At 46.3% G+C, this 71,147-nt stretch overlaps 9 non-coding genes across 9 annotated transcripts; all 9 read left to right on the top strand.

Annotated features, from left to right (window-relative positions):
* The first annotated feature begins 9,919 nt into the window (after window positions 1-9,919).
* trnaq-cug (transfer RNA glutamine (anticodon CUG)) lies at window positions 9,920-9,991 on the top strand. Its single transcript has one exon. It is a non-coding gene; the product is annotated as a tRNA-Gln (tRNA).
* Window positions 9,992-16,011: 6,020 nt separating this feature from the next.
* On the top strand, window positions 16,012-16,083 carry trnaq-cug (transfer RNA glutamine (anticodon CUG)). The gene has a single exon. It is a non-coding gene; the product is annotated as a tRNA-Gln (tRNA).
* Window positions 16,084-19,386: 3,303 nt separating this feature from the next.
* On the top strand, window positions 19,387-19,458 carry trnaq-cug (transfer RNA glutamine (anticodon CUG)). Its single transcript has one exon. It is a non-coding gene; the product is annotated as a tRNA-Gln (tRNA).
* A 1,940-nt stretch (window positions 19,459-21,398) lies between these two features.
* On the top strand, window positions 21,399-21,470 carry trnaq-uug (transfer RNA glutamine (anticodon UUG)). The gene has a single exon. It is a non-coding gene; the product is annotated as a tRNA-Gln (tRNA).
* Window positions 21,471-22,751: 1,281 nt separating this feature from the next.
* Window positions 22,752-22,823, top strand: trnaq-uug (transfer RNA glutamine (anticodon UUG)). The gene has a single exon. It is a non-coding gene; the product is annotated as a tRNA-Gln (tRNA).
* A 606-nt stretch (window positions 22,824-23,429) lies between these two features.
* trnaq-cug (transfer RNA glutamine (anticodon CUG)) lies at window positions 23,430-23,501 on the top strand. The gene has a single exon. It is a non-coding gene; the product is annotated as a tRNA-Gln (tRNA).
* Window positions 23,502-25,459: 1,958 nt separating this feature from the next.
* Window positions 25,460-25,531, top strand: trnaq-uug (transfer RNA glutamine (anticodon UUG)). The gene has a single exon. It is a non-coding gene; the product is annotated as a tRNA-Gln (tRNA).
* Window positions 25,532-52,775: 27,244 nt separating this feature from the next.
* On the top strand, window positions 52,776-52,847 carry trnah-gug (transfer RNA histidin (anticodon GUG)). Its single transcript has one exon. It is a non-coding gene; the product is annotated as a tRNA-His (tRNA).
* Window positions 52,848-54,131: 1,284 nt separating this feature from the next.
* On the top strand, window positions 54,132-54,203 carry trnaq-cug (transfer RNA glutamine (anticodon CUG)). The gene has a single exon. It is a non-coding gene; the product is annotated as a tRNA-Gln (tRNA).
* Window positions 54,204-71,147: the final 16,944 nt, after the last annotated feature.

Raw genomic sequence — 71,147 nt, 5'->3', positions numbered from 1 at the left:
CCAGAACCGCAAGAAGTCTGCGTTAACCTAGGCAGCACTTGGAAAACACCGGAATCAAAGAACTTTGTAAAAAAATCGCACACCTTAAGACAGCACATTTTTATTAAAAAAAGGTACTCTTGAGTTTGGTAAATTGCCATGGGATAAAATGGCCGTCAGACTGCGTGGCCAAGGACAAAGGGCCTGGAAGCAGCTTTCTGTGTCTGTGAAGCAACGGCAGTCAAATTCTGTCAATCAGAAGGGGAGGTTCCCTCCCTGCAGAGACAATCGATGTTTATTTACAGAAACTGCAAAAGGCTATTTGCACAAGGGATTAAACCAATTGACTGCGGTTGCAGTGACCACAAGATAATGGGTTTCTGTTTACATAGTAATACAACTCCATTCAAAACTCATCAGGGTGAATGGAGATGGTTCGAAGGCTCAGCACAGACATTTGAAAAGAAACACTTAAACTGAGGAAGGGAACAGTTTAAAATGAATGGGTTTGAAGCACCCATTTCCGGACAATGGGGACAGTTGGATCCCTTTTGCTTTAGCCCAGAAACTTCCGGATCTGGGCGGGAACATTTCGGCCCCAAAACTGGGGTGTAAGAGATAGCTTCTTAGAGGCATCTCTCTCTCTCTGGCTTGCCTCCATGTGCTCTCTACAGTGTGGCAGTCTGTCTGAAGAAGTAACACCAGCAGTTTGCTTTTAAAACACTGGGGTGTTTCTTTACTTCAGGACAGTGAAGATCTCGTGGGACACGCAGCTGGCACTGCAGTGGTGAGCATATATTTTTCTGGTCTTCCACAAGGCAACTTAGGATAGGCTTAGGGGTGGGAGTAAAGTGCGGATTTCATTAGAATTGTATTTTAGTCGATTTCCCTCGTTGTGTCCGTTTTTTTCCTCCCCTCTTTAAGCAATTTTAGCGTGATTACAAGATCGTGTGGTGTAGTTTCTTAGTTTTAATAAAGTTTGACTTTCTTGCATCCAGACCATTTGTCCGTTTTAATATATCATTAATTATAAGTTCCTCCCGTCAGAACTCGAAGGAGGGCTATAGCGATTCGAGACCGCTGTTTGGAGCTGGTCAAAGTGCAGTGGCAAAAAGGCTGTCTGACCAGGTAAAGTACCGTAAACCAGGTAAAGGAAGGTAAATTGCAATAAAGCAGGTAAAGAATGCCTGCCTACAATATGAAGGTACACCAAAAAATTAGGAAGGTGGATGCTTTTTGGCCTTTATTGCAAGGGGTTTGGAATATAAAAGTGAGGAGTAAGTCTCTCATCCCTGCAATTGTCAATGCTTTTGGGCCCTGAGGGAATCAGGAAATATGGGGATCGGGTGGGAAAGTGTAGTTGAGGTCGAAGATCAGCCATGATCTAATTGAATGGCGGAGCAGGCTTGAGGGGCTGAAAGGCCTAATCCTGCTCCTGATTCTTATGTTTCTTACATGACAGGGTTAGGGAGTTGGGGTTAATTGGAGTAGGGTTTCCAGACTTCATTGGTTCTCCATTTTAAAGTCCCCACATTGTGGTTTGCAACAAAGCTTAGAGTAATATGCAAGGTAGCTACAGTGGGTTGAACCAGAGACGAGTGCACACTGAGAAGCTGGGCTGGTAAATCTGTGCTGCTGCAGTGGCACCAAGTGGTGACATAGAGAGTTGCCATTATTCTTATGGACAGAGCAATTTATTGCAGAAAAGTTGGCACAGAAGTGTGACAAAAAAGTGATAGGAAGTTTTGTAGAAAGGACTCTGTCTTTAAGGGGCCCACATTCTCCTTCGCCTCCCTCTTTATCATACTATACCAGTAAAAACTTTTCACAGGTTTATTCTTGCATTCCCTTTCTACAGTGTTTTTGCACCCCTTTGCTGTCCAAAGAGCTTCGAGGTTCCATGTACATAGATCAATAAAATCTCATGAACAGGTATGGAAAATAATCAAAAAGGCAAATGGAATGCTGGCCTTAATATCTAGAAAGCTAGAATACAAAGGGGCAGAAGTTATGCTGCAGCTATACAAAGCCCTGTTTAGGCCTCAGTTGGAGTATTGTATTCAGTTCTGGGCAGAGTTGTTAGATGGCTGTGATCCTAGGATGGATTAACTATTATATCCTGTAAGTTACGGTTGCCCCATGATCTCATGCCGTTATGCCCAGTGTTCTGTGTTTTGCTGGTCTTGAAACAACTATTAAGTAAATATTAAATTGATTTATATATACACACATATATATGACACAAATCCACTTTGAATTGACTTCTGACGAGAGGCAGGACTAATTACATTTGATTTCCTTTACATGTTGAGGAACAATAACCTGCTTGATTTAGTTCTCGTACCCGGGCACAATGTCCATAATATGCAAGAATGATTATATCCAAATACTCTCAATATCCCCACGTGCACTTTATATATGTTCAAATGTATCAAATTACTGTATCACTCATTCCATATATGTATCGGTTCAATAAATTGTAATAAAAACATTTCATCTGCGCCAGTTCCTTATTACAAAACCTCCTGTCCCTATTTTGTCACACTTCTGTGCCAACTTTTCTGTAATAAATTGCTCTGTCAATAATAATAATGATAAAGGCAACTCTCTATGTCACCAGTTGGTGCCACTGCAGCCGTCCAGATTTACCTGCCCCAGCTTCTCATTGTCCACCATTCTCTGGTTCAACCCACTGTAGCTAACTGGCATATTACTCTAAGCTTTGTTGTAAACCACAATGTGGGGACTTTAAAATGGGGACCCAATGACGTCTGGAAGCCCTACACCAATTATCCCCAACTCCGTAACCTGTTACATAAGTTACATAAGAATCAGGAGCTTCGTTTGACTGCACAGCAGATTGCTCAACATTTTCTTTGCAAGCTGCATTCGGCTGGCATACTTGTTGAAATTGAAAGCAGTGCTTCTTGAAACGTAGGCATTGCACTTCGTATTCTCGAAAAAAGTTAACAATTGCTTATCTTTCGTGCAGCAGTGCCTTGCAAAGATTATACACATTTTACCTGGCAGTACTGCAATGCAAGCTGCCATGAGCAGTGTGAAAAAGAAGCTGAGATTTGTGAACCGATAGCCATCAAGGCAGCTGCGTGATTTGCACAGAACCGAGGCTTAGCAGAGGGGCAAGTGGGCAAGCTGAAGTTAAGGATGAGACCAGACCAAGACAAAGTATAATGGTGGAGACGGTAATGTTGTTGATTTTAAGAAAAGATTCTAATGAATTCTTCAGCGACGGTTGCCTGATGTAATGGTGACCACTCTGGACTTTGAGTCCAGCGATCCAAGTTCAAATCTTGGTGGAACCTGAATTCTTGTTGTCCCAGCTGCTGGAAATTTGGGACATACAAGCTTGGCATCTGCATACCAACCACGGTTACGGGACCATTTGCTGCCTGAATCAATGACGGTTGATTTATTGTTCTCGACATCAGATGATAGGCTGAACCTCTCATTCGCAGTTCCAAATAAGCGGGGGAGAAAGATGTGTATTGTCCAGTGCTTCGTTTGACTGCACAGCAGATTGCTCAACATCTTCTTTGCAAGCTGCATTCGGCTGGCATACTTGTTGAAATTGAAAGCAGTGCTTCTTGAAACGTAGACATTGCACTTCGTATTCTCGAAAAAAGTTAACAATTGCTTATCTTTCGTGCAGCAGTGCCTTGCAAAGATTATTCACATTTTACCTGGCAGGACTGCAATACAAGCTGCTATGAGCAGTGTGAAAAAGAAGCAGAGATTTGTGAACCGATAGCCATCAAGGCAGCTGAGTGATTCACTCAGAACCGAGGCTTAGCAGACGGGCAAGTGGGCAAGCTGAAGTTAAGGATGAGACCAGGCCGAGACAAAGTATAATGGTGGTGTGATCAAATACTCCATTCATCACTGCCTGTTACTGTGGTTGGTTTCAGGTTTCAGTTCCCTTACCTCAGTTCCGTCTCCTCACCATTGTATTGTATATTGTAATGTATTGTGTGTAGGGCTCCGCCCATACCAGGCCCCTATGTAAGCAAGCTCAGTCTGGCCTCATATCCAGTACTGCAGACCTCCAGATGGAAGATACCTCTCTCCACTGTGTGTTACCTTCTAAGTTAATAAAAGCCTTGTTTTATTTCACTAACATCGAGTCTCGGAATTATTGAGGCACATCAGGTGGAGATGGTAATGTTGTTGATTTTGAAAGAAGAATCTAAAGAACTTTTCTGTAACGGATCCATGGTGTAAGAGTGAGCACTCGGGACTCTGAATCCAGCGATCTGAATTCAAATCTTGGCAGAACCTAAATTCTTCTTGCCCCAGCTGCTGGAAATTAGGGACATACAAGCTTGGCATTTGCATACCAACCACGGTGACTGGACCGTTTGCTGCCTGAATCAATGACGGTTGAATTATTGTACTCGACATCAGATGATAGGCTCAACCTCTCATTCCCAGTTCCAAATAAGCGGGGGAGAAAGATGTGTGTTGTCCAGTGCTTCGTTTGACTGCACAGCAGATTCCTCAACATTTTCTTTGCAAGCTGCATTCGGCTAGCATATTTGTTGAAATTGAAAGCAGTGCTTCTTGAAACGTAGACATTGCACTTCGTATTCTCGAAAAAAGTTAACAATTGCTTATCTTTCGTGCAGCAGTGCCTTGTAAAGATTATTCACATTTTACCTGGCAGGACTGCAATACAAGCTGCTATGAGCAGTGTGAAAAAGAAGCAGAGATTTGTGAACCGATAGCCATCAAGGCAGCTGTGTGATTTGCTCAGAACCGAGGCTTAGCAGAGGGGCAAGTGGGCAAGCTGAAGTTAAGGATGAGACCAGGCCGAGACAAAGTATAATGGTGGAGATGGTAATGTTGTTGATTTTGAGGAAAGAATCTAATGAAATCTTCAGCAACGGTTCCATGGTGTAATGGTGAGCACTCTGGACTCTGACTCCACCAAGCCGAGTTAAATCTCGCTGGAACCTGAATTCGTGTTGTCCCAGCTGCTGGAAATTTGGGACATACAAGCTTGGCATCTTCATAACAACCACTGTTACGGGACCGTTTGCTGCCTGGATCAATGACGGTTGATTTATTGTTCTCGACATCAGATGATAGGCTCAACCTCGCATTCCCAGTTCCAAATAAGAGGGGGAGAAAGGTGTGTGTTGTCCAGTGCTTCGTTTGACTGAACAGCAGAATGCTCAACATTTTCTTTGCAAGCTGCATTCGGCTGGCATACTTGTTGAAATTGAAAGCAGTGCTTCTTGAAACGTAGACATTGCACTTCGTATTCTCGAAAAAAGTTAACAATTGCTTATCTTTCGTGCAGCAGTGCCTTGCAAAGATTATTCACATTTTACCTGGCAGGACTGCAATACAAGCTGCTATGAGCAGTGTGAAAAAGAAGCAGAGATTTGTGAACCGATAGCCATCAAGGCAGCTGTGTGATTTACTCAGAACCGAGGCTTAGCAGAGGGGCAAGTGGGCAAGCTGAAGTTAAGGATGAGACCAGGCCGAGACAAAGTATAATGGTGGTGTGATCAAATACTCCATTCATCACTGCCTGTGACTGTGGTTGGTTTCAGGTTTCAGTTCCCTTACCTCAGTTCCGTCTCCTCACCATTGTATTGTATATTGTAATGTATTGTGTGTAGGGCTCCGCCCATACCTGGCCCCTATGTAAGCAAGCTCAGTCTGGCCTCATATCCAGTACTGCAGACCTCCAGATGGAAGATACCTCTCTCCACTGTGTGTTACCTTCTAAGTTAATAAAAGCCTTGTTTTATTTCACTAACATCGAGTCTCGGAATTATTGAGGCACATCAGGTGGAGATGGTAATGTTGTTGATTTTGAAAAAGGAATCTAAAGAACTTTTCTGTAACGGATCCATGGTGTGAGGGTGAACACTCGGGACTCTGAATCCAGCGATCTGAATTCAAATCTTGGCAGAACCTAAATTCTTCTTGTCCCAGCTGCTGGAAATTAGAGACATACAAGCTTGGCATTTGCATACCAACCACGGTAACTGGACTGTTTGCTGCCTGAATCAATGACGGTTGATTTATTGTTCTCGACATCAGATGATAGGCTCAACCTCTCATTCCCAGTTCCGAACAAGCGGGGCAGAAAGATGTGTATTGTCCAGTGCTTCGTTTGACTGCACAGCAGATTGCTCAATATTATCTTTGCTAGCTGCATTCGGCTGGCAGACTTGTTGAAATTGAAAGCAGTGCTTCTTGAAACGTAGGCATTGCACTTCGTATTCTCGAAAAAAGTTAACAATTGCTTATCTTTCGTGCAGCAGTGCCTTGCAAAGATTATTCACATTTTACCTGGCAGGACTGCAATACAAGCTGCTATGAGCAGTGTGAAAAAGAAGCAGAGATTTGTGAACTGATAGCCATCAAGGCAGCTGTGTGATTTGCTCAGAACCGAGGCTTAGCAGAGGGGCAAGTGGGCAAGCTGAAGTTAAGGATGAGACCAGGCCGAGACAAAGTATAATGGTGGAGACGGTAATGTTGTTGATTTTGAGGAAAGAATCTAATGAAATCTTCAGCAGCGGTTCCACGGTGTAATGGTGAGCACTCTGGACTCTGAATCCACCAAGCCGAGTTCAAATCTTGCTAGAACCTGAATTCGTGTTGTCCCAGCTGCTGGAAATTTGGGACATGCAAGCTTGGCATCTTCATAACAACCACTGTTACGGGACTGTTTGCTGCCTGGATCAATGACGGTTGATTTATTGTTCTCGACATCAGATGATAGGCTCAACCTCGCATTCCCAGTTCAAAATAAGAAGGGGAGAAAGATGTGTGTTGTCCAGTGCTTCGTTTGACTGAACAGCAGAATGCTCAACATTTTCTTTGCAAGCTACATTCGGCTGGCATACTTGTTGAAATTGAAAGCAGTGCTTCTTGAACGTAGACATTGCACTTCGTATTCTCGAAAAAAGTTAACAATTGTTTATCTTTCGTGCAGCAGTGCCTTGCAAAGATTATTCACATTTTCCCTGGCAGGACTGCAATACAAGCTGCTATGAGCAGTGTGAAAAAGAAGCAGAGATTTGTGAACCGATAGCCATCAAGGCAGCTTTGTGATTTACTCAGAACCGAGCCTTAGCAGAGGGGCAAGTGGGCAAGCTGAAGTTAAGAATGAGACCAGACCGAGACAAAGTATAATGGTGGAGACGGTAATGTTGTTCATTTTAAGAAAAGATTCTAATGATTATTTCAGCAAAGGCTCCATGGTGTAATGGTGACCACTCTGGACTTTGAATCCAGCGATGCGAGTTTAAATCTCGGTGGAACCAGATTTCTTGTTGTACCAGCTGCTGGAAATTTGGGACATACAAGCTTGGCATCTGCATAGCAACCACGGTTACGGGACCGTTTGCTGCCTGAATCAATGACGGTTGATTTATTGTTCTCGACATCAGATGATAGGCTCAACCTCTCATTCCCAGTTCCAAATAAGCGGGGAAGAAAGATATGTGTTGTCCAGTGCTTCGTTTGACTGCACAGCAGATTCCTCAACATTTTCTTTGCAAGCTGCATTCGGCTGGCATACTTGTTGAAATTGAAAGCAGTGCTTCTTGAAACGTAGGCATTGCACTTCGTATTCTCGAAAAAAGTTAACAATTGCTTATCTTTCGTGCAGCAGTGCCTTGCAAAGATTATTCACATTTTACCTGGCAGGACTGCAATACAAGCTGCTATGAGCAGTGTGAAAAAGAAGCAGAGATTTGTGAACCGATAGCCATCAAGGCAGCTGTGTGATTTGCTCAGAACCGAAGCTTAGCAGAGGGGCAAGTGGGCAAGCTGAAGTTAAGGATGAGACCAGGCCGACACAAAGTATAATGGTGGAGATGGTAATGCTGTTGATTTTGAGAAAAGAATCTAGAGAACTGTTCAGCAAAGGTTCCATGCTGTAATGGTAAGCACTCTGGACTCTGAATCCAGCGATCCAAGTTCAAATGTCGGTGGAACCTGAACTCTTGTTGTCCCAGCTGCTGGAAATTTGGGACATACAACCTTAGCATCTGCATACCAACCACAGTTACGGGACCGTTTGCTGCCTGAATCAATGACGGTTGATATATTGTTCTCAACATCAGATGATAGGCTCGACATCTTATTCCCAGTTCCAAATAAGAGGGGGAGAAAGATGTGTTTTGTCCAGTGCTTCGTTTGACTGCACAGCAGAATGCTCAACATTTTCTTTGCAAGCTGCTTTCGGCTGGCATACTTGTTGAAATTGAAAGCAGTGCTTCTTGAAACGTAGACATTGCACTTCGTATCTCGAAAAAAGTTAACAATTGCTTATCTATCGTGCAGCAGTACCTTGCAAAGATTATTCACATTTTACCTGGCAGGACTGCAATGCAATCTGCCATGAGCAGTGTGAAAAAGAAGCTGAGATTTGTGAACCGATAGCCATCAAGGCAGCTGTGTGATTTGCTCAGAACCGATGCTTAGCAGAGGGGCAAGTGGGCAAGCTGAATTTAAGGATGAGACCAGGCCGAGACAAAGTATAATGGTGGAGATGGTAATGTTGATGATTTTGAGAAAAGAATCTAGGGAACTGTGCAGCAAAGGTTCCATGGTGTAATGGTGACCACTCTGGACTTTGAGTCCAGCGATCCGAGTTCAAATCTTGGTGAAACCTGAATTCTTGTTGTCCCAGCTGCTGGAAATTTGGGACATACAAGCTTGGCATCTGCATAACAACCACGGTTACGGGACCGTTTGCTGCCTGAATCAATGACGGTTGATGTATTGTTCTCAACATCAGATGAGAGGCTCAACATCTTATTCCCAGTTCCAAATAAGAGGGGGAGAAAGATATGTGTTGTCCAGTGCTTCGTTTGACTGCACAGCAGAATGCTCAACATTTTCTTTGCAAGCTGCATTCGGCTGGCATACTTGCTGAAATTGAAAGCAGTGCTTCTTGAAACGGAGGCATTGCACTTCATATTCTCGAAAAAAGTTAACAATTGCTCACCTTTCGTGAAGCAGTGCCTTGCAAAGATTATACTCATTTTACCTGGCATGACTGCAATAGAAGCTGCTATGAGCAGTGTGAAAAAGAAGCTGAGATTTGTGAACCGATAGCCATCAAGGCAGCTGTGTGATTTACTCAGAACCGAGGCTTAGCAAAGGGGCAAGTGGGCAAGCTGAAGTTAAGGATGAGACCAGAACGATACAAAGTATAATGGTGGCGACGGTAATGTTGTTGATTTTAAGAAAAGACTCTAATGAATTTTTCAGCCCTGGTTGCATGGTGTAATGGTGACCACTCTGGACTTTGAGTCCAACGATCCGAGTTTAAATCTTGGTGGAACCTGAATTCTTGTTGTCCCAGCTGCTGGAAATTTGAGACATACAAGCTTCGCATCTGCATACCAACCATGGTTACGGGACCGTTTGCTGCCTGGTTCGATGACGGTTGGTTTATTGTTCTCGACATCAGATAATAGGCTCAACCTCTCATTCCCAGTTCCAAATAAGCGGGGGAGAAAGATGTGTATTGTCCAGTGCTTCGTTTCACTGCACAGCAGATTGCTCAACATTTTCTTTGCAAGCTGCATTCGGCTGGCAGATTTTTTGAAATTGAAAGCAGTGCTTCTTGAAACGTAAACATTGCACTTCGTATTCTCGAAAAAAGTTAACAATTGCTTATCTATCGTGCAGCAGTGCCTTGCAAAGATTATTCACATTTTACCTGGCAGGACTGCAATACAAGCTGCTATGAGCAGTGTGAAAAAGAAGCAGAGATTTGTGAACCGATAGCCATCAAGGCAGCTGTGTGATTTACTCAGAACCGAGGCTCAGCAGAGGGGCAAGTGGGCAAGCTGAAGTTAAGGATGAGACCAGGCCGAGACAAAGTATAATGGTGGAGATGGTAATGTTGTTGATTTTGAGAAAAGAATCTAGGGACCTGTGCAGCAAAGGTTCCATGGTGTAATGGTAAGCACTCTGGACTCTGAATCCAGCGATCCGAGTTCAAATCTCGGTGGAACCTGAATTCTTGTTGTCCCAGCTGCTGAAATTTGGGACATACAAGCTTGGTATCTGCATACCAACCACGGTGACGGGGCCGTTTGCTGCCTGAATCAATGGCGGTTGATTTATTGTTCTCGACATCAGATGATAGGCTCAACCTCTCATTCCCAGTTCCAAATAAGAGGGGGAGAAAGATGTGTGTTGTCCAGTGCTTCGTTTGACTGCACAGCAGAATGCTCAACATTTTCTTTGCAAGCTGCATTCGGCTGGCATACTTGCTGAAATTGAAAGCAGTGCTTCTTGAAAAGTAGGCATTGCACTTCGTATTCTTCGAAAAAAGTTAACAATTGCTTATCTTTCGTGCAGCTGTGCCTTGCAAAGATTATACTCATTTTACCTGGCAGGGCTGCAATGCAATCTGCCATGAGCAGTGTGAAAAAGAAGCTGAGATTTGTGAACCGATAGCCATCAAGGCAGCTGTGTGATTTGCTCAGAACCGCAGCTTAGCAGATGGGCAAGCTGAAGTTAAGGATGAGACCAGGCCGAGACAAAGTATAATGGTGGAGATGGTAATGTTGTTGATTTTGAGAAAAGAATCTAGGGAACTGTTCAGCAAAGGTTCCATGGTGTAATGATAAACACTCTGGGCTCTGAATCCAGTGATCCAAGTTCAAATCTCGGTGGAACCTGAATTCTTGTTGTCCCAGCTGCTGGAAATTTGGGACATGCAAGCTTGGCATCTTCATAACAACCACGGTTACGGGCCCGTTTGCTGCCTGGATCAATGACGGTTGGTCTATTGTTCTCGACATCAGATGATAGGCTCAACCTCCCATTCCCAGTTCCAAATAAGAGGAGGAGAAAGATGTGTGTTGTCCAGTGCTTCGTTTGACTGCACAGCAGAATGCTCAACATTTCCTTTCCAAGCTGCATTCGGCTGGCATACTTGCTGAAATTGAAAGCAGTGCTTCTTGAAACGTAGACATTGCACTTCGTATTCTCGAAAAAAGTTAACAATTGCTTATCTGTCGTGCAGCAGTGCCTTGCAAAGATTATTCACATTTTACCTGGCAGGACTGCAATACAAGATGCTATGAGCAGTGTGAAAAAGAAACAGAGATTTGTGAACCGATAGCCATCAAGGCAGCTGTGTGATTTACTCAGAACCGAGGCTTAGCAGAGGGGCAAGTGGGCAAGCTGAAGTTAAGGATGAGACCAGGCCGAGACAAAGTATAATGGTGGAGATGGTAATGTTGTTGATTTTGAGAAAAGAATGTAGGGACTGTTCAGGGAAGGTTCCATGGTGTAATGGTGAGCATTCTGGACTTTGAAACCAGCGATCCGAGTTCAAATCTCAGTAAAACCTGAATTCTTGTTGTCCCAGCTGCTGGAAATTTGGGACATACAAGCTTGGTATCTGCATACCAACCACGGTTACGGGACTGTTTACTGCCTGAATCAATGACGGTTGATTTATTGTTCTCGACATCAGATGATAGGCTCAACCTCTCATTCCCAGTTCCAAATAAGAGGGGGAGAAAGATATGTGTTGTCCAGGGCTTCGTTTGACTGCGCAGCAGATTCCTCAACATTTTCTTTGCAAGCTGCATTCGGCTGGCATACTTGTTGAAATTGAAAGCAGTGCTTCTTGAAACATAGGCATTGCACTTCGTATTCTCGAAAAAAGTTAACAATTGCTTATCTTTCGTGCAGCAGTGCCTTGCAAAGATTATTCACATTTTACCTGGCAGAACTGCAATACAAGCTGCTATGAGCAGTGTGAAAAAGAAGCAGAGATTTGTGAACCGATAGCCATCAAGGCAGCTGTGTGATTTGCTCAGAACCGAGGTTTAGCAGAGGGGCAAGTGGGCAAGCTGAAGTTAAGGATGAGACCAGGCCGAGACAAAGTATAATGGTGGCGATGGTAATGTTGTTGATTTTGAGGAAAGAATCTAATGAAATCTTCAGCAACGGTTACATGGTGTAATGGTGAGCACTCTGGACTCTGAACCCACCAAGCCGAATTCAAATCACGCTGGAACCTGAATTCGTGTTGTGCCAGCTGCTGAAAATTTGGGACATACAAGCTTGGCATCTTCATAACAATCACTGTTACTGGAACGTTTGCTGCCTGGATCAATGGCGGTTGATTTTTTGTGCTCGACATCAGATGATAGGCTCAACCTCGCATTCCCAGTTCCAAATAAGAGGGGGAGAAAGATGTGTGTTGTCCAGTGCTTCGTTTGACTGCACAGCAGAATGCTCAACATTTTCTTTGCAAGCTGCATTCGGCTGGCACACTTGCTGAAATTGAAAGCAGTGCTTCTTGAAAGGTCGGCATTGCACATCGTATTCTCGAAAAAAGTTAACAATTGCTTATCTTTCGTGCAGCAGTGCCTTGCAAAGATTGTACTCATTTTACCTGGCAGGACTGCAATGCAATCTGCCATGAGCAGTGTGAAAAAGAAGCTGAGATTTGTGAACCGATAGCCATCAAGGCAGCTGTGTGATTTGCTCAGAACCGAAGCTTAGCAGAGGGGCAAGTGGGCAAGCTGAAGTTAAGGATGAGACCAGGCCGAGACAAAGTATAATGGTGGAGATGGTAATGTTGTTGATTTTGAGAAAAGAATCTAGAGAACTGTTCAGCAAAGGTTCCATGCTGTAATGGTAAGCACTCTGGACTCTGAATCCAGCGATCCAAGTTCAAATGTCGGTGGAACCTGAACTCTTGTTGTCCCAGCTGCTGGAAATTTGGGACATACAACCTTAGCATCTGCATACCAACCACAGTTACGGGACCGTTTGCTGCCTGAATCAATGACGGTTGATATATTGTTCTCAACATCAGATGATAGGCTCGACATCTTATTCCCAGTTCCAAATAAGAGGGGGAGAAAGATGTGTTTTGTCCAGTGCTTCGTTTGACTGCACAGCAGAATGCTCAACATTTTCTTTGCAAGCTGCATTCGGCTGGCATACTTGTTGAAATTGAAAGCAGTGCTTCTTGAAACGTAGACATTGCACTTCGTATCTCGAAAAAAGTTAACAATTGCTTATCTATCGTGCAGCAGTACCTTGCAAAGATTATTCACATTTTACCTGGCAGGACTGCAATGCAATCTGCCATGAGCAGTGTGAAAAAGAAGCTGAGATTTGTGAACCGATAGCCATCAAGGCAGCTGTGTGATTTGCTCAGAACCGAAGCTTAGCAGAGGGGCAAGTGGGCAAGCTGAAGTTAAGGATGAGACCAGGCCGAGACAAAGTATAATGGTGGAGATGGTAATGTTGTTGATTTTGAGAAAAGAATGTAGTGAACTGTTCAGCAAAGGTTCCATGGTGTAATGGTGACCACTCTGGACTTTGAGTCCAGCGATCCGAGTTCAAATCTTGGTGAAACCTGAATTCTTGTTGTCCCAGCTGCTGGAAATTTGGGATATACAAGCTTGGCATCTGCATAACAACCACGGTTACGGGACCGTTTGCTGCCTGAATCAATGACGGTTGATGTATTGTTCTCAACATCAGATGAGAGGCTCAACATCTTATTCCCAGTTCCAAATAAGAGGGGGAGAAAGATATGTGTTGTCCAGTGCTTCGTTTGACTGCACAGCAGAATGCTCAACATTTTCTTTGCAAGCTGCATTCGGCTGGCATACTTGCTGAAATTCAAAGCAGTGCTTCTTGAAACGGAGGCATTGCACTTCATATTCTCGAAAAAAGTTAACAATTGCTCACCTTTCGTGAAGCAGTGCCTTGCAAAGATTATACTCATTTTACCTGGCATGACTGCAATAGAAGCTGCTATGAGCAGTGTGAAAAAGAAGCTGAGATTTGTGAACCGATAGCCATCAAGGCAGCTGTGTGATTTACTCAGAACCGAGGCTTAGCAAAGGGGCAAGTGGGCAAGCTGAAGTTAAGGATGAGACCAGACCGATACAAAGTATAATGGTGGCGACGGTAATGTTGTTGATTTTAAGAAAAGACTCTAATGAATTTTTCAGCCCTGGTTGCATGGTGTAATGGTGACCACTCTGGACTTTGATTCCAACGATCCGAGTTCAAATCTTGGTGGAACCTGAATTCTTGTTGTCCCAACTGCTGGAAATTTGAGACATACAAGCTTCGCATCTGCATACCAACCATGGTTACGGGACCGTTTGCTGCCTGGTTCGATGACGGTTGGTTTATTGTTCTCGACATCAGATAATAGGCTCAACCTCTCATTCCCAGTTCCAAATAAGCGGGGGAGAAAGATGTGTATTGTCCAGTGCTTCGTTTCACTGCACAGCAGATTGCTCAACATTTTCTTTGCAAGCTGCATTCGGCTGGCAGATTTTTTGAAATTGAAAGCAGTGCTTCTTGAAACGTAAACATTGCACTTCGTATTCTCGAAAAAAGTTAACAATTGCTTATCTGTCGTGCAGCAGTGCCTTGCAAAGATTATTCACATTTTACCTGGCAGGACTGCAATACAAGATGCTATGAGCAGTGTGAAAAAGAAACAGAGATTTGTGAACCGATAGCCATCAAGGCAGCTGTGTGATTTACTCAGAACCGAGGCTTAGCAGAGGGGCAAGTGGGCAAGCTGAAGTTAAGGATGAGACCAGGCCGAGACAAAGTATAATGGTGGAGATGGTATTGTTGTTGATTTTGAGAAAAGAATGTAGGGATTGTTCAGCGAAGGTTCCATGGTGTAATGGTGAGCATTCTGGACTTTGAATCCAGCGATCCGAGTTCAAATCTCAGTGAAACCAGAATTCTTGTTGTCCCAGCTGCTGGAAATTTGGGACATACAAGCTTGGTATCTGCATACCAACCACGGTTACGGGACTGTTTGCTGCCTGAATCAATGACGGTTGATTTATTGTTCTCGACATCAGATGAGAGGCTCAACCTCTCATTCCCAGTCCCAAATCAGAGGGGGAGAAAGATGTGTGTTGTCCAGGGCTTCGTTTGACTGCACAGCAGAATGCTCAACATTTTCTTTGCAAGCTGCATTCGGCTGGCATACTTGTTGATAATTGAAAGCAGTGCTTCTTGAAACGTAGACATTGCACTTCGTATTGTCGAAAAAAGTTAACAATTGCTTATCTATCGTGCAGCAGTGCCTTGCAAAGATTATTCACATTTTACCTGGCAGGACTGCAATACAAGATGCAATGAGCACTGTGAAAAAGAAACAGAGATTTGTGAACCGATAGCCATCAAGGCAGCTGTGTGATTTACTCAGAACCGAGGCTTAGCAGAGGGGCAAGTGGGCAAGCTGAAGGTAAGGATGAGACCTGGCCGAGACAAAGTATAATGGTGGAGACGGTAATGTTGTTGATTTTAAGAAAAGATTCAAATAAATTTATCAGCAAAGGTTCCATGGTGTAATGGTAAGCACTCTGGGCTCTGAATCCAGCGATCCGAGTTCAAATTTCGGTGGAACCTGAATTAATGTTGTCGCAGCTGCTGAAATTTGGAACACACAAGCTTGGTATCTGCATACCAACCAAGGTTACGGGACCGTTTGCTGCCTGAATCAATGACGGTTGATTTATTGTTCTCGACATCAGATGATAGGCTCAACCTCTCATTCCCAGTTCCAAATAAGAGGGGGAGAAAGATGTGTGTTGTCCAGTGCTTCGTTTGACTGCACAGCAGAATGCTCAACATTTTCTTTGCAAGCTGCATTCGGCTGGCATACTTGCTGAAATTGAAAGCAGTGCTTCTTGAAAAGTAGGCATTGCACTTCGTATTCTTCGAAAAAAGTTAACAATTGCTTATCTTTCGTGCAGCTGTGCCTTGCAAAGATTATACTCATTTTACCTGGCAGGGCTGCAATGCAATCTGCCATGAGCAGTGTGAAAAAGAAGCTGAGATTTGTGAACCGATAGCCATCAAGGCAGCTGTGTGATTTGCTCAGAACCGAAGCTTAGCAGAGGGGCAAGTGGGCAAGCTGAAGTTAAGGATGAGACCAGGCCGAGACAAAGTATAATGGTGGAGATGGTAATGTTGTTGATTTTGAGAAAAGAATCTAAGGAACTGTTCAGCAAAGGTTCCATGGTGTAATGGTAAGCACTCTGGACTCTGAATCCAGCGATCCGAGTTCAAATCTCGGTGGAACCTGAATTCTTGTTGTCCCAGCTGCTGGAAATTTGGGACATGCAAGCTTGGCATCTTCATAACAATCACGGTTACGGGCCCGTTTGCTGCCTGGATCAATGACGGTTGGTTTATTGTTCTCGACATCAGATGATAGGCTCAACCTCTCATTCCCAGTTCCAAATAAGAGGGGGAGAAAGATGTGTGTTGTCCAGTGCTTCGTTTGACTGCACAGCAGAACGCTCAACATTTTCTTTGCAAGCTGCATTCGGATGGCATACTTGCTGAAATTGAAAGCAGTGCTTCTTGAAACGTAGGCATTGCACTTCATATTCTCGAAAAAAGTTAACAATTGCTCATCTTTCGTGCAGCAGTGCCTTGCAAAGATTATACTCATTTTACCTGGCAGGACTGCAATGCAATCTGCCATGAGCAGTGTGAAAAAGAAGCTGAGATTTGTGAACCGATAGCCATCAAGGCAGCTGTGTGATTTGCTCAGAACCGAAGCTTAGCAGAGGGGCAAGTGGGCAAGCTGATGTTAAGGATGAGACCAGTCCGAGACAATGTATAATGGTGGAGATGGTAATGTTGTTGATTTTGAAAAAGAATCTAGGGACTGTTCAGCGAAGGTTCCATGGTGTAATGATAAGAACTCTGGGCTCTGAATCCAGCGATCCGAGTTCAAATCTCGGTGGAAACTGAATTCTTGTTGTCCCAGCGGCTGAAATTTGGGACATACAAGCTTGGTATCTGCATACCAACCACGGTTACGGGACCGTTTGCTGCCTGAATCAATGACGGATGATTTATTGTTCTCGACATCAGATGATAGGCTCAACCTCTTATTCCCAGTTCCAAATAAGAGGGGGAGAAAGATGTGTGTTGTCCAGTGCTTCGTTTGACTGCACAGCAGAATGCTCAACATTTTCTTTGCAAGCTGCATTCGGATGGCATACTTTCTGAAATTGAAAGCAGTGCTTCTTGAAACGTAGGCATTGCACTTCATATTCTCGAAAAAAGTTAACAATTGCTCATCTTTCGTGCAGCAGTGCCTTGCAAAGATTATTCACATTTTACCTGGCAGGACTGCAATGCAATCTGCCATGAGCAGTGTGAAAAAGAAGCTGAGATTTGTGAACCGATAGCCATCAAGGCAGCTGTGTGATTTGCTCAGAACCGAAGCTTAGCAGAGGGACAAGTGGGCAAGCTGAAGTTAAGGATGAGACCAGTCCGAGACAATGTATAATGGTGGAGATGGTAATGTTGTTGATTTTGAAAAAGAATCTAGGGACTGTTCAGCGAAGATTCCATGGTGTAATGGTAAGCACTCTGGGCTCTGAATACAGCGATCCGAGTTCAAATCTCGGTGGAACCTGAATTCTTGTTGTCCCAGCTGCTGAAATTTGGGACATACAAGCTTGGCATCTTCACAACAACCACGGTTATGGGACCGTTTGCTGCCTGGATCAATGACGGTTGATTTATTGTTCTCGACATCAGATGATCGGCTCAACCTCTTATTCCCAGTTCCAAATAAGAGGGGGAGAAAAATGTGTGTTGTCCAGTGCTTCGTTTGACTGCACAGCAGAATGCTCAACATTTTCTTTGCAAGCTGCATTCGGATGGCATACTTGCTGAAATTGAAAGCAGTGCTTCTTGAAACGTAGGCATTGCACTTCATATTCTCGAAAAAAGTTAACAATTGCTCATCTTTCGTGCAGCAGTGCCTTGCAAAGATTATACTCATTTTACCTGGCAGGACTGCAATGCAATCTGCCATGAGCAGTGTGAAAAAGAAGCTGAGATTTGTGAACCGATAGCCATCAAGGCATCTGTGTGATTTGCTCAGAACCGAAGCTTAGCAGAGGGGCAAGTGGGCAAGCTGAAGTTAAGGATGAGACCAGTCCGAGAAAAGTATAATGGTGGAGATGGTAATGTTGTTGATTTTGAGAAAAGAATCTAGGGACGGCTCAGCGAAGGTTCCATGGTGTAATGGTAAGCACTCTGGGCTCTGAATCCAGCGATCCGAGTTCAAATCTCGGTGGAACTTGAATTCTTGTTGTCCCAGCTGCTGAAATTTGGGACATACAAGCTTGGCATCTTCATAACAACCACGGTTACGGGACCGTTTGCTGCCTGGATCAACGACGGTTGGTTTATTGTTCTCGACATCTCGATGATAGGCTCAACCTCTTATTCCCAGTTCCAAATAAGAGGAGGAGAAAGATGTGTGTTGTCCAAGTGCTTCGTTTGACTGCACAGCAGAATGCACAACATTTCCTTTCCAAACTGCATTCGGCTGGCAAACTTGTTGAAGTTGAAAGCAGTGCTTCTTGAAACGTAGACATTGCACTTCGTATTCTCGAAAAAAGTTAACAATTGCTTATCTATCGTGCAGCAGTGCCTTGCAAAGTTTATTCACATTTTACCTGGCAGGACTGCAATACAAGATGCTATGAGCAGTGTGAAAAAGAAGCTGAGATTTGTGAACCGATAGCCATCAAGGCAGCTGTGTGATTTACTCAGAACCGAGGCTTAGCAGAGGGGCAAATGGGCAAGCTGAAGTTAAGGATGAGACCTGGCCGAGACAAAGTGTAATGGTGGAGACGGTAATGTTGTTGATTTTAAGAAAAGATTCCAATAAATTTATCAGCAAAGGTTCCATGGTGTAATGGTGAGCACTCTGGATTTTAATCCAGCGATCCGAGTTCAAATCTCGGTGGAACCTGAATTCTTGTTGTCCCAGCTGCTGGAAATTTGGGACATACAAGCTTGGTATCTGCATACCAACCACGGTTACAGGACCGTTTGCTGCCTGAATCAATGAAGGTTGATTTATTGTTCTCGACATCAGATGATCGGCTCAACCTCTCATTCCCAGTTCCAAATAAGAGGGGGAGAAAGATGTGTGCTGTCCAGTGCTTCGTTTGACTGCACAGCAGAATGCTCAACATTTTCTTAGCAAGCTGCATTCGGCTGGCATACTTGCTGAAATTGAAAGCAGTGCTTCTTGAAAAGTAGGCATTGCACTTCGTATTCTTCGAAAAAAGTTAACAATTGCTTATCTTTCGTGCAGCTGTGCCTTGCAAAGATTATACTCATTTTACCTGGCAGGGCTGCAATGCAATCTGCCATGAGCAGTGTGAAAAAGAAGCTGAGATTTGTGAACCGATAGCCATCAGGGCAGCTGTGTGATTTGCTCAGAACCGAAGCTTAGCAGAGGGGCAAGCTGAAGTTAAGGAAGAGACCAGACCGAGACAAAGTAGAATGGTGGAGATGGTAATGTTGTTGATTTTGAGAAAAGAATCTAGGAAACTGTTGAGCAAAGGTTCCATGGTGTAATGGTAAGCACTCTGGGCTCTGAATCCAGCGATCCGAGTTCAAATCTCGGTGGAACCTGAATTCTTGTTGTCCCAGCTGCTGAAATTTGGGACATTCAAGCTTGGTGTCTGCATACCAACCACGGTTACGGGACCGTTTGCTGTCTGAATCAATGACGGTTGATTGATTGTGCTCGACATCAGATGATCGGCTCAACCTCTCATTCTCAGTTCCAAATAAGACGGGGAGAAAGATGTGTGTTGTCCAGGGCTTCGTTTGATTGCACAGCAGAATGCTCAACATTTTCTTTGCAAGCTGCATTCGGCTGGCATACTTGCTGAAATTGAAAGCAGTGCTTCTTGAAACGTAGGCATTGCACTTCGTATTCTTTGAAAAAAGTTAACAATTGCTTATCTTTCGTGCAGCTGTGCCTTGCAAAGATTATACTCATTTTACCTGGCAGGACTGCAATGCAATCTGCCATGAGCAGTGTGAAAAAGAAGCTGAGATTTGTGAACCGATAGCCATCAAGGCAGCTGTGTGATTTGCTCAGAACCGAAGCTTAGCAGATGGGCAAGCTGAAGTTAAGAATGAGACCAGGCCGAGACAAAGTATAATGGAGGAGATGGTAATGTTGTTGATTTTGAGAAAAGAATCTAGGGAACTGTTCAGCAAAGGTTCCATGGTGTAATGATAAGCACTCTGGGCTCTGAATCCAGTGATACAAGTTCAAATCTCGGTGGAACCTGAATTCTTGTTGTCCCAGCTGCTGGAAATTTGGGACATGCAAGCTTGGCATCTTCATAACAACCACGGTTACGGGCCCGTTTGCTGCCTGGATCAATGACGGTTGGTTTATTGCTCTCGACATCAGATGATAGGCTCAACCTCTCATTCCCAGTTCCAAATAAGAGGGGGAGAAAGATGTGTGTTGTCCAGGGCTTCGTTTGACTGCATAGCAGAATGCTCAACATTTTCTTTGCAAGCTGCATTCGGCTGGCATACTTGCTGAAATTGAAAGCAGTGCTTCTTGAAACGTAGACATTGCACTTCGTATTGTCGAAAAAAGTTAACAATTGCTTATCTATCGTGCAGCAGTGCCTTGCAAAGATTATTCACATTTTATCTGGCAGGACTGCAATACAAGATGCTATGAGCAGTGTGAAAAAGAAACAGAGATTTGTGAACCGATAGCCATCAAGGCAGCTGTGTGATTTACTCAGAACCGAGGCTTAGCAGAGGGGCAAGTGGGCAAGCTGAAGTTAAGGATGAGACCTGGCCGAGACAAAGTATAATGGTGGAGATGGTAATGTTGTTGATTTTAAGAAAAGATTCAAATAAATTTATCAGCAAAGGTTCCATGGTGTAATGGTAAGCACTCTGGGCTCTGAATCCAGCAATCCGAGTTCAAATCTCGGTGGAACCTGAATTCTTGTTGGCCCAGCTGCTGAAATTTGGGACAGACAAGCTTGGTATCTGCATACCAACCACGGTTACGGGACCGTTTGCTGCCTGAATCAATGACGGTTGATTTATTGTTCTCGACATCAGATGATTGGCTCAACTTCTTATTCCCAGTTCCAAATAAGAGGGGGAGAAAGATGTGTGTTGTCCAGTGCTTCGTTTGACTGCACAGCAGAATGCTCAACATTTTCTTTGCAAGCTGCATTCGGATGGCATACTTGCTGAAATTGAAAGCAGTGCTTCTTGAAACGTAGGCATTGCACTTCATATTCTCGAAAAAAGTTAACAATTGCTCATCTTTCGTGCAGCAGTGCCTTTCAAAGATTGTACTCATTTTACCTGGCAGGACTGCCATGAGCAGTGTGAGAAATAAGCTGAGATTTGTGAACCGATAGCCATCAAGGCAGCTGTGTGATTTGCTCAGAACCGAAGCTTAGCAGAGGGGCAAGTGGGCAAGCTGAAGTTAAGGATGAGACCAGTCCGAGACAAAGTATAATGGTGGAGATGGTAATGTTGTTGATTTTGAGAAAAGAATCTAGGGACTGTTCAGCGAAGGTTCCATGGTGTAATGGTAAGCACTCTGGGCTTTGAATCCAGCAATCCGAGTTCAAATCTCGGTGGAACCTGTATTCTTGTTGTCCCAGCTGATGAAATTTGGGACATGCAAGCTTGGCATCTTCATAACAACCACGGTTATGGGACCGTTTTCTGCCTGGATCAATGACGGTTGATTTATTGTTCTCGACATCAGATGATAGGCTCAACCTCTTATTCCCAGTTCCAAAAAAGAGGGGGAGAAAGATGTGTGTTGTCCAGTGCTTCGTTTGACTACACAGCAGAATGCTCAACATTTTCTTTGCAAGCTGCATTCGGATGGCATACTTGCTGAAATTGAAAGCAGTGCTTCTTGAAACGGAGGCATTGCACTTCATATTCTCGAAAAAAGTTAACAATTGCTCATCTTTCGTGCAGCAGTGCCTTGCAAAGATTATACTCATTTTACCTGGCAGAACTGCAATGCAATCTGCCATGAGAAGTGTGAAAAATAAGCTGAGATTTGTGAACCGATAGCCATCAAGGCAGCTGTGTGATTTGCTCAGAACCGAAGCTTAGCAGAGGGGCAAGTGGGCAAGCTGAAGTTAAGGATGAGACCAGTCCGAGAAAAGTATAAAGGTGGAGAAGGTAATGTTGTTGATTTTGAGAAAAGAATCTAGGGACTGTTCAGCGAAGGTTCCATGGTGTAATGGTAAGCACTCTGGGCTCTGACTCCAGCGATCCGAGTTCAAATCTCGGTGGAACTTGAATTCTTGTTGTCCCAGCTGCTGAAATTTGGGACATACAAGCTTGGCATCTTCATAACAACCACGGTTACGGGACCGTTTGCTGCCTGGATCAACGACGGTTGGTTTATTGTTCTCGACATCGAGATGATAGGCTCAACCTGTCATTCACAGTTCCAAATAAGAGGAGGAGAAAGATGTGTGTTGTCCAGTGCTTCGTTTGACTGCACAGCAGAATGCTCAACATTTCCTTTCCAAGCTGCATTCGGCTGGCAAACTTGTTGAAATTGAAAGCAGTGCTTCTTGAAACGTAGACATTGCACTTCGTATTCTCGAAAAAAGTTAACAATTGCTTATCTATCGTGCAGCAGTGCCTTGCAAAGATTATTCACATTTTACCTGGCAGGACTGCAATACAAGATGCTATGAGCAGTGTGAAAAAGAAGCTGAGATTTGTGAACCGATAGCCATCAAGGCAGCTGTGTGATTTACTCAGAACCGAGGCTTAGCAGAGGGGCAAGTGGGCAAGCTGAAGTTAAGGATGAGACCTGGCCGAGACAAAGTATAATGGTGGAGACGGTAATGTTGTTGATTTTAAGAAAAGATTCCAATAAATTTATCAGCAAAGGTTCTGTGGTGTAATGGTGAGCACTCTGGACTTTGAATCCAGCGATCCGAGTTCAAATCTCGGTGGAACCTGAATTCTTGTTGTCCCAGCTGCTGGAAATTTGGGACATACAAGCTTGGTATCTGCATACCAACCACGGTTACGGGACCGTTTGCTGCCTGAATCAATGACGGTTGATTTATTCTTCTTGACATCAGATGATAGGCTCAACCTGTCATTCCCAGTTCCAAATAAGAGGGGGAGAAAGATGTGTGTTGTCCAGTGCTTCGTTTGACTGCACAGCAGAATGCTCAAAATTTTCTTTGCAAGCTGCATTCGGCTGGCATACTTGCTGAAATTGAAAGCAGTGCTTCTTGAAACGTAGGCATTGCACTTCGTATTCTTCGAAAAAAGTGAACAATTGCTTCTCTTTCGTGCAGCTGTGCCTTGCAAAGATTATACTCATTTTACCTGGCAGGACTGCAATGCAATCTGCCATGAGCAGTGTGAAAAAGAAGCTGAGATTTGTGAACCGATAGCCATCAAGGCAGCTGTGTGATTTGCTCAGAACCGAAGCTGAGCAGAGGCGCAAGTGGGCAAGCTGAAGAAAAGGATGAGACCAGGCCGAGACAAAGTATAATGGTGGAGATGGTAATGTTGTTGATTTTGAGAAAAGAATGTAGGGACTGTTTAACGAAGGTTCCATGGTGTAATGGTAAGCACTCTGGGCTCTGAATCCAGCGATCCGAGTTCAAATCTCGGTGGAACCTGCATTCTTGTTGTCCCAGCTGCTGAAATTTGGGACATACAAGCTTGGTATCTGCATGCCAACCACGGTTACGGGACTGTTTGCTGCCTGAATCAATGACGGTTGATTTATTGTTCTCGACATCAGATGACAGGCTCAACCTCTTATTCCCAGTTCCAAATAAGAGGGGGAGAAAGATGTGTGTTGTCCAGTGCTTCGTTTGACTGCTCAGCAGAATGCTCAACATTTTCTTTGCAAGCTGCATTCGGATGGTATACTTGCTGAAATTGAAAGCAGTGCTTCTTGAAACGTAGGCATTGCACGTTATATTCTCGAAAATTTAACAATTGCTCATCTTTCGTGCAGCAGTGCCTTGCAAAGATTATACTCATTTTACCTGGCAGGACTGCAATGCAATCTGCCATGAGCAGTGTGAAAAAGAAGCGGAGATTTGTGAACCGATAGCCATCAATGCAGCTGTGTGATTTGCTCAGAACCGAAGCTTAGCAGAGGGGCAAGTGGGCAAGCTGAAGTTAAGGATGAGACCAGGCCGAGACAAAGTATAATGGTGGAGATGGTAATGTTGTTGATTTTGAGAAAAGAATCAAGGAACTGTTCAGCGAAGGTTCCATGGTGTAATGGTAAGCACTCTGGGCTCTGAATCCAACGATCCGAGTTCAAATCTCGGTGGAAACTGAATTCTTGTTGTCCCACCTGCTGAAATTTGGGACAGAGAAGCTTGGTATCTGCATATCAACCACGGTTACGGGACCGTTTGCTGCCTGAATCAATGACGGTTGATTTATTGTTCTCGACATCAGATGATGGGCTCAACATCTCATTCCCAGTTCCAAATAAGAGGGGGAGAAAGATGTGTGTTGTCCAGTGCTTCGTTTGACTGCACAGCAGAATGCTCAACATTTTCTTTGCAAGCTGCATTCGGCTGGCATACTTGCTGAAATTGAAAGCAGTGCTTCTTGAAACGCAGGCATTGCACTTCGTATTCTTCGAAAAAAGTTAACAATAGCTTATCTTTCGTGCAGCTGTGCCTTGCAAAGATTACACTCATTTTACCTGGCAGGACTGCAATGCAATCTGCCATGAGCAGTGTGAAAAAGAAGCTGAGATTTGGAGACCGATAGCCATCAAGGCAGCTGTGTGATTTGCTCAGAACCGAAGCTTAGCAGAGGGGCAAGTGGGCAAGCTGAAGTTAAGGATGAGACCAGGCCGAGACAAAGTACAATGGTGGAGATGGTAATGTTGTTGATTTTGAGAAAAGAATAGAGGGAGCTATTTAGCAAAAGTTCCATGGTGTAATGGTAAGCACTCTGGACTCTGAATCCAGCGATCCAAGTTCAAATCTCGGTGGAACCTGAATTATTGTTGTCCCAGCTGCTGGAAATTTGGGACATACAAGATTGGCATCTGCATACCAACCACAGTTACGGGACCGTTTGCTGCCTGAATCGATGACGGTTGATTTATTGTTCTGGACATCAGATGATAGGCTCAACCTCTCATTCCCAGTTCCAAATAAGCGGGGGAGAAAGATGTGTATTGTCCAGTGCTTCATTTCACTGCACAGCAGATTGCTCAACATTTTCTTTGCAAGCTGCATTCGGCTGGCATACTTGTTGAAATTGAAAGCAGTGCTTCTTGAAACGTAGACATTGCACTTCGTATTCTCGAAAAAAGTTAACAATTGCTTATCTATCGTGCAGCAGTGCCTTGCAAAGATTATTCACATTTTACCTGGCAGGACTGCAATACAAGATGCTATGAGCAGTGTGAAAAAGAAGCTGAGATTTGTGAACCGATAGCCATCAAGGCAGCTGTGTGATTTACTCAGAACCGAGGCTTAGCAGAGGGGCAAGTGGGCAAGCTGAAGTTAAGGATGAGACCTGGCCGAGACAAAGTATAATGGTGCAGACGGTAATGTTGTTGATTTTAAGAAAAGATTCAAATAAATTTATCAGCTAAGGTTCCATGGTGTAATGGTGAGCACTCTGGACTTTGAATCCAGTGATCCGAGCTCAAATTTCGGTGGAACCTGAATTCTTGTTGTCCCAGCTGCTGGAAATTTGGGACATACAAGCTTGGCATCTTCATAACAACCACGAGTTATGGGACCGTTTGCTGCCTGGATCAATGACGGTTGATTTATTGTTCTCGACATCAGATGATAGGCTCAACCTCTTATTCCCAGTTCCAAATAAGAGGGGGAGAAAGATGAATGTTGTCCAGTGCTTCGTTTGACTGCACAGCAGAATGCTCAACATTTTCTTTTCAAGCTGCATTCGGATGGCATACTTGCTGAAATTGAAAGCAGTGCTTCTTGAAACGTAGGCATTGCACTTCATATTCTCGAAAAAAGTTAACAATTGCTCATCTTTCGTGCAGCAGTGCCTTGCAAAGATTATACTCATTTTACCTGGCAGGACTGCAATGCAATCTGCCATGAGCAGTGTGAAAAAGAAGCTGAGATTTGTGAACCGATAGCCATCAAGGCAGCTGTGTGATTTGCTCAGAACCGAAGCTTAGCAGAGGGGCAAGTGGGCAAGCTGAAGTTAAGGATGAGACCAGTCCGAGACAAAGTATAATGGTTGAGATGGTAATGTTGTTGATTTTGAGAAAAGAATCTAGGGACTGTTCAGCGAAGGTTCCATGGTGTAATGGTAAGCACTCTGGGCTCTGAATCCAGCGATCCGAGTTTAAATCTCGGTGGAACCTGAATTCTTGTTGTCCCAGCTGCTGAAATTTGGGTCATTCAAGCTTGGTATCTGCATAGCAACCACGGTTACGGGACCGTTTGCTGCCTGAATCAATGACGGATGATTTATTGTTCTCGACATCAGATGATAGGCTCAACCTCTCATTCCCAGTTCCAAATAAGAGGGGGAGAAAGATGTGTGTTGTCCAGTGCTTCGTTTGACTGCACAGCAGAATGCTCAACATTTTCTTTGCAAGCTGCATTCGGCTGGCATACTTGCTGAAATTGAAAGCAGTGCTTCTTGAAACGTAGGCATTGCACTTCGTATTCTTCGAAAAAAGTTAACAATTGCTTATCTTTCGTGCAGCTGTGCCTTGCAAAGATGATACTCATTTTACCTGGCAGGACTGCAATGCAATCTGCCATGAGCAGTGTGAAAAAGAAGCTGAGATTTGTGAACCGATAGCCATCAAGGCAGCTGTGTGATTTGCTCAGAACCGAAGCTTAGCAGAGGGGCAAGTGGGCAAGCTGACGTTAAGGATGAGACCAGGCCGAGACAAAGTATAATGGTGGAGATGGTAATGTTGTTGATTTTGAGAAAAGAATAGAGGGAGCTATTCAGCAAAGGTTCCATGGTGTAATGGTAAGCACTCTGGACTCTGAATACAGCGATCCAAGTTCAAATCTCGATGGAACCTGAATTCTTGTTGTCCCAGCTGCTGGAAAATAGGGACATACAAGCTTGGCATCTTCAAAACAACCACGGTTATGGGACCGTTTGCTGCCTGGATCAATGACGGTTGATTTATTGTCCTCGACATCAGATGATCGGCTCAACCTCTTATTCCCAGTTCCAAATAAGAGGGGGAGAAAGATGTGTGTTGTCCAGTGTTTCGTTTGACTGCACAGCAGAATGCTCAACATTTTCTTTGCAAGCTGCATTCGGCTGGCATACTTGCTGAAATTGAAAGCAGTGCTTCTTGAAACGCCGGCATTGCACTTCGTAATCTTCGAAAAAAGTTAACAATTGATTATCTTTCGTGCAGCAGTGCCTTGCAAAGATTATACTCATTTTACCTGGCAGGACTGCAATGCAATCTGCCATGAGCAGTGTGAAAAAGAAGCTGAGATTTGTGAACCGATAGCCATCAAGGCAGCTGTGTGATTTGCTCAGAACCGAAGCTTAGCAGAGGGGCAAGTGGGCAAGCTGACGTTAAGGATGAGACCAGGCCGAGACAAAGTATAATGGTGGAGATGGTAATGTTGTTGATTTTGAGAAAAGAATCTAGGGACTGTTTAGCGAAGGTTCCATGGTGTAATGATAAGCACTCTGGAATCTGAATCCAGCGATCCGAGTTCAAATCTCGGTGGAACCTGAATTCTTGCTGTCCCAGCTGCTGAAATTTGGGACATACAAGCTTGGTCTCTGCAAACCAACCGCGGTTACGGGACCGTTTGCTGCCTGAATCAATGACGGTTGATTTATTGTTCTCGACATCAGATGATCGGCTCAACCTCTCATTCCCAGTTCCAAATAAGAGGGGGAGAAAGATGTGTGTTGTCCAGTGCTTCGTTTGACTGCACAGCAGAATGCTCAACATTTTCTTTGCAAGCTGTATTCGGCTGGCATACTTGCTGAAATTGAAAGCAGTGCTTCTTGAAACGAAGGCATTGCACTTCGTATTCTTCGAAAAAAGTTAACAATTGCTTATCTTTCGTGCAGCTGTGACTTGCAAAGATTATACTCATTTTACCTGGCAGGACTGCAATGCAATCTGCCATGAGCAGTGTGAAAAAGAAGCTGAGATTTGTGAACCGATAGCCATCAAGGCAGCTGTGTGATTTGCTCAGAACCGAAGCTTAGCAGAGGGGCAAGTGGGCAAGCTGAAGTTAAGGATGAGACCAGGCTGAGACAAAGTATAATGGTGGAGATGGTAATGTTGTTGATTTTGAGAAAAGAATAGAGGGAGCTATTCAGCAAAGGTTCCATGGTGTAATGGTAAGCACTCTGGACTCTGAATCCAGCGATCCAAGTTCAAATCTCGGTGGAACCTGAATTATTGTTGTCCCAGCTGCTGGAAATTTGGAACACACAAGATTGGCATCTGCATGCCAACCACGGTTGTGGGACCGCTTTGCTGCCTGAATCGATGACGGTTGATTTATTGTTCTGGACATCAGATGATAGGCTCAACCTCTCATTCCCAGTTCCAAATAAGCGGGGGAGAAAGATGTGTATTGTCCAGTGCTTCATTTCACTGCACAGCAGATTGCTCAACATTTTCTTTGCAAGCTGCATTCGGCTGGCATACTTGTTGAAATTGAAAGCAGTGCTTCTTGAAACGTAGACATTGCACTTCGTATTCTCGAAAAAAGTTAACAATTGCTTATCTTTCGTGCAGCTGTGCCTTGCAAAGATTATACTCATTTTACCTGGCAGGACTGCAATGCAATCTGCCATGAGCAGTGTGAAAAAGAAGCTGAGATTTGTGAACCGATAGCCATCAAGGCAGCTGTGTGATTTGCTCAGAACCGAAGCTCAGCAGAGGGGCAAGTGGGCAAGCTGAAATTAAGGATGAGACCAGGCCGAGACAAAGTATAATGGTGGAGATGCTAATGTTGTTGATTTTGAGAAAAGAATCTAAGGAACTATTCAGCGAAGGTTCCATGGTGTAATGGTAAACACTCTGGACTTTGAATCCAGCGATCCGAGTTCAAATTTCGGTGAAACCTGAATTCTTGTTGTCCCAGCTGCTGGAAATTTGGGACACACAAGCTTGGCATCTTCATAACAACCACGGTTATGGGACCGTTTGCTGCCTGGATCAATGACGGTTGATTTATTGTTCTCGACATCAGATGATAGGCTCAACCTCTTATTCCCAGTTCCAAATAAGAGGGGGAGAAAGATGTGTGTTGTCCAGTGCTTCGTTTGACTGCACAGCAGAATGCTCAACATTTTCTTTGCAAGCTGCATTCGGATGGCATACTTGCTGAAATTGAAAGCAGTGCTTCTTGAAACATTGGCATTGCACTTCATATTCTCGAAAAAAGCTAACAATTGCTCATCTTTCGTGCAGCAGTGCCTTGCAAAGATTATACTCATTTTACCTGGCAGGACTGCAATGCAATCTGCCATGAGCAGTGTGAAAAAGAAGCTGAGATTTGTGAACCGATAGCCATCAAGGCGGCTGTGTGATTTGCTCAGAACCGAAGCTTAGCAGAGGGGCAAGTGGGCAAGCTGACGTTAAGGATGAGACCAGGCCGAGACAAAGTAGAATGGTGGAGATGGTAATGTTGTTGATTTTGAGAAAAGAATCTAGGGAACTGTTCAGCAAAGGTTCTATGGTGTAATGGTAAGCACTCTGGACTCTGAATCCAGCGATCCAAGTTCAAATCTCGGTGGAACCTGACTTCTTGTTGTCCCAGCTGCTGGAAATTTGGGACATACAAGCTTGGCATCTTCATAACAAACACGGTTATGGGACCGTTTGCTGCCTGGATCAATGACGGTTGATTTATTGTCCTCGACATCAGATGACAGGCTCAATCTCTTATTCCCAGTTCCAAATAAGAGGGGGAGAAAGATGTGTGTTGTCCAGTGCTTCGTTTGACTGCACAGCAGAATGCTCAACATTTTCTTTGCAAGCTGCATTCGGATGGCATACTTGTTGAAATTGAAAGCAGTGCTTCTTGAAACGGAGGCATTGCACTTCATATTCTCGAAAAAAGTTAACAATTGCTCATCTTTCGTGCAGCAGTGCCTTGCAAAGATTATACTCATTTTACCTGGCAGGACTGCAATGCAATCTGCCATGAGCAGTGTGAAAAAGAAGCTGAGATTTGTGAACCGATAGCCATCAAGGCAGCTGTGTGATTTGCTCAGAACCGAAGCTTAGCAGAGGGGCAAGTGGGCAAGCTGAAGTTAAGGATGAGACCAGGCCGAGACAAAGTATAATGGTGGAGATGGTAATGTTGTTGATTTTGAGAAAAGAATCTAGGGACTGTTTAGTGAAGGTTCCATGGTGTAATGGTAAGCACTCTGGAATCTGAATCCAGCGATCCGAATTCAAATCTCGGTGGAACCTGATTTCTTGCTGTCCCAGCTGCTGAAATTTGGGACATACAAGCTTGGTATCTGCAAACCAACCACGGTTACGGGACCGTTTGCTGCCTGAATCAATGACGGATGATTTATTGTTCTCGACATCAGATGATAGGCTCAACCTCTCATTCCCAGTTCCAAATAAGAGGGGGAGAAAGATGTGTGTTGTCCAGTGCTTCGTTTGACTGCACAGCAGAATGCTCAACATTTTCTTTGCAAGCTGTATTCGGCTGGCATACTTGCTGAAATTGAAAGCAGTGCTTCTTGAAACGCAGGCATTGCACTTCGTATTCTTCGAAAAAAGTTAACAATTGCTTATCTTTCGTGCAGCTGTGCCTTGCAAAGATTATACTCATTTTACCTGGCAGGACTGCAATGCAATCTGCCATGAGCAGTGTGAAAAAGAAGCTGAGATTTGTGAACCGATAGCCATCAAGGCAGCTGTGTGATTTGCTCAGAACGGAAGCTTAGCAGAGGGGTGATGCACTATCAATTGCTACAAAAGACTGGAGATTGAGAAAGTAATAAACAGGCTTTTATTACCAAAGAACAGAGCATGCCTCTTGTGGTTGCCTGGTATCCAAAAGGGCTGGAGGCTTCTGAGCAGCGACCTTTATACCCAGCCATGAGGGTGGAGCCAGGGGCGGAGTCAGCTGAGGCATGCACAGACAAGTACAACAATATGCAAGAGTGAGCAACAGTACTAACAGTGAACAACAATACTAACAACAGTGGTTTACCACATTCACCCCTTGTTTAGAATTGAGTCCGGCGGGGTGAAGTGCACTAAAAATTCGTGTACTGAAGTCTATCAGGAGGCCTTGTAAGCCGTCCTGAGCGTCGCAGCAGCGGCGGTGATGGTGCAGCATCCAATGGTGAACCCGGTGTCTCGTTCAGAGGAGGAGTAGCAGGTGGCGGACCCTGGGGCTGCTGCATGCCGTCTACAGGGGTCAGAGCATGGGTAATGGGAGGTAGCAATGGTGGTCTCTCAGAGGCACCCGAAGGTGCGAGGTCTCGTGCGGGGACTGTGTCCTGGGGGTAGGCAGGAGTAGCGGTGGGTGGCGAAGAGGGTGTTTCAGGAGCACCTGCAGGTGCGAGGTCTCGAAGGGAGACTGTGTCCTCCCGCCCGTCCGGGTACACCACGTAAGCATACTGCGGGTTGGCGTGGAGGAGGCTCACCCTCTCGACCAGGGGGTCCGCCTTATGGGTCCTCACGTGCTTCCGCAGTAGGACGGGACCTGGAGAAGTCAGCCATGTTGGTAGCGAAATCCCCGACGTGGACTTCCTGGGGAAGGAGAACATTCTCTCGTGAGGAGTGGCATTGGTGGGTGTACAGAGCAGCGACCGAATGGAATGGAGCGCCGCAGGGAGGACCTCCTGCCAGCGGGAGGTCGGAAGGCCCTTAGATTTTAAGTTTAAAAGGACTGCCTTCCAGACTGTCGCATTCTCCCTTTCCACCTGGCCGTTACCCCGGGGGTTGTAGCTGGTGGTCCTGCTTGTAGCAATGCCTCTCGCGAGCAGGTACTGCCGAAGTTCGTCGCTCATAAAAGATGAGCCCCTGTCGCTATGGATATAGCTAGGGAAACCGAACAAGGCGAAGAGGTCATTCAGACATTTAATGACCGTGGTACTGGTCATGTCCGAGCAAGGGATGGCAAACGGGAAACGGGAGTACTCATCAATTATATTGAGGAAGTACACATTGCGTTCAGAGGAGGGGAGGGGCCCTTTAAAATCGATGCTCAGCCGCTCGAAGGGGCGCGTGGCTTTGATCAGGCTCGCTCTGTCTGGCCTATAAAAATGCGGCTTGCACTCGGCACAGATCTGGCAGTTCCTGGTCATCGTCCTGACCTCCTCGATGGAGTAGGGCAGGTTACGGGATTTGATAAAATGGAAGAACCTGGTGACCCCCGGGTGGCAGAGGTCATTGTGGAGGGTCTGTAGCCTATCAACCTGCGCGTTGGCGCACGTACCACGTGATAGGGCATCTGGGGGCTCATTGAGTTTCCCGGGCCGGTACAAGATATCGTAATTGTAGGTGGAGAGTTCGATTCTCCACCTTAAGATCTTGTCATTCTTGATTTTGCCCCGCTGCTTATTATGAAACATAAAAGCCACTGAACGCTGGTCAGTGAGCAGGGTAAATCGTTTTCCGGCCAGGTAATGCCGCCAATGTCGCACGGCTTCCACAATGGCCTGGGCCTCCTTTTCGACAGAGGAGTGTCGAATCTCGGGGCCCTGGAGGGTCCTTGAGAAAAAGGCCACGGGTCTCCCCGCCTGGTTAAGGGTTGCAGCTAGGGCAAAGTCGGATGCTTCGCTCTCCACTTGAAAAGGAAGGGACTCATCCACAGCGTGCATTGTGGCCTTCGCAATGTCTCCTTTTATGAGAGTGAAGGCTGCACAGGCCTCTGCTGTCAGGGGGAAGGAGGCGGACTTGATGAGGGGTCGGGCTTTATCCGCATAGTTGGGCACCCACTGAGCATAGTAAGAGAAAAACCCCAGGCATCTCTTCAGTGCTTTCTGGCAGTGGGGGAGGGGGAGCTCCATAAGGGGGCGCATTCTATCGGGGTCTGGGCCGATGACTCCGTTCTCCACTACGCAGCCAAGAATAGCGAGGCGCGTAGTACGAAACATACATTTGTCTTTGTTGTATGTGAGATTCAGCCGCTGGGCCGTCCGGAGTAATTTCTCTAGATTAACGTCGTGGTCCTGCTGGTCGTGGCCGCAGATGGTGACGTTGTCTAGATATGGGAAAGTGGCCTGGAGCGCGTTCTGGTCAACCATCCGGTCCATCTCCCGTTGGAAGACAGAAACTCCGTTGGTGACGCCGAAGGGAACTCTGAGAAAGTGATAGAGCCGACCGTCAGCTTCAAAAGCTGTGTACTGGCGGTCCTCAGCCCTGATGGGGAGCTGGTGGTATGCCGACTTCAGATCAATCGTCGAGAACACCCGGTATTGTGCTATCTGATTGACCATGTCAGATATGCGGGGGAGTGGGTATGCATCTAGTTGGGTGTAGCGATTGATCGTCTGGCTGTAGTCAATAACTAGGCGCTGTTTTTCGCCAGTCTTCACTACCACCACTTGTGCTCGCCATGGGCTGGTGCTACTTTCAATAATCCCTTCCTTCAGGAGTCTCGCTACCTCGGATTTAATGAAGCTCCTATCCCCAACACTGTAACGCCTGCTTTTGGTAGCGATGGGCTTACAGTCGCGGGTGAGGTTAGCGAACAAGGAGGGGGGGGGGACTTTAAGGGTGGAGAGGCTGCAAATGGTGCACGGCGGGCGATTTAAAAGCTGCTGGCTGCAGACTGTGAGTGGGGGGAGGGGTCCGTCATACGCTAATCTGACACTCTTAAGGTGGCACTGAAAATCCAACCCCAGTAGAACGGCAGCACAGAGATGGGGCAGGACCAGAAGTTTAAAATTTTTGTATTCTGTGCCCCTTACTGAAAGGGTCACTACACAGTAGCCACCGACGTCCGCTGACTGGGCTTTGGAAGCCAAAGAGATCCGATGGCGCGTCGGCAGGACCGGGAGAGAGTAACTGCGCACCGTGTCGGGGTGGATAAAGCTCTCCGTGCTCCCGCTGTCAAAAAGGCAGGTAGTGGCGCGGCCGTTTACCGTAATATCCATCATGGACCTGGACAGTTGATGAGGGAGAGATTGGTCCAGCGTCACGGAGGCCAGCGTATGGTCGAGCGAGTCGATGTGGTCGTCAGATGAGGCGGTGGTTGAGTCCGGCTCCCCCGTGGTTGAAGTCGGAGGCGTCCAAGATGGCGGACAAAATGGCGGCGCCCACGGTCCCGATCCCCACGCGGCTGGGGGAGCCCAAGATGGCGGACAAGATGGCTGCGCCCACGGTTCGCACGCAGCGCTGCTGGCGTTAGCGGTCTTCCCTTTGCAGGCGCTAACGTAGTGACCTTTCTTCCCGCAGCCGGAGCAGGTAGCATTCTTCGCGGGGCAGCGTGCTCTAGGGTGTTTAGCTTGGCCACAAAAATAGCATTTTTGTGCCTTGGACATCGCTGCAGCAGTCGGAGGTGGCGGTCCCATGGCCCAAGATTGCGGCGTCCACGGCGCGGGGCGATGAGGGGAGAAAGCGTCCATATTTCTGTGGGCCGCGTCGAGCGAGAGCGCGAGGGACACTGCCTTTGTCAGGTCTATTTCACCCTTCTCCAGCAGCCTCTGCCGGGAGTAGTCGGACCTTAGACCCGCAACGAAAGCGTCTCGTATCAATCCCACCGCATGTGCCGTGGCCGATACTTCCTTGCAGTCGCAGCCGCGTCCGAGTACCCGCAGTGCCCGTAGGAAGGCTTCCACCGATTCCCCGGGCTGCTGTCTGCGAGATCTTAAAAGGTGCCTGGCATAGACCGTGTTAACCGGGCGTGCATACTGCCCTTTCAGTAGGTCGATAGCCACCGCGTAGGTCGTCGCATCTTGGATTAAAGTATAGACTTGGTGGCTCACCTTCGAGGCCAGGATTTTCAGTTTATTTTCATCAAGAGTCACGGTCGAGGCTTCCAGATACGCCTCAAAGCAATGCAGCCATTGTGCGAATTTAGTCGACGAACCCGCTTCTTGGGGGTCTAGGTCCAGGCATGTTGGTCTGAGGGCTCGCAGCAGCGCCTGCTGCTCAGCGTTTTGCGCCATCGGTTGATCAGCATCCGCAGCCAACATTTAACTTTGGTAATAAAATTGATGCACTATCAATTGCTACAAAAGACTGGAGATTGAGAAAGTAATAAACAGGCTTTTATTACCAAAGAACAGAGCATGCCTCTTGTGGTTGCCTGGTATCCAAAAGGGCTGGAGGCTTCTGAGCAGCGACCTTTATACCCAGCCATGAGGGTGGAGCCAGGGGCGGAGTCAGCTGAGGCATGCACAGACAAGTACAACAATATGCAAGAGTGAACAACAGTACTAACAGTGAACAACAATACTAACAACAGTGGTTTACCACAAGGGGCAAGTGGGCAAGCTGAAGTTAAGGATGAGACCAGGCCGAGACAAAGTATAATGGTGGAGATGGTAATGTTGTTGATTTTGAGAAAAGAATAGAGGGAGCTATTCAGCAAAGGTAAGCACTCTGGACTCTGAATCCAGCGATCCAAGTTCAAATCTCGGTGGAACCTGAATTATTGTTGTCCCAGCTGCTGAAATTTGGGACATACAAGCTTGGTATCTGCATACCAACCACGGTTACGGGACCGTTTGCTGCCTGAATCAATGACGGTTGATTTATTGTTCTCGACATCAGATGATGGGCTCAACCTCTCATTCCCAGTTCCAAATAAGCGGGGGACAAAGATGTGTATTGTCCAGTGCTTCATTTCACTGCACAGCAGATTGCTCAACATTTTCTTTGCAAGCTGCATTCGGCTGGCATACTTGTTGAAATTGAAAGCAGTGCTTCTTGAAACGTAGACATTGCACTTCGTATTCTCGAAAAAAGTTAACAATTGCTTATCTATCGTGCAGCAGTGCCTTGCAAAGATTATTCACATTTTACCTGGCAGGACTGCAATACAAGATGCTATGAGCAGTGTGAAAAAGAAGCTGAGATTTGTGAACCGATAGCCATCAAGGCAGCTGTGTGATTTACTCACTACCGAGGCTTTGCAGAGGGGCAAGTGGGCAAGCTGAAGTTAAGGATGAGACCTGGCCGAGACAAAGTATAATGTTGGAGATGGTATTGTTGTTGATTTTAAGAAAAGATTCAAATAAATTTATCAGCAAAGGTTCCATGGTGTAATGGTGAGCACTCTGGACTTTAAATCCAGCGATCCGAGTTCAAATCTCTGTGGAACCTGAATTCTTGTTGTCCCAGCTGCTGAAGTTTGGGACATACAAGCTTGGTATCTGCATACCAACCACGGTTACGGGACCGTTTGCTGCCTGAATCAATGACGGTTGATTTATTGTTCTCGACATCAGATGATAGGCTCAACCTCTTATTCCCAGTTCCAAATAAGAGGGGGAGAAAGATGTGTGTTGTCCAGTGCTTCGTTTGACTGCACAGCAGAATGCTCAACATTTTCTTTGCAAGCTGTATTCGGCTGGCATACTTGCTGAAATTGAAAGCAGTGCTTCTTGAAACGAAGGCATTGCACTTCGTATTCTTCGAAAAAAGTTAACAATTGTTTATCTTTCGTGCAGCTGTGACTTGCAAAGATTATACTCATTTTACCTGGCAGGACTGCAATGCAATCTGCCATGAGCAGTGTGAAAAAGAAGCTGAGATTTGTGAACCGATAGCCATCAAGGCAGCTGTGTGATTTGCTCAGAACCGAAGCTTAGCAGAGGGGCAAGTGGGCAAGCTGAAGTTAAGGATGAGACCAGGCCGAGACAAAGTATAATGGTGGAGATGGTAATGTTGTTGATTTTGAGAAAAGAATAGAGGGAGCTATTCAGCAAAGGTTCCATGGTGTAATGGTAAGCACTCTGGACTCTGAATCCAGCGATCCAAGTTCAAATGTCGGTGGAACCTGAATTATTGTTGTCCCAGCTGCTGGAAATTTGGAACACACAAAATTGGCATCTGCATGCCAACCACGGTTGTGGGACCGCTTTGCTGCCTGAATCGATGACGGTTGATTTATTGTTCTGGACATCAGATGAGATAGGCTCAACCTCTCATTCCCAGTTCCAAATAAGCGGGGGAGAAAGATGTGTATTGTCCAGTGCTTCATTTCACTGCACAGCAGATTGCTCAACATTTTCTTTGCAAGCTGCATTCGGCTGGCATACTTGTTGAAATTGAAAGCAGTGCTTCTTGAAACGTAGACATTGCACTTCGTATTCTCGAAAAAAGTTAACAATTGCTTATCTTTCGTGCAGCTGTGCCTTGCAAAGATTATACTCATTTTACCTGGCAGGACTGCAATGCAATCTGCCATGAGCAGTGTGAAAAAGAAGCTGAGATTTGTGAACCGATAGCCATCAAGGCAGCTGTGTGATATGCTCAGAACCGAAGCTTAGCAGAGGGGCAAGTGGGCAAGCTGAAATTAAGGATGAGACCAGGCCGAGACAAAGTATAATGGTGGAGATGCTAATGTTGTTGATTTTGAGAAAAGAATCTAAGGAACTATTCAGCGAAGGTTCCATGGTGTAATGGTAAACACTCTGGACTTTGAATCCAGCGATCCGAGTTCAAATTTCGGTGAAACCTGAATTCTTGTTGTCCCAGCTGCTGGAAATTTGGGACACACAAGCTTGGCATCTTCATAACAACCACGGTTATGGGACCGTTTGCTGCCTGGATCAATGACGGTTGATTTATTGTTCTCGACATCAGATGATAGGCTCAACCTCTTATTCCCAGTTCCAAATAAGAGGGGGAGAAAGATGTGTGTTGTCCAGTGCTTCGTTTGACTGCACAGCAGAATGCTCAACATTTTCTTTGCAAGCTGCATTCGGATGGCATACTTGCTGAAATTGAAAGCAGTGCTTCTTGAAACATTGGCATTGCACTTCATATTCTCGAAAAAAGTTAACAATTGCTCATCTTTCGTGCAGCAGTGCCTTGCAAAGATTATACTCATTTTACCTGGCAGGACTGCAATGCAATCTGCCATGAGCAGTGTGAAAAAGAAGCTGAGATTTGTGAACCGATAGCCATCAAGGCGGCTGTGTGATTTGCTCAGAACCGAAGCTTAGCAGAGGGGCAAGTGGGCAAGCTGACGTTAAGGATGAGACCAGGCCGAGACAAAGTATAATGGTGGAGATGGTAATGTTGTTGATTTTGAGAAAAGAATCTAGGGAACTGTTCAGCAAAGGTTCTATGGTGTAATGGTAAGCACTCTGGACTCTGAATCCAGCGATCCAAGTTCAAATCTCGGTGGAACCTGAATTCTTGTTGTCCCAGCTGCTGGAAATTTGGGACATACAAGCTTGGCATCTTCATAACAAACACGGTTATGGGACCGTTTGCTGCCTGGATCAATGACGGTTGATTTATTGTCCTCGACATCAGATGACAGGCTCAACCACTTATTCCCAGTTCCAAATAAGAGGGGGAGAAAGATGTGTGTTGTCCAGTGCTTCGTTTGACTGCACAGCAGAATGCTCAACATTTTCTTTGCAAGCTGCATTCGGATGGCATACTTGTTGAAATTGAAAGCAGTGCTTCTTGAAACGGAGGCATTGCACTTCATATTCTCGAAAAAAGTTAACAATTGCTCATCTTTCGTGCAGCAGTGCCTTGCAAAGATTATACTCATTTTACCTGGCAGGACTGCAATGCAATCTGCCATGAGCAGTGTGAAAAAGAAGCTGAGATTTGTGAACCGATAGCCATCAAGGCAGCTGTGTGATTTGCTCAGAACCGAAGCTTAGCAGAGGGGTAAGTGGGCAAGCTGAAGTTGAGGATGAGACCAGTCCGAGACAAAGTATAATGGTGGAGATGGTAATGTTGTTGATTTTGAGAAAAGAATCTATGGACTGTTCAGCGAAGGTTCCATGGTGTAATGGTAAGCATTCTGGGCTCTGAATCCAGCGATCCGAGTTCAAATCTCGGTGGAACCTGAATTCTTGTTGTCCCAGCTGCTGAAATTTGGGACAGACAAGCTTGGTATCTGCATACCAACCACGGATACGGGACCGTTTGCTGCCTGAGTCATTGACGGTTGATTTATTGTACTCGACATCAGATGATAGGCTCAACCTCTCATTCCCAGTTCCAAATAAGAGGGGGAGAAAGATGTGTGTTGTCCAGTGCTTCGTTTGACTGCACAGCAGAATGCTCAACATTTTCTTTGCAAGCTGCATTCGGCTGGCATACTTGCTGAAATTGAAAGCAGTGCTTCTTGAAACGTAGGCATTGCACTTCGTATTCTTCGAAAAAAGTTAACAATTGCTTATCTTTCGTGCAGCTGTGCCTTGCAAAGATTATACTCATTTTACCTGGCAGGACTGCAATGCAATCTGCCATGAGCAGTGTGAAAAAGAAGCTGAGATTTGTGAACCGATAGCCATCAAGGCAGCTGTGTGATTTGCTCAGAACCGAAGCTTAGCAGAGGGGCAAGTGGGCAAGCTGAAGTTAAGGATGAGACCAGGCCGAGACAAATATAATGGTGGAGATGGTAATGTTGTTGATTTTGAGAAAAGAATCTAGGGACTGTTTAGCGAAGGTTCCATGGTGTAATGGTAAGCACTCTGGAATCTGAATCCAGCGATCCGAATTCAAATCTCGGTGGAACCTGATTTCTTGCTGTCCCAGCTGCTGAAATTTGGGACATACAAGCTTGGTATCTGCAAACCAACCACGGTTACGGGACCGTTTGCTGCCTGAATCAATGACGGTTGATTTATTGTTCTCGACATCAGATGATAGGCTCAACCTCTCATTCCCAGTTCCAAATAAGAGGGGGAGAAAGATGTGTGTTGTCCAGTGCTTCGTTTGACTGCACAGCAGAATGCTCAACATTTTCTTTGCAAGCTGTATTCGGCTGGCATACTTGCTGAAATTGAAAGCAGTGCTTCTTGAAACGCAGGCATTGCACTTCGTATTCTTCGAAAAAAGTTAACAATTGCTTATCTTTCGTGCAGCTGTGCCTTGCAAAGATTATACTCATTTTACCTGGCAGGACTGCAATGCAATCTGCCATGAGCAGTGTGAAAAAGAAGCTGAGATTTGTGAACCGATAGCCATCAAGGCAGCTGTGTGATTTGCTCAGAACGGAAGCTTAGCAGAGGGGCAAGTGGGCAAGCTGAAGTTAAGGATGAGACCAGGCCGAGACAAAGTATAATGGTGGAGATGGTAATGTTGTTGATTTTGAGAAAAGAATAGAGGGAGCTATTCAGCAAAGGTAAGCACTCTGGACTCTGAATCCAGCGATCCAAGTTCAAATCTCGGTGGAACCTGAATTCTTGTTGTCCCAGCTGCTGAAATTTGGGACATACAAGCTTGGTATCTGCATACCAACCACGGTTACGGGACCGTTTGCTGCCTGAATCAATGACGGTTGATTTATTGTTCTCGACATCAGATGATGGGCTCAACCTCTCATTCCCAGTTCCAAATAAGCGGGGGACAAAGATGTGTATTGTCCAGTGCTTCATTTCACTGCACAGCAGATTGCTCAACATTTTCTTTGCAAGCTGCATTCATAGATACATAGATACATAGAAGATAGGAGCAGGAGTAGGCCATTCGGCCCTTCGTGCCTGCTCCGCCATTCGATGAGATCATGGCTGATCCTTTAATTCAGTATCCCGTCCCCGCCTTCTCTCCGTAACCCTTAACCCCTTTTGCCCGTAGAAATATATCTAATTCCCTCTTAAATATATTTAATGAGCTGGCGTACACTGCCCTCTGTGGCAATGAGTTCCACAGGTTCACCACTCTCTGAGTGAAGAAATTCCCCCTCATCTCTGTCCTAAATGGTTTAGCCCTTATCCTTAAATTATGTCCTCTAGTTCTGTTCTCACCCGCCAAGGGAAACATTCCTTCTGCATCCAGTCTGTCTAGACCTGTCAGAATTTTATACACTTCTATGAGGTCCCCTCTCAATCTTCTAAACTCCAGTGTGTACATCCCTAAACTACATAGTCTCTCCTCATAGGTCATTCCCGCCATTCCTGGTATCAGCCTGGTGAATCGCCGCTGCACCCCCTCCATGGCAAGAACATCCTTCCTCAGATGAGGCGACCAAAACTGTACACAGTACTCGAGGTGTGGTCTCACCAGTGCCCTGTACAGCTGCAGCAAGGTATCCCTGTTCCTGTATTCTAACCCTTTTGCTATGAAGGCCAGCATACCGTTTGCCTTCTTGACCGCCTGTTGCACCTGCATGCTCGCCTTCAGTGACTGGTGTACAAGAACACCCAGGTCTCTCTGTACTTCCCCCTCTCCCAATCTATTGCCATTTAAATAATAATTTGCCCTCCCGTTCCTGCACCCAAGGTGGATAACTTCGCACTTGTCCACATTATAGTGCATCTGCCATTTATCCGCCCAATCGCCCAGTCTGTCCAAATCGCTCTGGAGCTTCCTGGTCTCTTCCTCTGAGCCCACCCCCCCTCCTAGTTTAGTGTCGTCTGCAAATTTGGAAATGCTGCATCCGACTCCCTGATCCAGGTCATTAATGTAAATTGTGAACAGCTGGGGGCCCAGGACAGATCCCTGTGGTACCCCACTTGTTACTGCCTGCCATTCAGAAAATGAGCCGTTTATTCCAACTCTCTGTTTTCTATCTGACAGCCAGTTCCCTATCCACGCCAAAACTTTCCCCTTTATCCCATGAGCCTCAATTTTCCATGCTAATCTTTTATGTGGGACCTTATCGAAGGCCTTTTGGAAGTCCAGGTACACCACATCTACTGGCTCTCCCCCATCTATTCTACCAGTTACTCCCTCAAAAAATTCCAATAGATTAGTCAAGCACGATTTACCCTTTGTAAATCCATGTTGACTCTGTCCTATCCTGTCCCCATTTGCTAAGTGCTCCGCTATTTCATCCTTAATGATGGACTCCAGCATTTTGCCCACAACTGATGTAAGGCTTACAGGTCTGTAATTACCTGCTTTTTCCCTACCCCCCTTTTTGAATAGTGGGGTAACGTTAGCTACCCTCCAATCCATCGGCACTGTTCCCGAGTCTAATGAATTCTGAAAAATCATCCTTAGTGCATCCGCTATCTCTAGGGCCACCTCCTTCAGTACCCTAGGATGCATGTTATCAGGCCCTGGGGATTTGTCCACCTTCAATCCCTTTAGCTTCCTTAACACCATATCCTTAGAGATATTGATTTGCGTCAGTTCCTCCTTTGCCAATGTCCCTATTTTTCCCGATATCCCAGGGAGGTTTTTTGTGTCTTCCTTCGTAAAGACTGACCCAAAGTATGCATTTAGTTGATCTGCCATTTCCTTATTTCCCATTATATATTCCCCCGTATCTGACTGCAATGGACCAACTTTGGTTTTCACCAGTCTTTTCCTTTTGATATACTTATAAAAGCTTTTGGAGTTAGTTTTTATATTTTCCGCCAGCTTGTTTTCGTAAGCTATTTTGCCCCTCTGGCTGGCATACTTGTTGAAATTGAAAGCAGTGCTTCTTGAAACGTAGACATTGCACTTCGTATTCTCGAAAAAAGTTAACAATTGCTTATCTATCGTGCAGCAGTGCCTTGCAAAGATTATTCACATTTTACCTGGCAGGACTGCAATACAAGATGCTATGAGCAGTGTGAAAAAGAAGCTGAGATTAGTGAACCGATAGCCATCAAGGCAGCTGTGTGATTTACTCACTACCGAGGCTTTGCAGAGGGGCAAGTGGGCAAGCTGAAGTTAAGGATGAGACCTGGCCGAGACAAAGTATAATGTTGGAGACGGTATTGTTGTTGATTTTAAGAAAAGATTCAAATAAATTTATCAGCAAAGTTTCCATGGTGTAATGGTGAGCACTCTGGACTTTGAATCCAGCGATCCGAGTTCAAATCTCTGTGGAACCTGAATTCTTGTTGTCCCAGCTGCTGAAGTTTGGGACATACAAGCTTGGTATCTGCATACCAACCACGGTTACGGGACCGTTTGCTGCCTGAATCAATGACGGTTGATTTATTGTTCTCGACATCAGATGATAGGCTCAACCTCTCATTCCCAGTTCCAAATAAGAGGGGGAGAAAGATGTGTGTTGTCCAGTGCTTCGTTTGACTGCACAGCAGAATGCTCAACATTTTCTTTGCAAGCTGCATTCGGCTGCCATACTTGCTGAAATTGAAAGCAGTGCTTCTTGAAACGTAGGCATTGCACTTCGTATTCTTCGAAAAAAGTTAACAATTGCTTATCTTTCGTGCAGCAGTGCCTTGCAAAGATTATACTCATTTTACCTGGCAGGACTGCAATGCAATCTGCCATGAGCAGTGTGAAAAAGAAGCTGAGATTTGTGAACCGATAGCCATCAAGGCAGCTGTGTGATTTGCTCAGAACCGAAGCTAAGCAGAGGGGCAAGTGGGCAAGCTGAAATTAAGGATGAGACCAGGCTGAGACAAAGTATAATGGTGGAGATGCTAATGTTGTTGATTTTGAGAAAAGAATCTAAGGAACTGTTCAGCGAAGGTTCCATGGTGTAATGGTAAGCACTCTGGACTTTGAATCCAGCGTTCCGAGTTCAAATTTCGGTGAAACCTGAATTCTTGTTGTCCCAGCTGCTGGAAATTTGGGACATACAAGCTTGGCATCTTCATAACAACCACGGTTATGGGACCGTTTGCTGCCTGGATCAATGACGGTTGATTTATTGTTCTCGACATCAGATGATAGGCTCAACCTCTTATTCCCAGTTCCAAATAAGAGGGGGAGAAAGATGTGTGTTGTCCAGTGCTTCGTTTGACTGCACAGCAGAATGCTCAACATTTTCTTTGCAAGCTGCATTCGGATGGCATACTTGCTGAAATTGAAAGCAGTGCTTCTTGAAACATTGGCATTGCACTTCATATTCTCGAAAAAAGTTAACAATTGCTCATCTTTCGTGCAGCAGTGCCTTGCAAAGATTATACTAATTTTACCTGGCAGGACTGCAATGCAATCTGCCATGAGCAGTGTGAAAAAGAAGCTGAGATTTGTGAACCGATAGCCATCAAGGCGGCTGTGTGATTTGCTCAGAACCGAAGCTTAGCAGAGGGGCAAGTGGGCAAGCTGACGTTAAGGATGAGACCAGTCCGAGACAAAGTATAATGGTGGAGATGGTAATGTTGTTGATTTTGAGAAAAGAATCTAGGGAACTGTTCAGCAAAGGTTCCATGGTGTAATGGTAAGCACTCTGGACTCTGAATCCAACAATCCAAGTTCAAATCTCGGTGGAACCTGTATTCTTGTTGTCCCAGCTGCTGGAAATTTGGGACATGCACGCTTGGCATCTTCATAACAACCACGGTTATGGGACTGTTTGCTGCCTGGATCAATGACGGTTGATTTATTGTTCTCGACATCAGATGATAGGCTCAACCTCTTATTCCCAGTTCCAAATAAGAGGGGGAGAAAGATGTGTGTTGTCCAGTGCTTCGTTTGACTGCACAGCAGAATGTTCAACATTTTCTTTGCAAGCTGCATTCGGTGGGCATACTTGCTGAAATTGAAAGCAGTGCTTCTTGAAACGTAGGCATTGCACTTCGTATTCTCGAAAAAAGTTAACAATTGCTTATCTTTCGTGCAGCTGTGCTTGCAAAGATTATACTCATTTTACCTGGCAGGACTGCAATGCAATCTGCCATGAGCAGTGTGAAAAAGAAGCTGAGATTTGTGAACCGATAGCCATCAAGGCAGCTGTGTGATTTGCTCTGAACCGAAGCTTAGCAGAGGGGCAAGCTGAAGTTAAGGATGAGACCAGGCCGAGACAAAGTATAATGGTGGAGATGGTAATGTTGTTTATTTTGAGAAAAGAATCTAGGGAACTGTTCAGCAAAGGTTCCATGGTGTAATGGTAAGCACTCTGGACTCTGAATACAGCGATCCAAGTTCAAATCTCGGTGGAACCTGTATTCTTGTTGTCCCAGCTGCGGGAAATTTGGGACATGCATGCTTGGCATCTTCATAACAACCACGGTTATGGGACCGTTTGCTGCCTGGATCAATGACGGTTGATTTATTGTTCTCGAAATCAGATGATAGGCTCAACCTCTTATTCCCAGTTCCAAATAAGAAGGGGAGAAAGATGTGTGTTGTCCAGTGCTTCGTTTGACTGCACAGCAGAATGCTCAACATTTTCTTTGCAAGCTGCATTCGGCTGGCATATTTGCTGAAATTGAAAGCAGTGCTTCTTGAAACGTAGGCATTGCACTTCATATTCTCGAAAAAAGTTATCAAATGCTCATCTTTCGTGCTGCTGTGCCTTGCAAAGATTATACTCATTTTACCTGGCAGGACTGCAATGCAATCTGCCATGAGCAGTGTGAAAAAGAAGCTGAGATTTGTGAACCGAAACCCATCAAGGCAGCTGTGTGATTTGCTCAGAACCGAAGCTTAGCAGAGGGGCAAGTCGGCAAGCTGAATTTGAGGATGAGACCAGGCCGAGACAAAGTATAATGGTGGAGATGGTAATGTTGTTGATTTTGAGAAAAGAATCTAGGGAACTGTTCAGCAAAGGTTCCATGGTGTAATGGTAAGCACTCTGGACTCTGAATCCAGCGATCCAAGTTCAAATCTCGGTGGAACCTGTATTCTTGTTGTCCCAGCTGCTGGAAATTTGGGACATGCATGCTTGGCATCTTCATAACAACCACGGTTTTGGGACCGTTTGCTGCTTCGATCAATGACGGTTGATTTATTGTTCTCGACATCAGATGACAGGCTCAACCTCTTATTCCCAGTTCCAAATAAGAGGGGGAGAAAGATGTGTGTTGTCCAGTGCTTCGTTTGAATGCACAGCAGAATGCTCAACATTTTCTTTGCAAGCTGCATTCGGCGGGCATACTTGCTGAAATTGAAAGCAGTGCTTCTTGAAACATAGGCATTGCACTTCGTATTCTCGAAAAAAGTTAACAATAGCTTTTCTTTCGTGCAGCTGTGCCTTGCAAATATTATACTCATTTTACCTGGCAGGACTGCAATGCAATCTGCCATGAGCAGTGTGAAAAAGAAGCTGAGATTTGTGAACCGATAGCCATCAAGGCAGCTGTGTGATTTGCTCAGAACCGAAGCTTAGCAGAGGGGCAAGCTGAAGTTAAGGATGAGACCAGGCCGAGACAAAGTATAATGGTGGAGATGGTAATGCTGTTGGTTTTGAGAAAAGAATCTAGGGAACTGTTCAGCAAAATTTCCATGGTGTAATGGGAAGCACTCTGGACTCTGAACCCAGCGATCCAAATTCAAATCTCGGTGGAACCTGTATTCTTGTTGTCCCAGCTGCTGGAAATTTGGAACATGCACGCTTGGCATCTTCATAACAACCACGGTTATGGGACCGTAGCTGCCTGGATCAATGACGGTTGATTTATTGTTCTCGACATCAGATGATAGGCTCAACCTCTTATTCCCAGTTCCAAATAAGAGGGGGAGAAAGATGTGTGTTGTCCAGTGCTTCGTTTTTGTGCACAGCAGAATGCTCAACATTTTCTTTGCAAGCTGCATTCGGCTGGCATACTTGCTGAAATTGAAAGCAGTGCTTCTTGAAACGTAGGCATTGCACTTCGTATTCTCGAAAAAAGTTAACAATTGCTTATCTTTCGTGCAGCTGTGCCTTGCAAAGATTATACTCATTTTACCTGGCAGGACTGCAATGCAATCTGCCATGAGCAGTGTGAAAAAGAAGCTGAGATTTGTGAACCGATAGCCATCAAGGCAGCTGTGTGATTTGCTCAGAACCGAAGCTTAGCAGAGGGGCAAGCTGAAGTTAAGGATGAGACCAGGCCGAGACAAAGTATAATGGTGGAGATGGTAATGTTGTTGATTTTGAGAAAAGAATATAGGGAGCTGTTCAGCAAAGGTTCCATCGTGTAATGGTAAGCATTCTGCACTCTGAATCCAGCGATCCAAGTTCAAATCTCGGTGGAACCTGAATTATTGTTGTCCCAACTGCTGGAAATTTGGGATATACAAGTTTGGCATCTGCATACCAACCACGGTTACGGGACCGTTTGCTGCCTGAATCGATGACGGTTGATTTATTGTTCTGGACATCAGATGATAGGCTCAACCTCTAATTCCCAGTTCCAAATAAGCGGGGGAGAAAGATGTGTATTGTCCAGTGCTTCATTTCACTGCACAGCAGATTGCTCAACATTTTCTTTGCAAGCTGCATTCGGCTGGCATACTTGTTGAAATTGAAAGCAGTGCTTCTTGAAACGTAGACATTGCACTTCGTATTCTCGAAAAAAGTTAACAATTGCTTATCTATCGTGCAGCAGTGCCTTGCAAAGATTTTTCACATTTTACCTGGCAGGACTGCAATACAAGATGCTATGAGCCGTGTGAAAAAGAAACAGAGATTTGTGAACCGATAGCCATCAAGGCAGCTGTGTGATTTACTCAGAACCGAGGCTTAGCAGAGGGGCAAGTGGGCAAGCTGAAGTTAAGGATGAGACCTGGCCGAGACAAAGTATAATGGTGGAGATGGTAATGTTGTTGATTTTGAGAAAAGAATCTAAGGAACTGTTCAGCAAAGGTTCCATGGTGTAATGGTAAGCAATCTGGACTCTGAATCCAGCGATCCGAGTTCAAATCTCGATGGAACCTGAATTCTTGTTGTCCCAACTGCTGGAAATTTGGGACATACAAGATTGGCATCTGCATACCAACCACGGTTACGGGACCGTTTGCTGCCTGAATCGATGACGGTTGATTTATTGTTCTGGACATCAGATGATAGGCTCAACCTCTCATTCCCAGTTCCAAATAAGCGGGGGAGCAAGATGTGTATTGTCCAGTGCTTCATTTCACTGCACAGCAGCATGCTCAACATTTTCTTTGCAAGCTGCATTCGGATGGCATACTTGCTGAATTTGAAAGCAGTGCTTCTTGAAACGTAGGCATTGCACTTCGTATTCTCGAAAAAAGTTAACAATTGCTTATCTTTCGTGCAGCTGTGCCTTGCAAAGATTATACTCATTTTACCTGGCAGGACTGCAATGCAATCTGCCATGAGCAGTGTGAAAAAGAAGCTGAGATTTGTGAACCGATAGCCATCACGGCAGCTGTGTGATTTGCTCAGAACCGAAGCTTCGCAGAGGGGCAAGCTGAAGTTAAGGATGAGACCAGGCCGAGACAAAGTATAATGGTGGAGATGGTAATGTTGTTGATTTTGAGAAAAGAATCTAGGGAACTGTTCAGCAAAGGTTCCATGGTGTAATGGTAAGCACTCTGGACTCTGAATCCAGCGATCCAAGTTCAAATCTCGGTGGAACCTGTATTCTTGTTGTCCCAGCTGCTGGAAATTTGGGACATGCATGCTTGGCATCTTCATAACAACCACGGTTTTGGGACCGTTTGCTGCTTCGATCAATGACGGTTGATTTATTGTTCTCGACATCAGATGACAGGCTCAACCTCTTATTCCCAGTTCCAAATAAGAGGGGGAGAAAGATGTGTGTTGTCCAGTGCTTCGTTTGAATGCACAGCAGAATGCTCAACATTTTCTTTGCAAGCTGCATTCGGCGGGCATACTTGCTGAAATTGAAAGCAGTGCTTCTTGAAACATAGGCATTGCACTTCGTATTCTCGAAAAAAGTTAACAATAGCTTTTCTTTCGTGCAGCTGTGCCTTGCAAATATTATACTCATTTTACCTGGCAGGACTGCAATGCAATCTGCCATGAGCAGTGTGAAAAAGAAGCTGAGATTTGTGAACCGATAGCCATCAAGGCAGCTGTGTGATTTGCTCAGAACCGAAGCTTAGCAGAGGGGCAAGCTGAAGTTAAGGATGAGACCAGGCCGAGACAAAGTATAATGGTGGAGATGGTAATGCTGTTGGTTTTGAGAAAAGAATCTAGGGAACTGTTCAGCAAAATTTCCATGGTGTAATGGGAAGCACTCTGGACTCTGAACCCAGCGATCCAAATTCAAATCTCGGTGGAACCTGTATTCTTGTTGTCCCAGCTGCTGGAAATTTGGAACATGCACGCTTGGCATCTTCATAACAACCACGGTTATGGGACCGTAGCTGCCTGGATCAATGACGGTTGATTTATTGTTCTCGACATCAGATGATAGGCTCAACCTCTTATTCCCAGTTCCAAATAAGAGGGGGAGAAAGATGTGTGTTGTCCAGTGCTTCGTTTTTGTGCACAGCAGAATGCTCAACATTTTCTTTGCAAGCTGCATTCGGCTGGCATACTTGCTGAAATTGAAAGCAGTGCTTCTTGAAACGTAGGCATTGCACTTCGTATTCTCGAAAAAAGTTAACAATTGCTTATCTTTCGTGCAGCTGTGCCTTGCAAAGATTATACTCATTTTACCTGGCAGGACTGCAATGCAATCTGCCATGAGCAGTGTGAAAAAGAAGCTGAGATTTGTGAACCGATAGCCATCAAGGCAGCTGTGTGATTTGCTCAGAACCGAAGCTTAGCAGAGGGGCAAGCTGAAGTTAAGGATGAGACCAGGCCGAGACAAAGTATAATGGTGGAGATGGTAATGTTGTTGATTTTGAGAAAAGAATATAGGGAGCTGTTCAGCAAAGGTTCCATCGTGTAATGGTAAGCATTCTGCACTCTGAATCCAGCGATCCAAGTTCAAATCTCGGTGGAACCTGAATTATTGTTGTCCCAACTGCTGGAAATTTGGGATATACAAGTTTGGCATCTGCATACCAACCACGGTTACGGGACCGTTTGCTGCCTGAATCGATGACGGTTGATTTATTGTTCTGGACATCAGATGATAGGCTCAACCTCTAATTCCCAGTTCCAAATAAGCGGGGGAGAAAGATGTGTATTGTCCAGTGCTTCATTTCACTGCACAGCAGATTGCTCAACATTTTCTTTGCAAGCTGCATTCGGCTGGCATACTTGTTGAAATTGAAAGCAGTGCTTCTTGAAACGTAGACATTGCACTTCGTATTCTCGAAAAAAGTTAACAATTGCTTATCTATCGTGCAGCAGTGCCTTGCAAAGATTTTTCACATTTTACCTGGCAGGACTGCAATACAAGATGCTATGAGCCGTGTGAAAAAGAAACAGAGATTTGTGAACCGATAGCCATCAAGGCAGCTGTGTGATTTACTCAGAACCGAGGCTTAGCAGAGGGGCAAGTGGGCAAGCTGAAGTTAAGGATGAGACCTGGCCGAGACAAAGTATAATGGTGGAGATGGTAATGTTGTTGATTTTGAGAAAAGAATCTAAGGAACTGTTCAGCAAAGGTTCCATGGTGTAATGGTAAGCAATCTGGACTCTGAATCCAGCGATCCGAGTTCAAATCTCGATGGAACCTGAATTCTTGTTGTCCCAACTGCTGGAAATTTGGGACATACAAGATTGGCATCTGCATACCAACCACGGTTACGGGACCGTTTGCTGCCTGAATCGATGACGGTTGATTTATTGTTCTGGACATCAGATGATAGGCTCAACCTCTCATTCCCAGTTCCAAATAAGCGGGGGAGCAAGATGTGTATTGTCCAGTGCTTCATTTCACTGCACAGCAGCATGCTCAACATTTTCTTTGCAAGCTGCATTCGGATGGCATACTTGCTGAATTTGAAAGCAGTGCTTCTTGAAACGTAGGCATTGCACTTCGTATTCTCGAAAAAAGTTAACAATTGCTTATCTTTCGTGCAGCTGTGCCTTGCAAAGATTATACTCATTTTACCTGGCAGGACTGCAATGCAATCTGCCATGAGCAGTGTGAAAAAGAAGCTGAGATTTGTGAACCGATAGCCATCACGGCAGCTGTGTGATTTGCTCAGAACCGAAGCTTCGCAGAGGGGCAAGCTGAAGTTAAGGATGAGACCAGGCCGAGACAAAGTATAATGGTGGAGATGGTAATGTTGTTGATTTTGAGAAAAGAATCTAGGGAACTGTTCAGCAAAGGTTCCATGGTGTAATGGGAAGCACACTGGACTCTGAACCCAGCGATCCAAGTTTAAATCTCGGTGGAACCTGTATTCTTGTTGTCCCAGCTGCTGGAAATTTGGGACATGCACGCTTGGCATCTTCATAACAACCACGGTTATGGGACCGTTTGCTGCCTGGATCAATGACGGTTGATTTATTGTTCTCGACATCAGATGATAGGCTCAACCTCTTATTCCCAGTTCCAAATAAGAGATGGAGAAAGATGTGGGTTGTCCAGTGCTTCGTTTGACTGCACAGCAGAATGCTCAACATTTTCTTTGCAAGCTGCATTCGGCTGGCATACTTGCTGAAATTGAAAGCAGTGCTTCTTGAAACGTAGGCATTGCACTTCGTATTCTCGAAAAAAGTTAACAATTGCTTATCTTTCGTGCAGCTGTGCCTTGCAAAGATTATACTCATTTTACCTGGCAGGACTGCAATGCAATCTGCCATGAGCAGTGTGAAAAAGAAGCTGAGATTTGTGAACCGATAGCCATCAAGGCAGCTGTGTGATTTGCTCAGAACCGAAGCTTAGCAGAGGGGCAAGCTGAAGTTAAGGATGAGACCAGGCCGAGACAAAGTATAATGGTGGAGATGGTAATGTTGTTGGTTTTGAGAAAAGAATCTAGAGAACTGTTCAGCAAAGTTTCCATGGTGTAATGGGAAGCACTCTGGACTCTGAACCCAGCGATCCAAGTTCAAATCTCGGTGGAACCTGTATTCTTGTTGTCCCAGCTGCTGGAAATTTGGGACATGCACGCTTGGCATCTTCATAACAACCACGGTTATGGGACCGTTTGCTGCCTGGATCAATGACGGTTGATTTATTGTTCTCGACATCAGATGATCGGCTCAACCTCTTTTTCCCAGTTCCAAATAAGAGGGGGAGAAAGATGTGTGTTGTCCAGTGCTTCGTTTGACTGCACAGCAGAATGCTCAACATTTTCTTTGCAAGCTGCATTCGGCTGGCATACTTGCTGAAATTGAAAGCAGTGCTTCTTGAAACGTTGGCATTGCACTTCGTATTCTCGAAAAAAGTTAACAATTGCTTATCTTTCGTGCAGCTGTGCCTTGCAAAGATTATACTCATTTTACCTGGCGGGACTGCAATGCAATCTGCCATGAGCAGTGTGAAAAAGAAGCTGAGGTTTGTGAACCGATAGCCATCAAGGCAGCTGTGTGATTTGCTCAGAACCGAAACTTAGCTGAGGGGCAAGCGGGCAAGCTGAAATTAAGGATGAGACCAGGCCGAGACAAAGTATAATGGTGGAGATGGTAATGTTGTTGATTTTGAGAAAAGAATCTAAGGAACTTTTCAGCAAAGGTTCCATGGTGTAATGGTAAGCACTCTGGACACTGAATCCAGCGATCCGAGTTCAAATCGCGGTGGAACCTGAATTCTTGTTGTCCCAGCTGCTGGAAATTTGGGACATGCAAGCTTGGCATCTTCATAACAACCACGGTTATGGGACCGTTTGCTGCCTGGATCAATGACGGTTGATTTATTGTTCTCGACATCAGATGATCGGCTCAACCTCTTATTCCCAGTTCAAAATAAGAGGGGGAGAAAGATGTGTGTTCTCCAGTGCTTCGTTTGACTGCACAGCAGAATGCTCAACATTTTCTTTGCAAGCTGCATTCGGATGGCATACTTGCTGAAATTGAAAGCAGTGCTTCTTGAAACGTAGGCATTTCACTTCATATTCTCGAAAAAAGTTAACAATTGCTCATCTTTCATGCAGCAGTGCCTTGCAAAGATTATTCACATTTTACCTGGCAGGACTGCAATGCAATCTGCCATGAGCAGTGTGAAAAAGAAGCTGAGATTTGTGAACCGATAGCCATCAAGGCAGCTGTGTGATTTGCTCAGAACCGAAGCACAGCAGAGGGGCAAGTGGGCAAGCTGACGTTAAGGATGAGACCAGGCCGAGACAAAGTATAAAGGTGGAGATGGTAATGTTGTTGATTTTGAGAAAAGAATATAGGGAGCTCTTCAGCAAAGGTTCCATGGTGTAATGGTAAGCACTCTGGACTGTGAATCCAGCGATCCAAGTTCAAATCTCGGTGGAATCTGAATTATTGTTGTCCCAGCTGCTGGAAATTTGGGACATCCAAGATTGGCATCTGCATACCAACCACGGTTACGGGACCGTTTGCTGCCTGAATCGATGACGGTTGATTTATTGTTCTGGACATCAGATGATAGGCTCAACCTCTCATTCCCAGTTCCAAATAAGCGGGGGGGAGAAAGATGTGTATTGTCCAGTGCTTCATTTCACTGCACAGCAGTTTGCTCAACATTTTCTTTGCAAGCTGCATTCGGCTGGCATACTTGTTGAAATTGAAAGCAGTGCTTCTTGAAACGTAGACATTGCACTTCGTATTCTCGAAAAAAGTTAACAATTGCTTATCTATCGTGCAGCAGTGCCTTGCAAAGATTATTCACGTTTTACCTGGCAGGACTGCAATACAGGATGCTATGAGCAGTGTGAAAAAGAAACAGAGATTTGTGAACCGATAGCCATCAAGGCAGCTGTGTGATTTACTCAGAACCGAGGCTGAGCAGAGGGGCAAGTGGGTAAGCTGAAGTTAAGGATGAGACCTGGCCGAGACAAAGTATAATGGTGGAGACGGTAATGTTGTTGATTTTGAGCAAAGAATCTAATGAACATTTCAGCAACGGTTACATGGTGTAATGGTGAGCACTCTGGACTTTAAATCCAGTGATCCGTGTTCAAATTTCGGTGGGACCTGAATTCTTGTTGTCCCAGCTGCTGGAAATTTAGGGCATACATGCTTGGCATCTGCATACCAACCACGGTTACTGGGCTTTTGCTGCCTTAATCAATGACGGTTGATTTATTGTACTCGACATCAGATGATAGGCTGAACCTCTCATTCCCTGTTCCAAATGAGCGGAGCAGAAAGATATGTGTTGTTCAGTGCTTCATTTGATTCCACAGCAGATTGCTCAACATTTTCTTTGCAAGCTGCATTCGGCTGGCATAATTGTTGTAATTGAAAGCAGAGCTTCTTGAAACGTAGGCATTGCACTTAGTATTCTCGAAAAAAGTTAACAATTGCTTTTCTTTAGTGCAGCAGTGCCTTGCAAGGTTTGTACACATTTTATCAGGCAGGACTGTAATACAAGCTGCTCTGAGCAGTGTGAGAAAGAAGCAGCGTTTTGAGAACCAAGATCCATCAAGGCGGCTGTGTGATTTGCTCAGAACCGAGGCTTAGCAGAGGGGCAATTGGGCAAGCTGAAGTTAAGGATGAGACCAGGCCGAGACAAAGTTGAATGGTGGAGACGTTAATGTTGTTGATTTTGAGAAAAGAGCTAATGAAATCTTCAGCAACGGTTCCATGGTGTAATGGTTAGCACTCTGGACTCTGAATCCAGCAATCAGAGTTCAAATCTCTGTGGAACCTGAATTCTTGTTGTCCCAGTTGCTGGAAATTTCGGACATACAGGGTGAAGGCATCTGCGTACCAACCACGGTTGCTGGACCGTTTGCTGCCTGAATCAATGACGGTTGATTTATTGTTCTCTGTTGTGTCTGTACCTTTAAGGGAATAACTGGTCTTAGACTGCAGTACTGGCAGTGACCACCCTTGTATAAAAGGCCCTAGCAGGCTTCTGTAGTTTCAGTTTCAAGCTGCCTCTTGTTCAGTAAAGTACCTGTTAAACTGTTCTCCCGAAGTGCGTGTATTATTGAGGTGCAGACTTTACAGTGGCGACGAGTAAGTTCGAACTCACCTGCAGTGTGGCATCATCTCACGGGGATCTCACCTGAAAGGAAGGTCCTGGAAGGTCGTAGTCTGAGCAACGGGCGCCGACCGAGGGCAACCGCCCAAAGAATCCATTGGTGTTTGGAGAATTGCGGGAGAGACTGTGGTTCCAGCGAATCGTGCTGGAAGCAGGTAGCGCGCTGACCCTTCCGGACTGTGGTGCGCTCAAGCTCGATTGAGAGGCTCTGCAAATCGGGCAATTCAAACAGCCCCAAAACGCACTGCTCCCTGACCGGGAATCGAACCCGGGCCGCGGCGATGAGAGCGCCGAATCCTAACCAGTAGACCACCAGGGAAGCTGCAGCAAGCCTCCTGCCAGCAAGCACAGCAATGCAGTTGTTCCTTTCGCGACAGGCAAACTGTTCGGACAAAATGACATTTTTTAGACGAGCACACAAAAGACGTGTTCACGAAAGCACGGCACTAAGTGCGGGTAGGCATCCACTTGAAATCGATGTCCTCCTGTGTTTTTCTCTGGATGTTGTCTCTCTCGGTGCTGGGCGAACAATTCATTGATGCATTTCTCCTGAACTGAAGCCTTTTGCCCATCTCGCGGGGTCAGAGCCGCTCTGTCTGTCTCTTACCTGCTTGTGACCATTATCGGGAACAGGCCACCTGTTCAACTTTCATCAGCAAACCCAGAAAGACAAATAAACAGAAAGATGTGTCTCTCAGCCCCGGTGGCAAAGGTGCAGTGGATGTTAATCCAAATAAATCCCCCGTGAGATTCTGTCTGCATTGGCTTCCTTCTAAAGTTTGTATTTTATATTTTCGGAAAGACCATAAAATTAGGCTGATGGCCCATACGGGGATCGGACCCGCGCCCTTGGCGTTATTCACCCCCCCGTGCTCAGTGCTCAGTGCTCAGCAGAGTCGGCAGCACGAAGTTGGCAAACTGCCTGCAGTCCTCCGAACGGACCTGTGTTGCGAGCCCATCCCGATCCCCGCACCCATTCTCGGGGAAAGGAATTTCTCGGCCTATCTCCTATTGATAAACTCACGGTCTGCTCGAGCACAGAGCTCTCAGCCTTTACTCACTGATCTTCACAAGAGTTGATTGTGTTTTGTAAATCTCTCACTCGCTCTCCTCGCGGTCAAACACAAAGTTTACCTGCTGTGTTTTCCAGCAGCAAGTAAGTTGATTTGAAAAGGCCATTGTGACAGGGTTTGGGCTCTGAATCCAGTCACAGATCGGGTTGTGATGCCTTCTGGCTCAAGCGGTCACCTGACCTGCCAGCTGATGACCTCGCTGCTGATGATGACTGATGTGCCTCAATAATCCCGAGACTCGATGTTAGCGAAACAAAACAAGGCTTTTATTAACTTAGAAGATAACACGCAGTGGAGAGAGGTATCTTCCCTGGAGGTCTGCAGTACTGGCTGTGAGGCCAGACTGAGCTGGCTTACAGAGGCCAGGTATGGGCGGAGCCCGACACACAACACATTCCATACATTCCAATACACAATACAATGGTGAGGAGAAACCTGAAAGAAACCACAGTCACAGGCAATACAATGGTAAGGAGGAACCTGAAACCAACCACAGTCACAGGCAGTGATGAATGGAATATTTAATCACATTCACCCCTTCTATAGATTTAGTCTGTTCGGGGTTTTGGTAGTCCTCTGCGACCGTCGTGGCTGTTGTGGTGTCGCGGGTGTCGGCTGGGTGTCCCCGGTGGCCTCCTGGGTCTCTGCCGGGGGTGCCGCCATGGTTGTTGAAGGGGTAGTTGGTGGGGGTGCCGTTGGTCGATGTTCTTCCGGGGGTGATGAAAGAGTAGTGGGTGGGTAAGAGTTGCTGTGGTCGTTGTTGCTGCTATTGCCGTGGTTGTTGTCATTACCGGCTGGGGCGACATCTTTTATTGACACGGTGTCCTCCCTTCTGTCGGCGTGCCGGACATACGCGTATTGGGGGTTGGTGTGGAGTAGGTGCACTGGCTCCACGAGAGGGTCCGTCTTATGGCCCCTCACATGCCTTCGCACGAAGACCGGACCCGGGGTGGAGAGCCATGATGGCATGGATACGCCTGAGGTGGATTTCCGGGGGAAGCTAAACATTCGTTCATGAGGCATGGCATTAGTGGCAGTACACAATAGCGACCGTATCGAATGGAGCACATCTGAGAGGACTTCCTGCCAGCGGGAGATAGGGAGGCCCTTGGTCCTTAGAGCTAGAGTGACTGCTTTCCATACTGTCCCGTTCTCTTGCTCCACTTGACCGTTACCCCGGGGGTTGTAGCTGGTGGTACGGCTCGTGGCGATACCCCTGGACAGCATGTACTGGCGTAGCTCTTCACTCATGAAGGACGCCCCCCTATCCGTGTGGATGTAGCTCGGCATACCGAACAGGCAGAACAGGCTGTTGAGGCATTTAATGAACGTGGCGCTGGTCATGTCTGGGCAGGGGAAGGCGAATGGGAACCGGGAGTATTCGTCCACAATGTTCAGGAAGTAAACATTGCGGTCGACGGACGGGAGGGGGCCCTTGAAATCTAAGCTGAGCCGCTCAAAGGGCCGTGTAGCTTTGATTAAGTGGGCTCTATCAGGGTGGTAGAACCGAGGCTTGCACTCAGCGCAAGTGCGGCAGTTCCTGGTCAGAGACCGAACTTCCTCAATCGAGTAGGGTAAGTTGCGGGACTTTATGAAGTGGAACAGCCGCGTGACCCCTGGGTGGCAGAGGTCGTTGTGGAGGGTCTGTAGCCGATCCCCGGTGGCGCTGGCACACATCCCTCGTGAGAGGGCATCTGGGGATTCGTTAAGGGCCCCTGGCCGGTAAATGATGTCATACTCGAAGGTGGAGAGCTCGATCCGCCACCGAAGAATCTTATCATTTTTGATCTTCCCCCTCTGTTTATTATTGAACATAAACGCTACCGACCGCTGGTCGGTAAGTAGGATGAAGCGTTTGCCGGCTAGGTAGTGGCGCCAGTGGCGCACTGCCTCCACGATGGCTTGGGCCTCCTTTTCCACGGAGGAGTGTCTGATCTCGGGCCCTTGGAGGGTCCTCGAGAAGAAAGCTACGGGCCGCCCCGCCTGGTTGAGGGTGGCCGCCAAGGCAAAGTCAGACGCATCACTTTCCACTTGAAATGGAGTGTTCTCGTCCACTGCCTGTAGCGTGGCCCGCTCAATATCCTGCTTAATGCTTTTGAAGGCGGCGTGGGCCTCAGCAGAGAGCGGAAAAGAGGATGCTTTCAAGAGGGGGCGGGCTTTGTCGGAGTAGTTGGGGACCCATTGGGAATAATAAGAAAATAACCCCAGGCACCTTTTCAGGGCTTTGGGAGTGTTGGGCAGGGGCAGCTCCCGTAGGGGGCGCAATCGGTCGGGGTCTGGTCCGATTTCCCCATTCTCCACCACGCTGCCTAGTATGCAGAGGCGCGTGGTGTTGAAAACGCACTTGTCCTCGTTGTAGGTGAGGTTGAGTTTTTGTGCGGTTTTCAGGAACCTCTCGAGTTTCGAGTCGTGATCCTGCTGGTTCTGACCGCAGATGGTGACGTTGTCGAGGTAGGGGAAGGTTGCCTGCAAGTGGTGGTCATCGACCATGCGATCCATCTCCCTCTGGTAGACCGAGACCCCATTCGTCACCCCAAAGGGGACTCTGAGGAATTGGTAGAGGCGTCCGTTCGCCTCGAAGGCGGTGTACGGGCGGTCCTCTGGTCTGATAGGGAGCTGGTGGTACGCTGACTTGAGGTCGATGGTGGAGAACACCCGGTATTGGGCGATTTGGTTCACCATTTCTGATATGCGGGGTAGCGGGTAGGCGTCTAGTTTGGTGTACCTGTTGATCGTTTGGCTATAGTCGATCACCATCCATTTCTTCTCGCTACCCCTTACCACCACCACTTGGGCGCGCCACGGGCTATTGCTGCATTCAATAATGCGCTCTTTCAGGAGCCTGTCTACCTCGGTTGCGATAAACCGCCTGTCCTCCCAGCTGTACCTCCTGCTTTTGGTCGCTATTGGCCGGCACTTAGGGGTGAGGTTCGCGAATAGCGAAGGCGGCTTTACCTTCAGGGTAGCCAGGCCGCACACTGTGAGGGGCGGCTGGGACACACCGTACTTGAGCGTGATGCTTTGGTGGTTGCACTGGAAATCCAGGCCCAAGATCACGCTCGCGCATAGATTCTTCATGATTAATACTTTAAAATTATCGTATACAGTCCCGTTAACGGACAATTGTACTGTGCAGTAACCCAGAATGGTCGATGTCTGGGTTTTATCAGCCATAGAGATGGTACCCCGAGTAGGGACCACCTTTAGGGAGAGTTGTCGTGCCAGTTCCGGGTGGATAAAACTCTCCGTGCTTCCACTGTCAATTAAACATTTAACCCCGCACCCGTTTACCTCGATGTCCACCATTGATTTGGATAGCGGGTGGGGCCTGGTCTGGTCCACTGTGACCGATGCCACTGTAGGGCCCTGATCGAGACAAGATGGCGTCCGCGCTGTCTGCTCACAAGATGGCGACCCCACGAGGTCGGGCAAGATGGCGTCCAAGATGGCCGCTCCCGCGGCGGTGGCGGGTTTTGGTTTTCCAGCGGGGTTCCCTCTGCACACCTTCCTAAAGTGCCCCTTCTTACCGCACTTAAAGCAGGTGGTGCCTTTCACCGGGCACAGGTTTCTGGTGTGCTTTGGCTGCCCGCAGAAGTAGCAGTTGGGTCCCCGACGCGTCGCGGCTGTCGTAGGGCTTCTGGGGGGGGAGAGCGGGGCCCCGACGGTGTCAGGCTGCCGGGCGGGGAAGATGCCTTCCAAGATGGCGGCGCCCTTGGTGCACACGTGGCGGCGTGGACGGCACGGGCTGAAGAGTAGGCGTCCGAGTTTCTCTGGGCCACATCCAGTGATCGCGCGGTGTCCGCAGCCTGTTTCAGGTCCAATCCCATTTTTTCCAGCAGTCTTTGCCGGATGTAAGTGGAGCTGAGGCCTGTGATAAAGGCATCGCGAACAAGCTCGTCGGTGTACACTGCGGCTTTTACATCTCGGCACTTGCAGTCTTTGCCAAGCATTTTCAGGGTGCCTAGGAACTCCTCCACCGATTCCCCAGGTCGCTGTGCGCGAGTGGCGAGCAGATGCCTAGCATACACCTCATTCGTAGGCTGCTGGTAATGCACCTTTAAGATGTCGCAGGCGGCCAGGTACGTGTCGGCGTCTTGGATGAGGGGGTAAACCCGGTGGCTTACCCAATTCCGCAGAATTCCGAGTTTCATACTCACAGCGTCCGTAGCGTCTTTGACGGCTGCGGAATTGTCCAGGAAGAATTCCATACACATAAACCAGTGTCCGAAGCGTGCTGATGCGTCCGGAGCATGCTGATCCAAATCCAAACGTTCGGGTTTCAGGAGTTGATCCATTGTGTTGAAAAATAAGTTAATAAAATTGATGTGCCTCAATAATCCCGAGACTCGATGTTAGCGAAACAAAACAAGGCTTTTATTAACTTAGAAGATAACACACAGTGGAGAGAGGTATCTTCCCTGGAGGTCTGCAGTACTGGCTGTGAGGCCAGACTGAGCTGGCTTACATAGAGGCCAGGTATGGGCGGAGCCCTGCACACAACACATTCAATACATTCCAATACACAATACAATGGTGAGGAGAAACCTGAAACCAACCACAGTCACAGGCAATACAATGGTAAGGGGGAACCTGAAACCAACCACAGTCACAGGCAGTGATGAATGGAATATTTCATCACAATGACCTCATAATTAACCCCATCGTACAGCTGTGGGTTGATGTTTAAATTGATGTAAAAATATTTCCCTGAAAGCCAATCAAATCTAATCGACATAAACTAGTTGATGTTATGAATTTGTGCTCCCAGTGGGAATTCCTGCAGAGTCTGCTGGTGTTCCTCTCCCCAATTACCCACAGGAAGCTTTGTGTTCAGAGTCTGTACTCATTACATTGACATTACACAGTATTATTACACGGCCACATCTAAAACTGGACACATTAATAGGGAGACAACAGTGTGAATCGTAGGGTGGGAGAGGGGGGGAGCGAGGGAGAGAGAGAAAGAGAGGGAGGGGGGAGGGAGAGAAAGAGAGGGAGTGGGGAGGGAGAGAGAGGGGGAGGGAGAGAGAGCGGGGAGGGAGTGAGAGAGAGGATGAGCGAGAGAACGGAGGTAGAGAGAGAACGGGTTCGGGAGAGGGGGCGGGAGAGAGAGGGGGAGGGAGAGAGAGCGGGGAGGGAATGAGAGAGAGGATGAGCGAGAGAACGGAGGTAGAGAGGGGGCGGGAGAGAGAGGGGGCGGGAGAGAGAGGGGGCGGGAGAGAGAGGGCAGGGAGAGAGAGAGGGCGGGAGAGAGAGGGGGCGGGAGAGAGAGGGGGCGGGAGAGAGAGGGGAGGGAGAGAGAGGGGAGGGAGAGAGAGGGGAGGGAGAGAGAGAGAGCGAAGGGAGAGTGAGAGGGGGTGAGATGGTGATAAACGCGGTGGTAAACGCTTCAGCCGTGTTTTTGCACTCACGTGCTGGGCTCCGCCATCATTGAGGATGGGGATATTCATGGTGCCTCCTCCTCCCGTTAGTTGTTTATTGTCCACCACCATTCACGACTGAATGTGGCAGGACTGCAGAGCTTTGGTCTGCTCCATTGATTGTGGGATCACTTCACCCTGTCTATAGCATGCTGCTTCCGCTTTTTAGCACTTCATTTTTGGTACGCCTGCTGCTACTCCTGGCATGGTTTTCTGCACTCCTTATTGAACCAGGCCAGGCCTTGGTGGTACAGATTGTGGTTGAATACTATTCTGCTGTTGCTGATGGCCCACAGCGCCGCATGGATGCCCAGTTTTGAGGTGCTAGATCTGTTCTGAATCTGTCCCAATTAGCACGGTGGTAGTGCCACACAACATGATGGAGGGTGTTCTTGGTGTGAAGACGGGCCTTCGTCTCCTCAGTGACTGTGCGGTGGTCACTGCTGCCAATGCCGTCATGGAAAGATCCATCTGCGACAGGTAGATTGGTGAGGACGAAGTCAAGTAGGTTTTTCCCTCATTTTGGTTCTCTCACCACCTGCCGGAGGCCCAGACTGGCAGATATGTCTTTCCAGACTCAGCCAGCTCGGTCAGTAGTGGTGCTACCGAACCACTCATGGTGATGGACATTGAAGTCCCCCACCCAGAGTACATTCTGTGCCCTTGTTACTCTCAGTGCTTCTTCCAAGTGGTGTTCAACATGGAGGAGCACTGATTCATCAGCTGAGGGTGGGAGGGAGGTGGTAATCAGCAGGAGGTTTCCTTGCCCATGCTTGACCTGAAGCAACGAGACTTTTATGTGGTGCGGAGTCAATGTTGAGGACTCCCAGGGCCACTCCCTCCCGACTGTATACCACAGTGCCGCCACCCCTGGTGGGTCTGTCCTGCCGGTGGGACAGGACATACCCAGGGATAGTGATGGAGGAGTTTGGGGCATTGGCTGAAAGGTAAGATTCTGTGACTATGACTATGTCAGGCTGTTGCTTGACTAGTCTGTGTCACAGCTCTCCCAATTCTGGCACAATTCCCCAGATGTTGGTGAGGAGGACTTTGCAGGGTCGACGGGGCTGGGTGTGCCGTTGCCGTGTTCTTAGCTGGTGCCGAGTTCGATGCCGGGTGGTCCCTCCGGATGGAGCAAGTTTAAAACACACGAGAGAAAGACACACACTGAAAGAGACAGACTTTTATCACAGCAGGGGGGAGTGTGAAGCAGGAATTTCGACTGCTCGTGTGGAGAAGAGACAAACGTTGTCTTTGAAATAAAGATTGGAAGCGATCAAACATCCAAGGTTTCCCGAACAAATGAGAACCACTGTATCATCAGGATACACACAGGGAGGGAGTGATGGTTTATGATTCCCACACGTGTCCCAATATGAAAAATATAAGAATACAGCAATCTGAAGCTCAGAGTAATAAAAAAAGGGGAACTCTTCAAATCGACTCTTTGAGGAGCAAAGCCGGTATCTCTGGGGTGTGTGAGTTTTATTGGTACCAATATCTCATATACACTGCATGGAAGGGGTTATATTTCAGTATCTGATTGATTATAACTTTATTGAACGAAGTCAAAGGTTTTTTCACTGTTTCCCTTCACCTCGAGCTTGTATTGGAGATAAAGGATGTTTGACAATATCCTGTAATACATCCACACGGGAGATAGGAATATATGACAATCTCCTACAGCCAAGGACAAAGTGACTGAGCACGGAGAGAAATGTGAGTTGATTAGAGAGAGGCAATATGGATGTGTAGAGGGCAGGTCATGTCTAACGAACCTCATTGAATTTTGAGGAATTAGCTGAAGTAGTAGACAGAGGAATGTCTGTGGATGTGTTGTATATGGACTTCCAGAATGGATTCAATGAGGTTCAGTATAAGAGACTGTTAGCTAAAATTAAAGGTCATGGATGTGAAGGAAAATTATTGGGCTCGTTAGGAGATTGGTCAGGCGGTGGGAGACAGAGAGTAGGGACAGTGGAAATGTACTCGAATTGGAAGGAAGTGACTTGTGGTGTCCACAAGAATCTGTGCTGGGGGGTCAACTATTCACTATATTTATTAATGACAGGGATAACATAATAGAGAGCCATATATCCAGGTTTGCCGATGACACAAAGATAGGTGGCACAGTAAGTAGTGCAGAGGGGAGCATAAAATTACAAAGAGACATTGATAGATTAACTGAGTGGGCAAAACTGAGGCAGGTGGATTTCAACACAGTTAAATGTGAGGTCATCCATTCTGGACCAAAGAAAGACAGATGTGAGTATTGTTTAAATGTTGGAAAGCTGGGAACAGTGAAGGTCCAAAGTCATTTAGGGGTTTGTGTAAAGAGATCACTAAAATATAGTGATCAGGTACAAAAAATAATCAACAAAGCCAATGGAATGTGAGCCTTTGGCCTAGAAATTGGGTTGTGGCGCCAAAGTGGCGCAAAAGTCGCCTGAGCGCAGGATTTAGCGCAGCGATCGTAGTAATACCGATCGCCAGAAATTCAGTTTCAGTGCCCCTCGAGGGACACGGGGCGAGACTCGAGGCGCTCCGCGTCCCTCTTAGGGCGCTGAAACTGATTATCGCAGTGCAACGTGCCGCAGCGCCACACACTGCGGCACAGCACGCTGCGGTACTGCAGGCCTTCCTCCCACTGTTAAGGGGGAGGTGCCTGCAACAGCGCGAACACCAATCGCGAGTGCTGGGAAATGAGCCCGGCACAAAGGAGAAGTGCCGGGCTCTCGGGAAACAGCCGGCAATGCCGCGGGGGGTGGGGTTAGGAGGCCGGGGACGGAGGTGCTGGCAGGCGGCCGCCCCGCACCTCCACCTTAACTTGCGCCACTGCCGGCACAGTAAGGCCCCGTGAACCGGGTGCGGGTAGCCAACGGCGCAACTGCGCCGTTCGCTACCAAATATCGCGAACGGGGCACTGCGCACATCGATGACGTCATCGGTGGCGGCGCAGCGCAACAGGCTAACGCCACCACTAGCGCCCCTCCTGAATATGGCGGGAGGTGCAGCCAGTGGCGCTACAGCCACTGCCTGCCTCTTTAGGTGCTAACAGGTGGCGCTACTCACCCAATTTATATCGAGAGGGCCAGAATACAAGGGGGATTGCTAGAGCTTTACAAAGCCCTGGTTAGATCTCATCTGGAGCACTGTGTACAGTTCTGGGCACCGCACCTGGTAAAGGATATCCTGGACTTGGAGCATGTTAACTGGGACCAAGGGTTAAAGTATGAGGCGAGATTACATAAACCTGGCTTCTGTTCCTGGAATATAGAAGGTTAAGGGGTGAGTTGATTGAGTTTTCCAGGATTTTGAAAGGAATTGATAGGATAGATAGAGAAAAACTATTTCCACTGGTGGAGGAGTCTCGAACAACGGGTAATAACCTTAAAATCAGAGCCAGGCCATTCAGGAGAGAATTTAGGAAACACTTCTTCACACAAAGGGTGGTAGAAGTGTGGAACCCTCTCCCACAAAAAGCAGTAGAAGTCAGCGCAAATAATAATTTCATATCTGAGTTCGATAGATTTATCATCGCTAAGGGTATTAAGGGATCTGGAGCTAAGTCGGGTGGATGGAGTTAGGACACAGATCAGCCACGATCTCATTGAATGAAGGAACAGGCTCGATGGGCTGAAGGGCCTCTTCCTGTTTCTATGTCCTGTGCTTCTCATATTCCACATCAGGGCAATAGGGATATATGACAATATCCTCCAATACCTCAATAAGGGCAATAGGGATATATGACAATATCCTCCAATACCTCAATAACGGTAATAGGGATATATGACAATATCCTCCAATACCTCAATAAGGGCAATAGGGATATATGACAATATCCTCCAATACCTCAATAACGGCAATAGGGATATATGACAATATCCTCCAAGACCTCAATAAGGACAATAGGGATATATGACAATATCCTACAATACCTCAATATGGGCAATAGGGATATATGACAATATCCTCCAATACCTCAATAACGGCAATAGGGATATATGACAATATCCTCCAATACCTCAATAAGGGCAATAGGAATATATGACAATATCCTACAATACCTCAATAAGGGCAATAGTGATATATGACAATATCCTACAATATCTCAATAAGGGCAATAGGAATATATGACAATATCCTCCAATACCTCAATAAGAGCAATAGGGATATATGACAATATCCTCCAATACCTCAATAAGAGCAATAGGGATATATGACAATATCCTACAATATCTCAATAAGGGCAATAGGGATATTCTGTCTGTGTGATATGACAATATCCTCCAATACCTCAATAAGGGCAATAGGAATATATGACAATATCCTACAATACCTCAATAAGGGCAATAGGGATATATAACAATATCCTACAATACTTCAATAAGGGCAATAGGGATATATGACAATATCCTACAATACCTCAGTAAGGGCAATAGGAATATATGACAATATCCTCCAATATCTCAAAAAGGGCAATAGAGATTTATATGACAATATCCTACAGTACCTCAATAAGGGCAATAGGGATATGTGACATTGTCCTACAAAGCTTCGACATGAGGGTAATACAACAACAACTTGTATTTATATAGCGTCTTTAACGTACTAAAAATGGTAAGAAGTCCCAGGATGATTCACCGGAGCATTTCAGACAAAATTTGACAACGAGGCACATTAGGGCAGATTGCCAAAATGTTGTTCAAAGGTTTAAAGGAGGAAAGAGAGGTAGAAAGGATTAGAGAGGAAATTCAGAGCTTAGGGCCGAGGCAGCTGAAGGCACGGCCACTAATGGAGGAGTGATTAAAATCAGGGATGCTCAAGAGGCCAGAATTAGAGGAGCACAGATACCTCGGAGGGAGTTTTGTGGGGCTGCAAGAGATTACAAAGATAGGGAGAGACGAGGCCCTGGAGCGATTTGAAAACAAGGATGAGAATTTTAAATTGAGCCATTGCCTAACCGGGAGGCAATGTAGGTCAGCGAGCACAGGGGTGATGGGTGAACGGGACTTGGTGCGAGTTGGACACGGACAGCAGAGTTTTGGATGACCTGCAGTTTACGGAATGGAGAAGGTGGGACGCTGGCCAGGAGAGCGTTGGAATTGTCAATTGTAGCGGTAATAAAGGCAATGGATGTTTGAGGTATATCCCATATCATACAATACCTCCACAGAACAGGGAAAGACGTAAGAAAACTACTGGGCACTTGGTCTAAGCATTAAACAAAGCTTTAATCAAATGTTTTACAAGATGGAGGTCCAGTTGTGTCCTTCATTAGTTCCTGTTAAGTATGTCCTGCGCAAGTTGGGCCCGTGCCCGAGTTTTCATACTCTCCCTGGACAGTGCCAACCGCAGGCCGCTCAGTTGATTCATGTCAACAATATCTATGATACCCCCACATATGGCCACTAAGCATGTATGACAATATCCTGCAATGTACCCACAGTAGAAAAACATGTGGAAACAGAAAACGTAATAAAGAATAGTCAGGACGGATTTCAAAAGGGAAGGTCATGCATGACCAACCTTATTCAATTCTGTGAAGTAGTAACAAAGAGAAGACAAGGATAATACAGTAGATGTAATAGATTAGGATTTTCCAAAGGCCTTCGATAAGGTACCGCATCGTAGACTCATGACTATGGTCAGAGCATGTGGAGTCAGGGGACCAGTAGCAGAATGGATAGCAAGCTGGATGCAGAATGGAAAACAGAGAGTCAGGGTTAAGGGGAGCTACCCTGACTGGAAAATGTTGGGAAGTGGTGTTCCACAAGGATCGGTGCTGGGAGCACTGTTCACAATTTACACAAACGGTTTGGACTTGAGAATCGGAAATACATTTTCAAAATTTGCAGATGACACCAAATTGGGGGAGTATAGTTAATACTGGGAAAGACTGCGACAAAATACAAGAGAACATTAATAAACTTGCAGAATGGGCGTGTAATTGGCAAACGAATTTCTACAGAGATAAGTGAGAGATTTTACATTTTCATAGGAAGAATAAGGAGGCCACAGACTGCTTGGAAATTAATAGTCTAACTGGGGCAGATGATCAAAGTGATCTGGGGGACAGATACTCAAATCACTAAAAGTAGCGACCCAGGTTAATAAGGCCAAAAAAAGCAAACCAACCCCTTGAGTTTGTTTCTAAAGGGATCGAATTGAAAAGCAGACAAGGTTTGTTAAACTTGTATTGAACCTTGGTTAGACCACATTTAACTTTAATTTCACAGTTCTGGTCTCCATATTATAAAAAGGATGGAGAGACACTGAAGAAGATGCAAAAAAGATTTACAAGGTTGATACCAAAACTAAGAGGTTATAATTTTCAGGAAAGGCAGAACAGGCCTGCAGAAAAGAGAGGGCTGAGGGGTGAGCTCAGAGTTCTATAAGATTATGAAAGGGTTTGATAGGGTAGACGTGGAGAGATTCTTCCACTTGTGGGGGGAGACCAGAACTAGGCTCCATAAATACAAGCTGGCCATTAATAAATCCCACCGGGCATTCAGGAGAAACTTATTTGCCCAGAGAGTGGTTAGAATGTGGAACTCGCTCCCACAAGGAGTAGTTGAGGCGAACAGCACAGGCCCATTTGAGGGGCAGCTTGATCAGCAGCTGAGGGTGAAAGGAATAGAAGGAGATGCTGAAAGGTGAGGTGAAGAGGGCTGGGAGGAGGCTTGTGTCAATCACAAACACCGCGATACACCAGTTGGACCCAATGGCCTGTTTCTGTGCTGTAAATTCAATGTAATTCAGGGTAAAAGTGCGATAGGAATATATGACAATAGCAATAATAACAAAGAAAGTACTTTGAAGTACTTTTGAAGTGGAGTTGCTGTTGTAATGTGGGAAACGCAGCCGCCAATTAGTGCACAGCAAGCTCCCACAAACAGCAATGTGATAATGACGAGATAATCTGTTTCTGTTATGTTGGTTGAGGGATAAATATTGGCCAAGACCGCTGGTCATCCTCGAAACAGTGCCATGGGATCATTTACATCCACCTGAGAGTGTAGACGGGATCTCGGTTTAACGTCTCATCTGAAAGACTGCACCTCCGACAGTGCAGAACTCCCTCAGCACTGCACTGGAGTGTCAGCATAGCTTTATGTGCTCAAGTCTTTGGAATGGGACTTGAAATCACAACCTTCTGAGAGAGAGTGGGTCTGAGAGAGACTGTGAGAGAGAGTGAGTCTGAGAGAGACAGTGTGTGAGAGAGTGAGTCTAAAAGAGACAGTGTGTGAGAGAGTGAGTCTGAGAGAGACAGTGTGTGAGAGAGTGAGTCTAAAAGAGACAGTGTGTGAGAGAGTGAGTCTGAGAGACGGTGTGTGAGAGAGTGAGACTCAGAGGCAGTGATGAAGTCCAACTCCACCTTCAGTTTGCCGGTGCAGTTTTCGGTCGCCTGAGGAAGAGCATGTTTGAAGACCAGGGCGTCGAACCCGGCACCAAGCTCATGGTCTACAGAGCAGTCTTGATTCCCGCCCTCCTGTATGCTTCAGAGATATGGACCATGTCCAACAGGCAACTCAAAGCCCTGGAGAGGTACCTCCAACGCTGCCTCCGCAAGATCCTGCAAATCCATTGGCAGGATAGGCGCATGAATGTATGTGCTCTCGCTCAGGCAACATCCCCAGTATTGAAGCTTTGACCACGCTCGATCAGCTCCGATGGATGAGCCACATCGTCCGCATGCTCGATACGAGACTCCCAAAACAAGCGCTCTACTCGGAGCTCCAACACGGCATGAGAGCCCCAGGTGGGCAGAGGAAATGCTTCAAGGGCACCCTAAAAACCTCCTTGAAAAAGTGCAACATCCCCACCAACACCTGGGAATCCCTGGCCCAAAACCACACAAAGTGGAGGAGAAGCATCCGGGAAGGCGCCAAACACCTCGAGTCTCTTCAACGGGAGAAAGCGGAAGCCAAGAGCAAACAGTGGAAGGAGCGCACGTCAACCCAGGCACCACACCCACCCACCCCTTCAAGCACTGTCTGCCCCACCTGTGACAGAGACTGTAGGTCCTGCATTGGACTCATCAGTCACTTGAGAACTAATTATCAGTAATGAAGCAAGTCATCCTCTGTTCCAAGGGACTGCCTAAGAAGAAGTGAGAGTCTGACAGAGACCGTGTGTGAGAGAGAGAGTCTGAGAGAGACAGTGTATGAGAGAGAGAGTCTGAGAGAGACAGTGTGAGAGAGAGAGTCTGAGAGAGACAGTGTGAGAGAGAGTGAGTCTGAGAGAGACAGTGTGTGAGAGAGAGAGTCTGAGAGAGACAGTGTGTGAGAGAGAGAGTCTGAGAGAGACAGTGTGTGAGAGAGAGAGTCTGAGAGAGATAGTGTGAGAGAGAGAGAGTCTGAGAGAGACAGTGTGAGAGAGAGTGAGTCTGAGAGAGACAGTGTGTGAGAGAGAGAGTCTGAGAGAGACAGTGTGTGAGAGAGAGAGTCTGAGAGAGACAGTGTGTGAGAGAGTGAGTATGAGAGAGACCGTGTGTGAGAGAGAGAGTCTGAGAGAGACAGTGTGTGAGGGAGAGAGTCTGAGAGAGACAGTGTGTGAGGGAGAGAGTCTGAGAGAGACAGTGTGAGAGAGAGAGAGTCTGAGAGAGACAGTGTGTGAGAGAGAGAGTCTGAGAGAGACAGTGTGTGAGAGAGAGAGTCTGAGAGAGACAGTGTGTGAGAGAGAGAGTCTGAGAGAGACAGTGTGTGAGAGAGAGAGTCTGAGAGAGACAGTGTGTGAGAGAGAGAGTCTGAGAGAGACAGTGTGTGAGAGAGAGTCAGAGAGACAGTGTGTGAGAGAGTGAGTCTGAGAGACGGTGTGTGAGAGAGAGTCTGAGAGACAGTGTGTGAGAGAGAGAGTCTGAGAGAGACAGTGTGTGAGAGAGTGAGTCTGAGAGAGAGAGAGTCTGAGAGTGACAGTGTGTGAGAGAGAGAGTCTGAGAGAGACAGTGTGTGAGAGAGAGAGTCTGAGAGAGACAGTGTGTGAGAGAGAGAGTCTGAGAGAGACAGTGTGTGAGAGAGAGAGTCTGAGAGACAGTGTGTGAGAGAGAGAGTCTGAGAGAGACAGTGTGTGAGAGAGAGAGTCTGAGAGAGACAGTGTGTGAGAGAGTGAGTCTGAGAGACGGTGTGTGAGAGAGTCTGAGAGACAGTGTGTGAGAGAGAGAGTCTGAGAGAGACAGTGTGTGAGAGAGAGAGTCTGAGAGAGACAGTGTGTGAGAGAGTGAGTCTGAGAGACAGTGTGTGAGAGAGAGAGTCTGAGAGAGACAGTGTGTGAGAGAGAGAGTCTGAGAGAGACAGTGTGTGAGAGAGAGAGTCTGAGAGAGACAGTGTGTGAGAGAGAGAGTCTGAGAGAGACAGTGTGTGAGAGAGAGTCAGAGAGACAGTGTGTGAGAGAGAGAGTCTGAGAGAGACAGTGTGTGAGAGAGTGAGTCTGAGAGAGACAGTGTGAGAGAGAGTCTGAGAGAGACAGTGTGTGAGAGAGAGAGTCTGAGAGAGACAGTGTGAGAGAGAGAGAGTCTGAGAGAGACAGTGTGTGAGAGAGAGAGTCTGAGAGAGACAGTGTGTGAGAGAGAGAGTCTGAGAGAGATAGTGTGAGAGAGAGAGAGTCTGAGAGAGACTGTGTGTGAGAGAGTCAGAGAGACAGTGTGTGAGAGAGAGAGTCTGAGAGAGACAGTGTGAGAGAGAGTCTGTGAGAGAGAGAGTCTGAGAGAGACAGTGTGTGAGAGAGTGAGTCTGAGAGAGACAGTGTGAGAGAGAGTGAGTCTGAGAGAGACAGTGTGTGAGAGAGTGAGTCTGAGAGAGACAGTGTGAGAGAGTGAGTCTGAGAGAGACAGTGTGAGAGAGAGACCCAGAGGCTGTGTGTGAGGGAGTAAGTCTGAGAGAGACAGTGTGAGAGAGAGAGAGTCTGAGAGAGAGAGAGTCTGACAGAGACAGTGTGTGAGAGAGTGAGTCTGAGAGAGACAGTGTGTGAGAGAGAGAGTCTGAGAGAGACAGTGTGAGAGAGAGTGAGTCTGAGAGAGACAGTGTGTGAGAGAGTGAGTCTGAGAGACAGTGTGTGAGAGAGTGAGTCTGAGAGAGACAGTGTGAGAGAGTGAGTCTGAGAGAGACAGTGTGAG

The sequence above is a fragment of the Somniosus microcephalus genome, unplaced genomic scaffold, assembly GCF_052327205.1.
Source record: "Somniosus microcephalus isolate GS21.2 unplaced genomic scaffold, FLI_Smic_1.0 unresolved_chr4, whole genome shotgun sequence".
NCBI classification, from domain to species: domain Eukaryota; kingdom Metazoa; phylum Chordata; class Chondrichthyes; order Squaliformes; family Somniosidae; genus Somniosus; species Somniosus microcephalus.
The sequence above is the reverse complement of the archived record's forward strand: the minus strand, read 5'-3'. Positions and strand labels throughout refer to the sequence as shown.